Here is a 71,217-nt window from a genome sequence, read left to right as displayed (position 1 = left end):
CCGGGGAGCAGCCGGGGATTGAACTGGTGCTGCAGAGGCTGCGGGCAGCTTCGCAACCCAGCGCTTAACCGCTGCGCCACTGGGAAGGCCCTCTAGGTGATGTTTCTTTAAAGATGTTACTGAGATATATGTCATGTAGTGTTTTCCCTATATTTTCTTCTATATATTTTATGGTTTCAGGTCTTATGACTAATTTTTTTTTATTTTTAAATAAAATTTATTCTTAAAGCAGTTTTAGTTTCACAGAAAAATTGAATAGAAAATATAGAAAGTTTCATATATCCTACCCCTACCCCCAAACATGCACATCCTCCCCAACTATAACTGAGAAATCCATATCAACACATTGATCTCTCCCAAAGTCCATGGCTTACATTATGATTCCCTCTTGGTGCTATACATTCAAATGGTACATTTTGAAAACCTGCAGAGGAGAGAGCTTGGACATTTCCCCACGAATAGTCACAATAGCTCTATCTGAAAGATATGTCTAATTTTTTAATTATTATTTAAAGTTTATTTTTATATTCCCCTTACAATTACAACCCCCTTATTTTGATCCCAAGCCCTCCTTTCCCTGCCCCCCACCCCCACAGAGTGTCTCTGGTTCATAGTTTTTGTTGATTTTTATATTTTCTTTCTTATAGTTATTCTTTTTCCTGGTCTCTTATTTAAGTTTTCTAGATTCCTGCTATGAGTGAGACCATCCGGTATTTTTCTTTTTCTTTCTGGCTTATTTTGCTGAGCATGATCCCTTCCAGCTCCATCCATGTTGCTGCAAATTGCATGTGTTTATCTTTTTTGAAGGCTGAGTAATATTCCATGGTGTATATGTACCACATCTTCTTGATCCAGTCATCTATTTTGGGGCATTTCAGTTGTTTCCAAAGCTTAGCTATTGTAAATAGTGCTGCTATAAACATAGGGGTGCGGGTGTTCTTTGGAATTGATGTTTGTGTCCTTTGGGTAAATACCTAGGAGTGGAATTGCTGGATCATATGGAAGCTCTATGTTTAGTAGGTCCAGAAATCTCCACACAGCTCTCCATAGTGATTGGACCAGTTTGCACTCCCACCAACAGTGCAGAAGAGTTCCTTTTTCTCCACACCCTCGCCAACATTTGTTGTTGCTAGTTTTTTTTTAATATGTGCCATTCTCACTGGTGTAAGATGGTATCTCATTGTAGTTTTGATTTGCATTTCCCTGATGACAAGTGATGTTGAACATTTTTTCATATGCCTGTTGGCCATTTGCAATTCCTCTTCAGAGAAGTTTTTTTTTTAGTTCTTCTGCCCATTTTTTGCCTGGATTACTTTCTTTGTTTTTGTTGAGTCTCATCAGCTCTTTGTAGATTTTTGTGATCAGTCCTTTATCATTGCCGTTGTGTACAAAAATTTTCTCCCAGTCGGTGGGGTATCTCTTTGTTTTGGTTATTGTCTTTTTTTCTGTGCAGAAGCTCTTTAATTTGATGTAGTCCCAGCTGTTGATCTTTGCCTTCACTATCACTGCTTTGGGTGATGTGTCTGTAAAGATGTCTTTGATGTGCATATCATGGAGTGTTTCACCTATATTTCCTGATATGTATTTTATGGTTTCAGGTCTTATGTCTAGTTCTTCAATTTACTTTGAGTTGGTTTTTGTGCATGGTGTTAGGTAGTAGTCAAGCTTCATTCTTTTGCATGTAGTGACCCAGTTTTCCCAGCACCATTTAGAGAACAAACTTTCTTTGCTCCAATGCATAGTCTTTGCTCCTTTGTCAAAGATTAGTTGACCATAAATCTGTGGGTTTATTCCGGATTTTCTTTTCGATTCCATTGATCCGTGTGTCTGTTCTTGTTCCAATACCATGCAGTTTTGGTGATTATGGCTTTGTAGTAGAGTTTGAAGTCTGGGAGTGTTATGCCTCCATTCCCTTCTTTTTTTTTCAGAAGAGCTTTGGCTATTCGGGGTTTTAGGTGATTCCATATAAATTTCATCAATAATTGTTCTATTTCTTTGAAGAATGACATTGAAATTTTTATTGGAATAGCATTGAATCTGTAGATTGCTTTTGGGAGGATGGCCATTTTAATAATGTTTATTCTTCCAATCCATGAGCAGGGGATGTCTTTCCATTTCTTTGTGTCTTCTTCTATTTCTTTTAACAGTGTTTTATAGTTTTCTTTATATAGGTCCTTTACCTCTTTTGTTAGATTTATTCCCAAGTATTTGATTTATTTGGTTTCGATAATAAAAGGGATGGTTTTTTTTTATTTCTTCTTCTTCAGATTTATTGTTTGTGTATAGGAAGGCTACTGATTTTTGCATGTTGATTCTGTATCCTGCTACTTTACTGAACTGATTGATGAGTTGAATTAGTTTTTCTGTGGAGTTTTTGGGGTTCTCTATGTATATTATCATATCATCTGCAAATAGTGATAGTTTGACTTCTTCTTTTCCTATTTGGATTCCTTGTATGTCCTTCTCTTGTCTTATTGCTCTGGCTAGGACTTCCAGTATTATATTGAAAAGCAGTGGTGAGAGTGGACATCTTTGTCTTGTTCCAGATCTTAATGGGAATGCTTTCAGCTTTTCGCCATTGAGAATGATACTGGCTGTTGGCTTGTCATATATGGCCTTTATGATGTTGAGGTATGTTCCTTGTATCCCAAGAATGTCAAGGGCTTTTATCATGAGTGGGTGTTGCACGTTGTAGAAAGCTTTTTCGGCATCTATTATTATTATCACATGGTTTTTACATTTCTTTTTGTTAATGTGTTCGATAACATTGATTGATTTTTGGATGCTGAACCATCCTTGTGTTCCTGGAATGAATCCTACTTGGTCGTGGTGAATTATCTTATGGATACATTGTTGGATTCTGATAGCTAAAATTTTATTGAGGATTTTTGCATCAGTGTTCATTAGGGAGATTGGCCTGTAGTTTTCTTTTTTGTGTGTTGTCCTTGTTTGGTTTTGGTATTAGTGTAATGTTGGCTTCATAGAACGTGTTTGGTATTATCCCTTCCTTCTCAATTTTTTGGAAGAATTTATGAAGGATAGGCACTAATTTGTTTCTGAACGTTTGGTAGAATTCATTTGTAAATCCATCAGAGGTCCTGGGCTTTTGTTTTTGGGGAAGTTTTTGATTACCATATTGCTGCTTGTAATTGGTCTGTTTAGGTGTTCTATTTCTTCTTTATCTAGCTTTGGGTAATTGTAGAGTTGTAGGAATTTGTCCATCTCCTTTAGATTGTTGAACTTGTTTCCATATAACTGTTCACAGTAGTTTCTGATTATTCTTTTGATTTCTGCTGTGTCCGTTGTAATTTCTCCTCTTTCATTTATGATCCAGTTTATTTGTGCTTTCTCCCTTTTTTCCTTTGTAAGCCTGGCTAGGGGTTTGTCTATTTTATTTATTTTTTCAAAGAACCAGCTCTTGGTTTCATTGATCTTTTGGATTGTCTTTTTAGTTCAATTTCATTTACTTCTGCTTTGGTTTTTATTTCTTTTCTTCTACTGTTTTTGGGGTTTTTTGTTGTTCTTTTTCTAGAACTTTGAGCTTCGAGATTAGGTTGTTTCTTTGAGTTCTTTCTTGTTTCTTGATGTGAGCATCTATTGCAATATATTTTCCTCTTATTACTGATTTTGCTGCATCCCATACATTTAGGAAATTGGTATCCTCCTTGTCATTCAAATCAAATAATTTTTTAATTTCTTCTTTGATCTCCTCATTAGTCCAGTGGTCTTCCAGTTGTGTGTGTTTCAATCTCCATGAGGTAGGAGAGTTCCTTGCCTTCTTTTTATGGTTTATTTCTAGTTTGATGCCTTCATGGTCAGAAATGATGCTTGGTATGATTTCAATCTTGGTGTATCTGTTGATATTTGTCTTGGGTCCCAGTATGTGATCAATCCTGGAGAATGATCTGTGTGCGCTTGAGAAAAATGTGTACTCAGATTTTTTTGGGTTTAGTGTTCTATAGATGTCTGTTAAGCCCATGAGCTCTAGATCCTTATTTAGAGCTTTGGTGTCTTTACTTATTTTTTGTCTCGTGATCTATCCATTGTTGATAGTGGTGTGTTGAAGTCTCCCACTACGCATGTGTTTTCTCTGATGTCTGTTTTCAAAGATGGTAATAGTTGTCTGGTATATTTTGATGCTCCTTCGTTTGGTGAATATATGTTAATGAGTGTTATTTCTTCTTGATGTATTGTCCCCTTGATCATGATGTAGTAACCGTTGGGGTCTCTTTTTATCTTTTTGAGTTTGAAATCTGTTTTAGCTGATATAAGTATAGCTGTTCCTGCTTTCTTTTTTGGTCCATTTGCTTGTAGGATTGTTTTCCATCCTTTAACTTTGAGTCTGTTTTTATCTTTTGTAGCTAAATGTGTTTCCTGGAGACAGCAAAAGGTTGGGTTTTGTTTCTTAATCCAGGCTGCAAATCTGTGTCTTTTTATTAAAGAGTTTAGTCCATTTACATTTAGAGTTAATATTGATATATTAACATCTGTATTTGCCATTGTGTTTGTCTTTCCTCTGGTTTTATTTATTTATTCTTTTAATAACTTTTGTTTTTGGCCTTCTTTCATTGCTATTCATCCCTCTGAGGTTCTGGCTTTAGGACTCCTTATAGTATTTTTTGGAGTGGGGGTTTAGTCGTAATGAAATTCCAGAGTTTCTGTTTGTCTGGGAAGGTCCTTATTCTTTCTTCATAGAAGAAGGAGAGTTTTGTGGGATAGAGTATTCTTGGTTGGCATCTGTTCTCTTGGAGTCTGTTGACTATGTCCTGCCACTCTCTCCTTGCCCGTAGTGTTTCTTCAGAGAAGTCTGATGTCAGTCTGATTGGTTTTCCTTTGAATGTTATCTGTTTCTTCCCTCTTGTCAGTTTCATTATTTTTTCTTTGTCTTGGATTCTTGGGAGCTTTACTTTTATGTGTCTTGCTATATTTTTCCTTTCGTCATGGAAGTTTGGTGCTCTTCTTGCTTCTTGTATATCAATTTTCAGCTCCTTCTTCACGTTTAGGAAGTTCTCTTCAATTATTTCCTTGAATATTTTCTCTGTTCCTACATCTGTCTCCTCTACTTCTGGATTGCACTCTGGGTTCCAAATCTCTGAATCCTCCTCTGGGCTCCGAGTTCCTGCCAGGTGGGACTGGGCTTGTGGGGGCCTTCAGCTCACCTCTGACTGTGCAGGGAACCTTCTCACTCTGGCTCCATGGGGAGCCTTCTGCCAGATTCAAACAGTCTTTGTTGATGAGAGGTCCCTGTTCTAAAATGGTGTTTTGGAGACAGGCACACTTTTCCGCACACCCGGTCTGCCCCGGCTGTGGGTGCCCGCTCCTCCTCTGGGCTCGGACTGCTGGTCAGAAGGGGCCTGGCCTGGGCAAACTTCCCAGCTCACCTCTGACTCCTCTGGGAGCCTTGTGCCAGTTTCAAGCAGTCTTTATTGAAGAAAGGTCCCTATTCTAAAATGGCAATTTGGAGACAGACACACTCTCCCGTGTGTCCGGTCGGCCCTGGCCATGGGTGCCCGCTCCCTCTCTGGTCTCAGACTGCTGGCAAGAAGGGGTCTGGTATGGGCAAACTTCCCAGTTGTCCTCTGGCTCCTCCGGGAGCCTTCTGCCAGTTTCAAGCAGTCTTTATTGAAGAAAGGATCCCTGTTCTAAAAAGGCAACGCAGGTACGCACTACCCTGCACCCCCGGTCTGCCCCAGCCTTGGGTGCCTGCTCCCCCTCTGGGTTCGGACTGCTGGGCAGAAGGGGCCCGGCCTGGGTGAACTTCCCAGCTCATCTCTGCCTCCTCCGGGAGCCTTCTGCCATTTTAAGCAGTCTTTACTGAAGAAAGTTCCCTATTCTATGGGGTGTTGGTGATTTTTTTTCTGGTCACTAGGTGGCGCCAGATCTCTCCTAGTGTCCTTTGGGTAGCTGTTTTTTTTTACCTGGTGGGACAGGGGAACAGACTGGGAGTGGTGGGGAAAGCCTCAACGGCTTTGGGGTGCTGTGTCTGCCTTGTGCCCCACCATCGTGGGGATCCCACGTCCCGAATTTCGTGCCCCGGGTCTCAGTTCCAAAGACCTCAGGTCCAGGACGCCAGCTGTAACCCAGTTCAGTGTTCACAGAAATGGCACCTTTTGCACCCTGCTCCCGTGTCCAGGTGCCTGGTTTCTGATTACTCAGTGAGGGACATTCACCTCACTGAGGGCCCCCATGCATCTTCCCGCAAGCCTAGGTCGCAGGGACCTGGGCAGCCACGATCTGCGTATCCTTTTCAAGCTCGCTGCTTTTCCGCACAAGCTTACCGGCTGGCCTGGGGCTGTTTGTAGGTCTCCGGGAGTCTTTGTTTTTCTCTAATGGCACCTAGAGCCATTCACTCTCCTCCTCAGGGAATCCTGCAGGGTTCACCACAGCTCCAGTTCACGGGGTGTGGTGGCTGAAATAGTTCCTTTCCACTCACAGTCCCACTTGATGCATCGTTTGTTCTTGTTGATTGTTTTAGTTTTTTGTTTGTTTGTTTTTTCCTCCTTTCTGTTGGTCGGAGAGTGCCAATTTTGTGGGTGGGGGAGGGTAGCAGGGTTCTGAGCTTTCTTCCCTTCTAGTCCACCTTTATGGCAACTTTCTTCTTCGGGGTAGTTTGCTGGAGTCACCCGTTTATCTTCCATGTCCCAGTTCTCACTGGGACCGCTGCTTTTCCTCCCTATTAACTTTTTTTTTTAATGGGAGCTCTTACTCGCAGTGTTTCCTCGCCAACATGTTGATCCACCCCCAATATGTCTAATTTTTTGATCCATTTTGAGTTGGTCTTTGTGCAAGGTATGAGGTAGTAGTCTAGCTTCATTCTTTTGCATGTAGCAATCCAGTATTCCCAACACCATTTATTGAATAAACTGTCTTTGTTCCATTGCATATTATTTGCTCCTGTGTCAAAGATTAGTTGTCCATAAATCTGTAGGTTTATTTCTGGGTTTTCTATTCAATTTCATTGGCCTGTGTGTCTGTTTTTCATCCAGTAACATGCAGCTTTAATTATTATGGCTTTGTAGTATAGTTTGAAGTCTGGGATTGTGATACCTCCATTCCCCTTTTTTTGGTCAGGAGAGTTTTGGCTATTCAAGGTTTTTTGTGTCTCCATATGAATTTCATCAATATTAGTTCTATTTCTTTGAAAAATGTCACTGAAATTTTTATCAGAATAGCATTGAATCTATAAATTGTTTTTGGTAGGATGGCCATTTTGATAATGTTAATTCTTCCAATCCATGAGCAGGGGATTTCTTTCCATTTCTTTGTGTCTTTTTTTTTCTTTTAACAATGTCTTATAGTTTACTTTGTATAGGTGAACTCTTTAGTTAGGTTTATTCCCAAGTATTTTATTTTCTTTTGTTTCAATTATAAAAGGGATGGCTACTAACTTTTGAGTGTTGATTTTGTATCCTGCTACTTTACTAAACTGGTTGATTGCTTTGATTAGTTTTTCTGTGGCATTTTTGGGGTTCTCTATGTATGTTATCATATTGTCTGCAAATACTGATAGTTTTACTTCTTCTTTCCCTATTTGGATTCCTTGTATGTCCTTCTCTTGTCTTATTGCTCTAGCTAGGACTTCCAGTATTATATTGAAAAGCAGTGGTGATGGAGACATATACTTACCAGTAGCTAATCTATGATAATGTACCTATGACCATAAACTAGTGCTGAGAAAATTGGAAAGTCACACATGAAAGAATGAAGTTGGATCACTTGCTAACACTATTAACAAAAATAGTTGCCGATGGACTAGACTTATATATAAGACTTATAACATAAAATATATAGAAGAAAACATTGGTGATACATTCCATGTCATCAACAATAAAGAAGTTTTTGGTGACTTGATCTCTATGGCAAGGGAAATAAAAACAAAAATAAGCAATTGGGATTACCTCAATTTAAAAAGCCATTTTTATGCAGTGAAAAAAAGTACAAAATTAAAGACACTCTGTTGTATGGGAGAAAATAATCATGTATTCTATAATAGTCAAGATATATTTTTAAAAATTCACATAATTCAACAATAAAAAAATTTATAAACAGATAAAAGATATGAACAGACAATTCAACACTGAGAGCATACTGAAGGCCAACAGACTTAGGAAAAGATGTTCACTGTCACTTTCATAAGAGAGATGTAGGATAAAATCATGATGAGATACCATCTCACTCACATAAGAATGGTATATATTAAAAATACCTCCAATAAGTTGCTAGAGAAGATGTGGAGAAGAGGAACTCTATTTCCAAATACATTTTGTGAGGCCCAAATCACTGTGATAACAAAAACAGAAAAGATATCACCAAAAATGAGAGAAAACTACAAACCAAGATGTCTGATGAACACAGGTGCAAATTCTCAACAAAATCTTAGCAAACTAAATCCAACAATACAGTAATGATCATATATTACGATGAAGTGAGACTTATCTAAAAGATGCAAGGATGGTTCAGCATCCACAAATTGATTAATGTAATTCACCACATCAACAATAGGAAAGGAAAAAGTCATTTGATTATATCAATAGATACAGAAAAAGTATTCCACAAGATTCAATATCCAGTCGTGATTTTTTACATCTGAAAAAAAGAAATAAAAAGAGCGTATCTCACCCTATAAAGGCCATATATGAGGAACCCACAGCTAACATCATACTTAATGGTGGAAAACTGAAAGTTTTTCTTTAAGATCAGGTACAAAACAAAGATGTTCACCTTCACCACCACTATTCAACATAGTATTTAAAGTGATAGAGAAATTAGACAAGATAAATATATAAAAAGATTCTAAGCTGGAAAAGAAGTAAAACTATCATTATTTGCAGATGGCCTGATAATATACCTAGAACAACCTAAAGACACCACTAAAAAATTATTAAAAACAAATCAGTACAGCAATGTGGCAGGCTACAAAATCAATATACAATAATATGTTGCATTTCTATATGCAAAAAGAAAACCAGAAGATAAATAAATCAAGAAAAAAAATCCAAGTTACAATCACTTCAAAATGAACTACATCCATAAGATTTAAGGAAGTGAAAGACCTGTGCAATAAATACTATACACCACTATTAAAATAAATAGAAGACACAAGGAAATTGGAAGATAGTCCTTGCTCGTGGATTGGAAGAATTAACATTGCTAAAATGGTATTTTAAAATGGTTATCAAAGTATTATTCATATTCAATGCAATCCTTGTCAAGGACAGTCTTCAAATAAATAGAAGGAAAATTACTCAAATTTATATGGAACCACAAAAGACCCCAAATAGCCAAAGCTTTCCTGACAACAAAAGAAGAAGAAAGGAGATATCATACTCCCAGACTTCAAACTATACAAGAAAAATATACCTAGAACAACAACAAAATTTTAGTAATCTAAACAAAATTGTATGGAATAAAAACAGACAGTGGCTATAGGAATAGAATTAAGAATCAGGAAATAAATTCACATTTACATGGACATTTAATTCATGATAAAAGAGCCAAGGCTATACAATGGACAAAGGAAAGTCTCTTTAGCAAATAATGTTGGAAAAACTGGAAAGTCACATGCAAAAGTGTGAGTTCCTATGAGCTGGCCTTTCATGGATAACTGCGACCTATTTGCCATCTACAAATCACAGCAGAACATTCCTTGACTACCTACGGAGTATAGCCTATATCGCGAGGCGGGCCCAGGGACACCTAGGCCACTGTTGACCTGATTACATGACTATCTCCATGCGGTCTTGGGATTACCCTGCCTGTGATAACATCATACTTGGCTGATGCAAATGTCTCTTGACACATAGTCTCGATGTCCCCTTCCCTGCCCCTTGGAAAACTTTGTCCCCCATTCCTATTCTACCTTCCGGACCCTGTTCCTCATACTGTTGTCACATGAACAGCTTTTACTATCTTGTGTGATTTCAATAGATGGCACAAGAATTTCTGCTCAAGCAGCAGATTCTTGCCTTGCAAATCTGCTCCATGACTGCTGTGTCCTTCAATGTGTTCCCACCCCAAAGCAGCAACAAAGTTCCTGCTGCAACAAAGTGGTGCCCAAACTGACTTGATCAGTGACCAGCTGGCCTGGACTGACGAGGGATGGATTGACCAGGAATGGCAAGCCATTCCTTGACCCAGTGAAGGCATAGAATGTCTGCCTCAGCTGTATCTCAGCCCCACAGACCTTGGAATCTGTGAAGGAAAGGTATGTTGTGACTGTCTTTCTTTCTTTCACACAGCAGTCGTGCTTTCTTCTTATTTCTCAGTCCTTCTTGGTCTTTAGCCGTTTCAAATTAACAAAATAAAATTCATTCCACTTCTCCAAACCCATGGGCTTTTCTTATTCAGGTTTTTTATGTGACCAAAAGGCTCTTTCTCTAACTCTCCCTTCTCACCATGAGAAATGCCCTAACACCTACACAATTACAACATCGAGAACATTTAAAAGCCCTTTTACTGTCTGTGGTCTGTAAAGTATCAGATAAACAATGAACTCAATTTTTAAAGGTAATAAGAGGTCGTTGTCCCTGGGTCCCTGTAGAGGGCTCCTTGGACTAGGAACGTCTCAGCCGATGGCTACGACGAGACTTAGGACAAGTCCAGATTCCACATCTACATACCTGGAATCTTTGCAGATTAGCCATGAGAGCTTTAGAGAAAAAAACCAACTAAACAGTCTTGGGCATGTGATCCAGCCCCACTTCAGAATGCCTCACCTCCTGAATCCAATATTACACCAGGAATTCCACCTAGAGCTCCACCTTTAGAAAAGACATAGATGCCGTTCCTCCCTTACACATTCTATCACCCCCTCAAGATAATATCCCCCAAACTCCAATATCCCCCAATAATATCCTCCAATATCCCCCAAACTCCAACTCTTTCTCTCCACTCTTCTCTCATCCCTACCACCTCCCACACAACCTCCCCCCAAAACCGCTCCTGCTCTCTCTATGGTAGAGGCCATGATTAAGGAAGGAGAAAAAAATAGATGGGTTCATGGCCTTCCTCGTTAAAGGAGAGTGAAACCATAATATTCATGAGCATCTTCCTTATCAGTTATTTAAGGTCCTTAAGTAAACATTAGAGAAAATGGTATTGGGAGCTCATATACAAAGGACATGACCAAGGGCTTTGCAGGAAGTTATGAAATGACCCCATGGGACTGGAGACTATTAATGAAAACAGTCCTCACAGTGCTGCAATATACCCTGTGCCTCCAAGAGTTTAGAGACTGTCTTCACATCCACGCCAGACAAAATACTGCTAAAGATATTCCCATTGACCTAGACATGTTAATGGGTGAAGGTCAATATGTCTCCTTACAGGACCAGGTTAAACTAGATCCTAAGTCTTTATTCAAATATCAGACGCTATAATTAAGGCATGGACTCACATCCTGGACACAACGACCACAGCGGGTTCTTTTATATCTATTCATTTGATGAATAGAGCCACTGAACCTTACCTGTCTTTTGTTGATTGCTTATAAACTGCCATTCACAACAAGTAGACAATAATGGAGCCAAAAATGTTCTACTCTTAATTGGCATGTGAAAATGCCTAGGCCTATAGTGCTGCTGTACATCCAATCACGTCACCGCCAACAAGCCATGCTGATCTACCAGACCACTCTTTACCCTCCCCCTCTCCTCCTTGCCCATAAAACAGAAAGTGGGGACATGTGGGTTCCTATGAGCTGGCCACTCATGGGCAGCTGTGACCTATTTGCCATCAACAAATCACAGCAGAACATTCCTTGGCTACCTACAAGCTATACTCATAGGTTGTATCGCAAGGGAGGCCCAGGGATGCCTAGGCCACTATTGACCTGATTACATAACTGTCTCCATGGCAGTCTTAGGATAACTCTGCCTGTGATAACATCATACTTTGCTAATACAAATATCTCTTGACACATGGTCACGATGTCCCCTTCCATGCCCCTTGGAAAACTTTGTCCCCCATTCCTATCCTTCACTCCAGACCCTATTCCTCATACCATTGTCGCATGATCAGCTTTTACTATCCTGTATGATTTCAATAAATGGCACAAGAACTTCTGCTCAAGTAGTCTTGCCTTGCAAACCTGTTCCATGACTGGTGTGTCCCTCATTGCATTCCCCTGCTGCAACACAAAAGACTGAAAGTAGACCAACATCTCACACCATCAATTGATACAAAAATTAACAAAATGAATTGAAGACTAGGTTGTAAGACCTAAAACCATAAAAGAAAACATAGGTAAAACACTGCAAAACTGGCTTCAGCAGGGTCTTTGTCAACTAAATTCTAACAGCAAGAAAAATAAAAGCAAAAATAAACAAATGTGACTATATTAAACTAAAAAGCTTCTGAACAGTAAAAGGAACTATCATAGAAACAAAAAGATACCCTACTGAGTAGGAGAATATATGTACATTATATATCCAACTAGGTGCTAATATGCAAGATCTACAAAAGACTCATACTACTCAACAACAAGAAAATAACCCAATTGAAAAATTTGCAGAAGAGCTAAATCCACACTTCTACAAAGGAGACATACAGATGACCAGCACGAATATGAAAAAATTGTTCACTGCCATTTATTATCGGGGAAATACAAAACAAAATCACATTGAGATAAAATATCACTCCCATGAGAATGGACCATGTCAAAAAAGACCAGAATGAGTTGGAAAAGGTACAGAGAAAAGAGAACCCTTGTAAGCTGTTGACGGGAATGTAGACTGGTCCAGCCAGTGTGGAAAATAGTATGGAAGTTTCTCAAAATACTAAAAATAGCTCTATCTTATGACCCAGCAATTCCACTCCTAAGTATCTACCCTGAGGATGCAAGAAACATTAATTCAAAGGGATATGTGCACTCCTCTATTCATTGCAGCACTGTTTACAATAGCCAAGTTATGGAAACAACCTAAGTGCCCAATGATAGATGAATGGATTAGAAAAAATGTAGACACATATGATAAATACTATTTGACTCTCAAAGAAAGATGAAATCTTGTCATTTTGACAACATGGATGGATTATGCTAAGCGAATTATGTCAGAAAGAGAGACAAATACCAGTTAACTTCATTCATTGTCAGAAATGTAGAGAAATTAAACAAAGGAAGAAAAAAATCAAAACAAAAACAAACCCTAAATATCTGACTGTGGAATGGTAAGGGACCACAGTTGGGGTGATTTCCTATAGACTACAACATAATATTAGGTGTATTTTGGTGAGGGGTGTGGTAGTGTAATATATACCTAAGAGGCATGTTACTATGCCCTCAATTCTTACACAACGTTATAAGCCATTGTTACCCCGATAAATATTATACAATTAAAATAAACTACTTCTATCACTCTTCTATATCTCATCCCCTCAGGCATAAGTAATCACTAATATACTTTCCTTTACTACATATGTGTGTATTCTAAACATTTCATATAAATGGAGTCACATAATATGTGGCCTGTTGTGACTGACTTCTTTTATTTTATGTAATGTTTCAATGTTCATCCATTTATCATATGTATTAGTACCTAACTCCTTTTTGTAGCAGAATAATACTCTATTGTGTGATATACCACATTTTACTTATCCATTCATCATTTGATAGAAATTTAGATTGTTTTCACTTTTGTATTGTTCTGAATAATCCTGCTATGAATACAGTTTTCTGTACACATTTTGTGTAGACATGGATTATATGGTAACTGTTTAACTTTTTGAGGAACTGTCAGATATTTCTAAAGTGGCTGTACCATTTGATATTCTCACCAGTAGTATATTAGGATTCCAGTTTTTCCACTTCTTCATCAAAACTTGTTGTTTTCCTTGATTGATTATGGCCATCACCCTAGACCTGTAGTGATGTCTCATTGTGATTTTGATTTGTATTGCCTTGGTGATTAACGACATTTGAGCATCTTTGCATATTCTTATTGGCCACTTGCAAGTTCTTTGGTGAAGTGTCTGTTCAGATCTTTTACCCATGTTTAATTGGATTGTCTTTTTATTATTGAATTATAAGATTTCTTTATAGATTCTAGTACCTTCTGTGCATTTTCTTTTCACTCTCTTGACAGTGTCTTTAAATGAACAAGGTTTCTTAAATTTGATGAAGCCCAATGCATCTATGTGTTTCTTCTATTGCTTATGTTTTGGTGTCATACTTAAAAATCCATTGCCAAATCCAAGATCAAATATGTACTCCTATCTTATACTTTATTCTGAGAAAGTTTTATAGATTGGGCTCAAACCTTTAGATCTTGATACATCTTAATTTTTATGTTGCATGTACTACACTCTTTTGCATGTAGTTACCCAGTTATCTGAGCACCATTGTTGAGCTACTGCTATAGGGCCCTTTTTCTGACTGCTCATCTATATTCTTTATAATATTCTTTAACAAACTAATGAACATTAAGTGTTTCCTTGAGTTTTGTGAGGTGTTCTAGCAAATTAGTTGAACCTAGGGAGTGAGGCATGGGAACTTTCAATTTGTAGTCAAATCAGACAGATGATTTTTATAAACTAGGAAACTACTACTTACAAGTGGCATCTGAAATGGGGTGGGAGAAGACTTGTGGGTCTGTCAGATATACCTCTATCAGTAGTGTCATAATTTAGTTAATTATAGGACAACCAGCTGGCATCATGGAGAATGCTTGGTGTGAAGGAGGAGGATGATCCATGTTGTGACCGGAAGTGTAAGATGTGATATGTTTTATGCAAAAGTAAAGGAGAAATGCACCAAAGAGGAAGAACTGGATTTTTCCCTACTCAAGGGGAAAAGATTGTAGATTTTTCCTAATACACTTAATACTATTGTCTCCAACCTCAAAACATGAAATATCTTTCTATTTATATAAGTCTTCTTTAAAGGTAAAGCAATGTCTTGCAGTTTTTTCAGAGCCTATGTTTTTCACTTCTTTTGTTACATATATTCCTGTTTTTTTAGTTTTATACTATTATATGTGTAATCATTTCTAATTCTCATTTCCAGATAACTCATAGTCAGCATATAGAAGTATAGTCAATTTTTGTATATTTATCTTGTACTTTATAACCTTGTTGAACATGTTTATTAGTTCTAATTTTTTTTTCCAGTGGAGTCCTTGGGTTTTTCTGTATATAATACCAAGTCATCTGTGAATAGAGAAATTTTCCATCTGCCTCCCCAATCTGTATATCTTATATTTCATTTTACCTAATTTCCCTGGCTAGAATCTCAGGTACAATGCTACATAAAAGAGTCAAGAGCAGATATCTTTCTCTTGTTCCTAATGTTATGGGTAAATCAACCCATTTTTCACCATTAAAATTGATGTTACTTGTTGAATTTTTAAAATATCCTTTTTCAGTGTGTGAACGTTTTAACCTCTATTCGGAGTTGTTGAGTTGATGGTGATTTTGTTTGTTTGTTTGTTTGTTTGTTTGTTTGTTTGTTTTCATAAAAGGCTGCTAGACTTTGACAAATCTTTTTCTATAACAATTGAAATGGCATTATGGGTTTTGCTTTTTTTTTTAGTTTACTTCATTAATATTCACTAGTATTTTCAGATGTTAAACCAACCTTGCATTGTTAATAGAATGAATCCAATTTGGTCATAGTATATAGTTCTTTTATATGTTGATGGATATAGTATGTTAGTATTTAATTGAAGATTTTTGCATCTATACACATAGAAGATATTGGGGTCTAGTTTTATTTCCTTGTGATAATTTTTTCTGATTTTGGTTTCAAGATAATAATAGCTTCATAGCATGATCTGGGAAGTATGCCTTCCTCTTCTATATTTTAAAAGATTTTTATGAACAATTGGTAAATTCTTTAAACACTTAATTGAATTTAGTAGTAAAGCCATTTGGTCCTGGGCTTTTTCTTTTTGAGTAGATTTTGGATTGCTACTTCAATCTCTATACTTATTATAGGACTATTCAGATTATATATTTCTTCTTGAGTCAGTTTTTGTAGTTTGCCTCTTTCTAGGAATTTGTCCAATTCATCTCAGTTATCTAATTTAATGACCTATAATTGTTAATAAGATTCATAATCCTTTTTTTCTTATAACATCTCATCTTTTATTTCTGATCCTACTAATTTGTATTGCATCTCTTTTTCCCTTGATAATCTAGCTAAAGTTTTGTCAGTACTGGAAATATTTTTAAAAAGTCGATTTTTGTTTTTATTAATTTTCTCTATTGTTTTCCTAGTCTCAATTTCATTAATTTTCACCTGAATCATTATTATTTACTTTCATCTTTTTACTTAAGATGTGCTGTGTTCTTTTTCTAGTACTTAGGATGGAAAGCTAGGTTTTGACAGTATCATCATTCTAAAGCAGGGATTTAAGCTGCAAATTTCCCTCCAAGCATAATCTTAGCTGCATCCCAAGATTAATTTGTTATATCTTCACTTTCATTCATCTCAAAATATTCTCTAATTTTTCCTTGGAACCATTGGGTATTTAAATGTGTTGTTTCATTTCCATATGAAGGTGAGTTCCCCAATTTTCTTTCTGTTATTGATTTTTAATTTCATTCTATTATGGTCAAAAACATAATTTGTATTAATTCAATCCTTTTAAATTTATCAAGTTCTGTTTTATGGCATAGCATATGATCTCACCTGGAGAATCTTTTATCTGTACTTGAGGAGAATGTATGTTTCTACTGTAGTTGGGCGGAATAAATCTGTAGGTCCTATGTCTAGTTGTTTTACACTGTTGTTGAGGTGTTCTGTTTCCTTGTTGATCTTTTATTAGTTGTTCTATCTATTATTGAAAGCAGGGTACCAAAGCCTTCAACTTTGATAATAATCTCTTCCTTAATTTCCATCAGTTTTGCTTCATTTATTTTAATGCTCTGTTGCTAGGTGTATGTAAACATATAACATATAAATGTTGTATTGTCCTAGTTAGGACAAAAAGAATTGATGGCTTTATCACTATAAAATGTCCCTACTTATCTCTAACAATATTATGTATTTTAAAGTCTTTTGTCTGATATTGCCATAAACACTCTAGTTTTCTTATGTTGCTATTTGTGTGATAAATCTTTTATTAACCATTTGTTTTAGTCTACTGTATTTTAATTTAAATTGTGTCCCTCTAAGGCCTCCCTGGTGGTGCAGGCAGTTGAGCGCCACATTGTGAAGCTGTCCACAGCACTCTGCAGTGCGAGTTCTATCCCTGCCAGCCAGGGAGAATCCCACATGGCACAGCAGACCTCTCCTGTCTCACCCGCTGCTCCCCTCAGCAGTGTATTTCATCAGTGTGCCTGTTCTGTTCCCCACTCTGTCTCTGGTGAATCCTCTCACTCTCCCGCACATCTGGCCTGCACCCTGGTTCTTGTATAAATAAATAAATCTTTTAAAAAAATTTTTTTAAATAAAGTGCATCCCTATAGATAGCATATATTTCGATCTTGTTTTTATATGACCTGACAATATCTGCCTTTTAATTGGATTTTTTAATCCATTCATATTTAATATTATATTCACATTGTTGGATTATGTCACTGTCTTATTTTGTTTGAAATGTGCATACTTTTTGTCATTCTATTGCTCCTCTAATTTCTTTTTCTTTAAGTGAATATTTTCTTATGTGGCATTTTGATTTCTTTGATGATTTTCTGCACAATTTGTGTTAATTTCTCAGTGATTGTTCTTAGACTTACATATTCATCTTAATCAAAATCTATTCAGATATAACTTAATTCTAATAACAATGTAAAAATGTTTCAATTGTTATCATTATTACTTAATAAAATTTTATCTCTTTTTTAAGAAGCTGAGGAAAAAATCCACTATATAATTACAATTTCTGTCATATTAGCCTAGTTAGTTGCCATTTCCAGTTCTCTTCATTTCCTCCTGAGGTTTCAAGTTAGCATCTGGAAACATTTTCTTAGCTTAATACATGTTTGCTCCCATACTTCTCCTTTGTGCAATTTTTGCAAATATTTTACATTTCTATATGTTGCAGAAACAACACAATTATATACATATTATTTTATGCAAATAATTCTCAGATCTGTTAGCAGTAGAAAGGAAAATAAAGTGCATTTATATTGTCATTTATAATTACTTTTACCGGTGTCCTTTGTTTCTTTTTTTTTTTTTTTTTTAATAGAGGCATGTTTTATTTATTTATTTATGTGTTTGTTTTTTTGTTTATACAAGCACTGGGTACAGTCAGAAGTGCGGGAGGGTGAGCGAATTCACCAGAGCCAGAGCAGGGAGCAGAACAAGCAGAAGGACCGAAGTACACTGCTGAGGGGAGCAGCGGGCGGCAGGAGAGGTCTGCGCGCCATGCGGGACCCTCCTCCGGTGGCCGGGGAGCAGCCGGGGATCGAACCGGCGCCGCAGAGGCCGCGGGCAGCTTCGCAACCCAGCGCTCAACCGCTGCGCCACCGGGGAGGCCCGGTGTCCTTTGTTTCTTCATGTGGAATTGAATTATTATCTAGGATCATTCACCCCCAGCTTAAGGAACTACCTTCAGTATTTTGTGAAAGGCTGATTTTCTTGTAACAAGTTTCTCTGAGTTTTTATTTATCTGGATATGTTTTCATTATGTCTTCATTTTTAAAGGTAGCTTTGTTCTATGTAAGATTCTTGGTTGACAATTTTTTTTCTTTCAGCTCTTTGAATATGTAATCCAAATGCTTTCTGGCATCCACTGTTTCTGCTGAGAAATAATCTGTCAATCTTACTGGTGTTATCTTGTAAGTGTTTATCTCTTTTTCACTTGCTGCTACCTAAAGTAGCAGCTTTGGCTTTCAGCAATTTTGCTTTATGTCTGTTTATGGATCTTCTTGTGTTCATCCTACTTGAAGCTCATTAATCTTCTCAAATGTGTAAGCTATAGTTTTTCTTCAAATTTGGGAAATTTTCAGCTATTGTTTCTTCAAACATTTTTTTCTGTTTTCACCATCTCCTGTTCTTTTTGGCACTTTTACCTAATCATGTCCCACATTTCTATGAGACTGTGTTCATATATTTTTATTCTTTTTTCTCTTTGTTCGTCAATTATATAATCTCTGTAGATCACCAAATCCAATAATTATTTATTCTGCTAGTTCAGATCTACTGTTTTGCCTACTGTAGTGAATTTTTCATTTCAGTTATTATACTTCTCAGAATTTCCATTTGATTTGGTTTAATTGTTTTCCCCCTAACATAATCATTTCTACTTCTTACTGATATTCTCTATTTGATGATATATTGTCTTCAGACCTTCTTTACTTTAAGCATGGTTTCATTTAGTTCTTTGAGGATATTTATAGTAACTGTTTTGAAGTCTTTGTTAAATCAGACAACTGAACTTTCTCACAGGAAATTTCTGTTGCCTTTTTTTTCCCCTCCATGTATGTATCAGACTTTCCTGGGGTTTTTTCCATGTCTTACATTTTTGGGGGGAAAGTAGACATTTTAGGTGATATGTTGTAACAACATTGGGTACTTATCTCTACCCTCTCCCTCCCCAGAATTTGTTATTTGTTTAATGATTCGTTTGTTGTTGTTTTTTTAGTGATATAAATTTTTCCCCTGCAGTATAAAACCACCGCTATTTCTCCTTTGAGAGTGCGGCCTTGAGCATGCACACAGTTACTCTGAGAAGATGTGGTTTGGGTCTCTTTTACTGTATCTCTCCTTGCCCACATCCAGATGTGAAGCTTGACTAATTGCTAATTAATTACTCTATTTCTTTTAACAATGACCTGGAATACAAACTGCTACACAGACTGATGAGTTTAAATGTGGGTTCTTTTACAGGAATATATTTTGAAATCAAGGTTGAGATTTGTTCTGATCTCAATAGAGCTCATCTTCATTGTCTGTTTCCTGATTTTATCTGCTGAACTCTACACCTCATTATTTAACTTTTATCTCTAACAAATCTACCCATGTCCCCTTTTATTATTTTTAATCACAACCTCCACTGTTTTCGAGCATACCCTTAGGCTTGAGCATTCTTCTTTTCTATTGCAAATTAACTCAGTTTCTTTTGGAAGAGCTTCAAAGTACTCTGTTTTTTGTCTGTCTCCCTGTGGGCAAAATCTCCCCACCTTGGCTCAAGAGCTGGAATCAGGGATGTTGGCAAGCATCTCTCTGTGAAAAACACCTGTTCAAGGATCTGGACACTCCATAAGAGAGGAGGGAAGCTGCTGTATTTGATCTTCATGGCCTGCCTTTTCTGTCTGCCCTTGCTCCAGCTGGCCAAAAAAGCACGGTCAATCACTGAATTGAGATAACAGCAACTTAGGAAGCCAAAGCCACTGGAATTTGTGATGAAGGTTATAGGACAAGATTGAGTATATGCAGAAAAAAACACTCCAGATATCTGCAAGCGGGTCACCTAAAGTTTTTTGCTGAAAAATAAACTGCATTTACCTTTGTACAAGACAAAAGTCCAAGGGGTTAGGGAGACAGTTATAGGCTAAGGAATTCCCAGAACACACAGAAGCGTAGAAAGAACAATCCCAAATCAAAAAATAATTAATTTTCTTACTTATTGGACAACTGAAGTAAAAGAATAAAGCCTTATAGCCGGCTGCCATATCTCCACAAGAATGTCAGAAAGAAACAAGCTTGCTTATGAGAAATTTGCCTGCCAGAACAAAATTAGTTGTCTCTGAAGGAACATAACAAACCCGGACACATCTTTAAAAGATAAATGTCTGCTTAGACAAAAGTAATAACAATGTATTGTGGGGTTGTCATGTGTACAGGTAAAATGAATGACAAAAATACCATTAAAAACAGACTGGGAAGTGGAGATAAACTATTTTAAGTTAAATTTTTATTACACATAAAGTAGTATATTCTCATTTGAAGGTACAGTTTCATGAGTTAAAGATGTATAGCATATATCCTAAAGTCAGAAATCAAAGAGATATAGTTAATCAGCCAACAAAGGAGATAAAATGAAGCCACTTTTTAAATTAAAAAAAATAATAACAGAAAAAGAGGGAGAAGGAAATAAAGAACAGATAAACGGAATGAATAGGAAAAATTAGCAAGATGACAATTTTTTTTTTAAAGACTTATTTATTTATTTATACAAGCACTAGGTACAGGCAGAAGGATCAAAGTACACTGCTGAGGGGAGCAGCGGGCGGCAGGAGAGGTCTGCGCGCCATGTGGGACCCTCCCCGGTTGTGGGGGATCAAACCGGCGCTGCAGAGGCTGCCGGCAGCTTCGCAACCCAGCGCTCAACCGCTGCACCACCGGGGAGGCCCAAGATGACAAATTTAAATCTAACCATTTTGAATGTCAAAAGGCAGAAAATCATAGGTAAAAATTGCCTTTAAGCAACCTATAAAAAATACACTGAAGTATAAAAATAAAAGTTAAAAGTAAAAGGTTGTAAAAAAAAAAAGATAAACATCTTAATACTAAACAAAAGTTGAAATAGCAATATTAATATCAAAGTACATTCTGTAACACAAATTTCATAAATTGTTTTTCATCATAACTTAAACTTGCTGTTCAAATACCTTAAGAGAACAAAAACAACATTCACAGCCTGGAAGAAAATAATTACAAATCGTATTTCTCTTTTTTTTTCTTTATTGAAATAATATTGTTTTACAACACTGTATATGATTTAGGGGAATAAGTTCACACCTCCTCAAATGTATGTTACCATAAAAATCATATTTCTGATCATAAAGGACTTGCTTCTAGAATATATAAGTAATTCTAAAAACTCAATAATAAGGAAACAAAATGCCTTATTTTATAATCAATTGCATTTTATACAAAAAAGAAATTAGAAGAAAATGAAGTATCAACATATCATCTTTACAAGAGCATAAGAATACTAAATATCAATAATAGATCTAACAAGAAATGTTCAAGAACTCTACACAGAAAACAATAAAACATTATAGATAGAAATTAAAGAATACCCAAAAATGGAGGGACATAACATATTTATGAATTGAAAGGTCAGTTTTCCTCAAATGGTTATATATTGAATGTAACCCCAATTAAAAGCTTACCATATCACATGTGTGTAGAAACTCACATGTCTAAAAAACTAAAGGAAATGGAAATTATGAAGAATTGCAAAGCCATTTTTGAAGAATAAATTAGAAGGACTTATATTTTCATATATGAAAATTTTTATAATGCTAGGGCAAGTAAGACATGATGATAATAGTACAAAAATAGACAAGTAGACCCATGGACAACTGGACAAAGACCAGAAAATAACCCATGCGATGTCAGTTTATTACTGTAACTTATCACCCAGATGGAATTAGAGAATAAATTAGAAAGAATGTTTTATCATAAAGTTACAGGACAATCAGATGACCTTAAAGGGGAAAAGAAGAAACCTGACTCCACACTACGCAGAAAGCAATTACAGGTGCCTGAGAACTAGATGTGAAAAACAAAACAATAAAATTTGTATATGATAAAGATTAGTAATTATTTTCATGTCGTAAAGATACAGGAAAATTTTTTTTTTAAACTAGTCCCAAGACTAGTTTATTTATTTATTTATTTATTTATTTATTTTTATACAAGCACTGGGTACAGTCAGAAGCGCAGGAGGGTGAGAGAATTCACCAGAGCCAGTGCGGGGAACAGAACAGCAGACTGATGATATACTGCTGAGGGGAGCAGCGGGTGAGACAGGAGAGGTCTGCGCGCCATGTGGGACCCTCACCTGTGGCTGGGGATCAAACCAGCGCTGCAGAGGCTGCAGGCAGCTTCCGCAACCCAGCGCTCAACCCCTGCGCCACCGGTGAGGCCCCCAGAAAGATTTCTTTTAAAAAAGGCAAAGATAAACAGCTGGGACTACATCAAATTAAAGAGCTTCTGCACAGCAAAAGAGACAATAACAAAAACAAAGAGAAACCCCACCAACTGGGAGAACATTTTTGCACACAACACTAATGATAAAGGACTGATCACAAAAATCTGCAAAGAGCTGATGAGACTCAACAACAACAAAGAAAATAATCCAGTCAAAAAATGGGCAGAAGAACTAAAAAGAAACTTCTCTGAAGAAGAAATGCAAATGGCCAACAGGCATATGAAAAAATGTTCAACATCACTTGTCATCAGGGAAATGCAAATCAAAACTACCATGAGATACCATCTTATACCAGTGAGAATGGCACATATTAAAAAAACTAGCAACAACAAATGTTGGCGAGGGTGTGGAGAAAAAGGAACTCTTCTGCACTGTTGGTGGGAGTGCAAACTGGTCCAACCACTATGGAGAACTGTGTGGAGATTTCTGGACCTACTAAACATAGAGCTTCCATATGATCCAGCAATTCCACTCCTAGGTATTTACCCAAAGGACACAGAAACATCAATTCCAAAGAACACCTGCACCCCTATGTTTATAGCAGCACTATTTACAATAGCTAAGCTTTGGAATCAACCCAAATGCCCAAAAATAGATGACTGGATCAAGAAGATGTGGTACATATATACCATGGAATATTACTCAGCATTCAAAAAAGATAAACACATGCAATTTGCAGCAACATGGATGGCGCTGGAAGGGATCATGCTCAGCAAAATAAGCCAGAAAGAAAAAGAAAAATACCGGATGGTCTCACTCATAGCAGGAATCTAGAAAACTTAAATAAGGGACCAGGAAAATGAATAACTATAAGAAAGTGAAAATCAAAATCAACAAAAAACTATGAACCAGAGACACTTTTTGGGGTGTGGGGGGCGGGAGGGAAGGGATTGGGGTCAGAATGGGAGGGTTGCAATTGTATGGAGAATATAAAAATAAAATTTATTATAAAATAAATAAATAAATAAATAAATAAATTAGCAGTATCAAAAAAAAAATAAATAAAGGATACAAATAACACCAACCTTAAAGAAAACAATTCCTAAGGGTTCTGCATTAAAATTAAGATAGTCTGACCCCATCAAGAAAAAAATGTCATTAAGAGAGTGAAAAGTGAGATACTAAATGGAAAGGATGATTGTAGCATGTTATGACCAAATGTATTTTCCAAGCATGGTCTCAACAATATCTCCCATCACAATACTCTTCCGCACTGTGACTTTACCTCCTCTATACAAAAGCTGGTGAGCGCGACCCCTGGGCAGGTTGATTCTTTGAGACCATACATACAGCTTCCATCTGGTTCTCTTGGGTTGCTTGTTCTGGGAAAGCCAGCTGCTGTACGAGGATTTCAACTACCCTGAGATTGCCATCCTGGAAAGACCATGACTGGGTACGATGGCTAATAGTTGACAACTCAACACCATCCACCCAACCCAGTCAAGCCTTCAGATAGCCAGCAGCATCTAAGTGAGAGATCCCAAGCAAGAACTACCCAGCTAAGACCTTCTCAAATTCCTGTCTTGCAAAAGCATAAGCAAAATAAAATGTTGGTTGTCTTACAGCACTATGTTTTGGAGTATTTGTTACACACAGAAATAATAAGCCAGAACCAGCAAAGGACTGATATCCAGAATACATAAAGAATTTGTACAAATCAGACAGACAATGGGTGGTAAATTCAAAAAGATTTTAATTCTAAATCATCGAATATAAAAATATGCTCAACCTCAATAGCAATTAGGGAGATTTTAATGAAAATCATATAAGATACCACCACAGACTAACAAGAATAGCTAAATGTAAAAAGTCAAAACTGACAGCACTTTGACAGTGTAGATGTGGAGCGCCAGGAACTAGTTATATGAAATGCAGAACTCTTCAGTAATGAGAAAACAATTGGCACTGTCTACCAAAATTGAAGATACACTTACTATGACTTAGCAATGTCACTCTTAGACACATATCCTAAAGAAAAGAGCCCATATACACCAAGAAACAAAGCAAAAGAGTTCATAGCAGCAAGTGTTGGAAAGTGGTAGCAACTCAAACCTCCATCAACAGTAGATGGACAAAAAAAATGTGGTGTATCACACAGTGGGAGACTATGCAGTAATGAAGAGCAAAGCACAGGTTATCATTATGGTGGCAGTACAGAGAATCTCACAAAAGATGCTTAAATATATATTTTATGAATTCATTGAAATAGGTCTTTAAAAATAAGCAACCCAGGGCCTCCCTGGTGACGCAAAGGTTGAGCGCTGGGTTGCGAAACTGCCCGCAGCCTCTGCAGCGCTGGTTTGATCCCCGGCTGCTCCCCGCTCTGGCTCTGGTGAATTCTCTCACCCTCCCACACTTCTGACTGCACCCAGTGCTTGTATAAATATATAAAAATAAATCTTAAAAAAAATTAAATATATAATAAAAATAAAATAAAAATAAGCAAAACATATGAGGTATATTAGTGACATTCGGTACCCCTTGATTTTGGGGTGGAAACATAGGTTTAAAATTTGCATTTAGCAAATGGCCAACAGGCATATGAAAAAATGTTCAACATCACTTGTCATCAGGGAAATGCAAATCAAAACTACCATGAGATACCATCTTACACCAGTGAGAATGGCACATATTAAAAAAACTAGCAACAACAAATGTTGGCGAGGGTGTGGAGAAAAAGGAACTCTCCTGCACTGTTGGTGGGAATGCAAACTGGTCCAACCACTATGGAGAGCTGTGTGGAGATTTCTGGACCTACTAATCATAGAGCTTCCATATGATCCAGCAATTCCACTCCTAGGTATTTACCCAAAGGACACAGAAACATCAATTCCAAAGAACACCTGCACCCCTATGTTTATAGCAGCACTATTTACAATAGCTAAGCTTTGGAATCAACCCAAATGCCAAAAAATAGATGACTGGATCAAGAAGATGTGGTACATATATACCATGGAATATTACTCAGCATTCAAAAAAGATAAACACATGCAATTTGCAGCAACATGGATGGTGCTGGAAGGGATCATGCTCAGCGAAATAAGCCAAAAAGAAAAAGAAAAATACCGGATGGTCTCACTCATAGCAGGAATCTAGAAAACTTAAATAAGGGATCAGGAAAAAGAATAACTATAAGAAAGTGAAAATCAAAATCAACAAAAAACTATGAACCAGAGACACTTTTTGGGGGGTGGGGGCCGGGAGGGGAGGGATTGGGGTCAGAATGGGGCATGTGCAGTTGTATGGGGGAATATAAAAATAAAATTTATTATTTAATAAAAAAAAGAAGTACGGAGGAACTTGCTCACAATTTGTATTAAAATAAGCAGAAATGTAGATCAAGAAGAAGTAAAAACGTATGAAACTTAAAAAAAATAAAATTTGCATTTATAATATGTTGGTATATAATTTCCATGTGTGTGTTACTAATAACAAAAAAGTTAATTTTTAAAAGTAAAATTATATTGGAAGAAAATATTTAGTTGAGAAAAAAAATCTGGCTTCATTTATTTGGTTACCTACTTCCCCAATATTGCTCATTAAATCATCTAGACTATTCCCACTGATTTGTGAATCCACCTTAACAATGTATTCAGTTCGCATTGCACTTGAGTTGGTAACGGTTGTATCAACAGTGGCTTTGGCAGCGTGAACAGAACGTGGAAGGGCAGGATGGGGGGAGTGCGCCTGCAGAGGAGGGTGGCTGCGATAGTCATCCATGGGATTTATTTTTAAATAGGAAAATTCTAGAGACAGAACTGAAAAGAGAGAGGAAGTCTGTGGAAGGGTTGCCAAGTCAGCGAGTAAAGTGTCACCTGATAAAAGGACTTATAAATGAGCTCAGAGCAAAAATATTTGGGGGAGATCTAAGGAGGAGGTCGTGCCTGATGGGTGGAGGCTGGTTTTACTGGGTGCCTGGCCCAAGGGTACAGCCTCCATGAGCACCACGTAAGTGGTAAGATAAAGTTTGCTGGGTGTTTTCAAAGACTGAACACACTGCTTGATTGTATTTGCTTTTTTTTTTTTTAAGTTTAAACATAACATTCATTGTTTGAAGGAAATGACAGAAAAACGCTCACTGCCACATTTTGCCCAGCCCTGACTGCTGGACGCCGGTCCCGCTTGAGTTCACAACGAAGGACGCCGGCGCTACGCCCTTCTGCGCGCCCGGGCAGCCCGGGGCGCTTCGCTCGCCAGGACCCGCACTCGCGGCCGCGGGGCTGCGCGTCCCCCGCACCCTCTTCCCCGGACTGGCTGCTCCCGGCTGGGGGAGGGGCCGAGCGGTGGGGGGCGGTCCGAAGAGCCTCGCCCCGCCCCGGGAGCCCCGACCCCGGCCCCGCCTGAGCCCGCGCCGCGCGCCCACATTCCGAGCGGGGAGCCGCGGCGCGTGGGTCTGCCCCGCGCGCTGGCCGGAGATGCAGCCGGGCGCCGCGCCCTGCCTGCGCCTGTGGCTCTGCCTCGGACTCCTGCACGGTGAGCGTGTGAGCCCCGGGCCGGCGGCGAGGGGACGCGCGCTCGGGGCGAGGGGTGGGAGCGCACCTGGGCGAACGGGCAGGGAACTTGGCCGCCGAGTCTGGGGTACCAGGGCAGTCGGGGCCGGGGCCGGAGGGCACGGGCTCCGCCGGGAGCGCCGGGCGTCGGGCTCGCCCCCGCCGGGGGAGGACGGAGCGGGCGGGGATGCGGCCGGGTCAGGGACTCGGCGCCGGGGCTGCGCCGGAGCTCCGGGATCACGCTCTGGGCTCCCGACCTTGCTTGCCCGTCTGCGGCTCGGCGCCGAAGGAGCTGTATCCTCAGCCTGGACCCCTCGTCCGTTCCCCGCTTCCCGGCGGAGTCCTGGAGCCTCAGTGCCGGCCCTTTGGACCCGCGCCGGGGGTCGTGCCCCGCGTGCAGGCGGCCGTCCCGACGCCACCCAGCGCCCTCCAGGCCGGCCCCAGAGGGCGCTCCCGGCGGGCGTCCGCCTTCCGCGGGCCGGGTCTGCACGGGCAGGGCCCGACCCTCGGAGCCTGGCGCCCTGGGCGGCTTGGGCGCAGGTGCGTGATGGAATTTGAGGCGAAAGAATCTGAAGTGGGCAACTCGTGAATGAGCGGGGCGAAGGGGCAGAAGGCCGGGCTGCCAGCGTTTGAAGGGCGGGAGCCCCGAGGACAGATGTAAGGAGCCCGATCATAAGGCTGACTCTGCCCGTCGTGCCGGGAACATGAAGGCCTCCCTGCAGGTCCGCGATGGGACTAGGGGGGCAGATAGAGTGTGGGATGAAAGAGGAGTCATGGAAGACTGTTTGCATGGAGATGGCAGGGATAAGCATCAGAGGTGGAGGAGAGAGGAGCTGGGGGTTCATACAAGATCTGGCCACCCTGAATCAGAGGGTGGAGGGAGACTCGTGGGCGCCCTGTAGCTGGGGAAGGAGAGCTGGGAGATGTGAAAGGAGAGAGGGAGACCTCTCTGTTCTTGTCACACTGCGGGCGTTGGATACTGACTTCACATGTTTCATCTTTTAATTCCCACCAGAGACCCATTTTACAGATCAGGACGTTTACGTCAAGGACACATAAAACTTCCCCCAGAGACTCCAGGAGGCCAGTAGTAAGGGAAACAGTCAATCCAGGTCTTTGGGATAATAGAGCCCTGTTCTCTGTGCCTTTTGGGCTGAGGGACTGGCACAGGGGAGGTGTGGGTGAGAGGAGAGGCAGGAGGAGAGAGGAGAGCATCTTCTGTCTGGGCCTCCAAGTTGGGGCAGGTCTGGGCAGGGGGCTTCGACTAGGCCATTTCTCCTTCCCCTTCACCCAGGCCAGAGTCAGGCTCTCACAGGAGCTCAGTGTGTGTTTGTTGAGTGACTGAATGAATGGAGGAGAAGTGAATGGGTCCAGGTTGAACTGCAAGGCTGATAGACTTGCCTGCCTTGAGGAGATATCTGGTAGGCAGCTGGGTGTCGTTTCTGAGGCTCAGGAGAGAGGTGGACTGGGGAGCTGGACAGGGAGCAAACCAAACAAGCCAGTAAGGGATCCCCATGTGCACACTGGGAGGAAGCCAGAGAGGGAGAGGCTTCTAGGGAGACAGAGAACATTCCTCAGGGTTAAGGAAACCAGGAAAGGCTGTTATCCTGGTGCTTCCTGGAGCCAAGTGGGAGATAGAGGTGGGAGGAGTGTGAGTGCAGGTGATTCTTACAACGTCTGGTTGCAGAGAAAGGAAGCACGATGTCAACCGCAGGGGCCCTTGGAGAAGGGTGACCCAGGCAGGATCAGGGGATGACTGGTCGGGAGAAGCCAGTGGGGTGAAAACCATCACTACCCTCCCTGAGCCCTACATTTCCCTCCTCCCCACTGCTGGGTGGAGGAGGACCCAGGAGCTCATGGCCTGAAGGGGGGTACTGGAAACGAAGCATAAACACTTCCATGCAGAGTATGAGGCCAGGTGCTGGCAGGTGAGAAGCCTGGGGACCTGAAGTTGAGTGCTCAAAGGTGTGCTGTTGTTCCTATTGATAGAATCAGACTCTTGCCCAACCTCTGCCCCTAAATTCCTGCCTGAACCCCTTTATTCCTCTCCCACACCTGTTTCCCCATGTGTAGCAGTGCAGCAGGGTGGTGAGCACAGAGAGACAGTGCTTGGACTCGATTTCATGACACGATGTCCTGGTCTAGTTCCAAAAAGGCTTGCCCTGGAAGTGTCCTTACAGAGAGGTCAGTGGCAGAGGTCAGCCTCAAGAGGTTGGTCTAGAGGGGAGAGGCTGTGCCTCTGGACAGTGGGTAGTCAGCTCAGGATCACGCAGGGGAAGCAGGTGACTGCAGGCAGCTGGGCTGGCCTGGCTTGAGGATGATGGCTCCTTCTGTGCACTGGCTCACTTACGGCCGTCCAGCTTTCCACCGTCCCTTCTCCTCAGCCCTGAGTCAAACCCAAGTGTAGACAGAGACCTGGGATGGGGGTGGGGAGATGCTGTAAGTCAGTGCAAGCAGCATATGGGAGCAGGAGCCAGACCCATCTGATTTGGCCCCCAGCTCAGCACTCTGAGGTCTCAGGTGCAGATGAGGCTCATGTGCCCACCGTGCTGGAGGCAGGGGGTCAGCACTGCTGCAGAACTCTGCTGCCTGCTCTGAGCAGTGCCTACAGGGCTAGGTGGGAGCAGGTGTGGCAGTCTGTCAAACTCCTCAGTCTGCCATCCTCACCCTGCCCCCAGGAAGTGACACCCTGACCCAGGAAAGGGAACTGTGGTTCTGTGCAAGTCCAAAGTGTGCTGCTCCCAGAGGCTGGGAGGATTTGGACCCAGTCTGCCCGCAGGGGTCTCCTGAGTGCTCCCCGGGCAGGGACACTGACGTGCCATAAGACATCTGTAGCCCAGGGACGGATGTGCTCAGTGACTCTGTGACTGCGGTGTTTTCCTCCCCATGGCAGATTTTTCTCCACCAGGGCCTGGCCTGTGCCTCCCAGTCCTCTGAGATGCCCCAAGGAAAGAGGAGGGAGTTGGTCAGCAGAGGGGTCAAGAGAGCCTCTCACACTCCCTGCATCAACCTCTGAGTGAGACGCAGCTGACATGGCCAGCTGGAGCCAGGGATTCCTGAGTTTCAATCCTTTTCAGACACTGGCTTCCTCTGGGATCTTGGTTTTCCGGAGAAGTCTGGGAGGAGGAAGGTGCGGGCATTCATTGCTGGCAGAGGCTGAGGCTGGGTGGGGCGGACATCAGGCACGCCTCAGCCTGGCTCCCGCGCCCCGGGCCACCCCCACCCCTGAGACCAAACCAGGGTGTGGGTGGCCTGTGAGCAGGGCCAGGTCAGGGTGACGAGTGGGGGAGCCCCGCCACGTGGCCAGCGAGGTCAGCAGGGGTTCATGGGAAAGGACTTGTCGGCCACAGGAGAGGACATCCTGCCTGCATTTCCCTCTTCCTGCAGCAGGAGCCCATGGCCCCGATTTAGCAGCTCTGGGGGGCCACCTCTGAGCCAGCTGGACTGTCTGATAACACCACCCGTCCTGCCACTACAGAGCAGTGATGACCCCAGGCGGGCCAGGACGACCCCCTGGCACAGCTGGCTGTGGCATAGCTGCACCGTGAGCTCAGCATCTGCCAGGGTGCCCCTCTTCCCCATCTCACCTCTAGAGGGTGCTCGGGCAGCCCATGCTCCCACACTCCCTCTCAGCCTCACCATCGCTCCCTGCTTCCCCAAATTTGCCTCAACTCCCCACAGGGACTTCAAAACACTTATCCGAGCCCTCAGTGCTCCCTCAATAACCAATATCTGCTTCCTGGGCATAGGGCAGGAACCCTTCCTGCTGAGGCCAAAGGCATATCTAACTGTATGTCCACCCAGCCCCAGTGCGGGCCCTTCCTCCTGCTCCAGCTAAAGCACTGCCCATCTCCCTGCAGAGGATGGTGCTGTCCAAATAGGCAGGGTCTACTAGGGCTGGAGGAGCCGAGCACCATGGGAGCTGGGCTTTCAGGTGAGCTCAGGGGAAGCTTTTTTCCTCACCCAACCTAGAGCACCATCCTCAAAGTTACCTTGATTCTAACAAATGGCATTTATACTGAGCAGCAGGCATGCACACACACACCCACAGGCACACTTGGTGTGTCGGAGGGAGCCTCACCTTGGTCCAAAATGGTCAGTCAAATTGCTTCACACTCAGGTGTATGGAATACAAGCCTTTTTGGTGCACAGCAGTGCACCGGTCCCAGATGGCATGGATGCCACGAGGGGAGGAAGGGCATGTGGCTGTCCACATTCTCCAGGAAAAGCTCTGCAGAAGTGGATATGTGGCTCCTAGATGTATGGCCATTTTTATCTGTTGCCCCAGAGCCTTTAAAAGCAGGATGCCCCACAGAAAACCCCCTTCCCCGAGTCTACCTCTGCCAGGCTTGGTGCAGGACTCCTCTCTCTCTCACTTCCACACCTGCCCACATGCTGTGCGCCGTCCCTTTGCTCTCTGCATCCTTACAGCCAGTCAAGGGCAGTCAGGAGCCAAGCCCCATGCTGGTGAAGCGCCATGGAAAAACGAGTGCCAGCCCTCATCCTTGCATTAAGGATGCACAAAAATGCACAGAGGGACACTGGAAAGGGGAACTGAAGCCAGTATAGACAGGTGGCAAGGATCTCAGATTCCACCCCCAAGCAGCAGAGAGGCAGGGAGTGGTTTTAGGCAAAGGAGAAACTTGTGTCCTGGAAAGCTCACGTGGCCACTGAGTAAGAGCTAGGCCAGTGAGAGACACCGGGGGACAAGGAGAGGGATATTGTGGCAGAGAGACGGGAGAGGGACATCCCCGAGATGTGGGTGGGTGGTTGTCTGGCTAGAAGGCATCACTGCCAGGCGTCTGTACACCGTGAGTGGCAGGCACTCTGCTGGGGTAGCAGGGAGAGGAAGGCCGCTCCCCATCGGTGCTGGCTCTGAGAATAAATGCAGCTTTGATGACCAGTTGGCTGTGGGCAGTGTGTGGCGTCAGGAATGGCTGGCAGGTGAGTGCCACTGAGAGGGCAGCTCTATCTATCAGAAGAGAGCAGTGTTTCCAGGACTGATGGGAAAAGTGTGATCCCATCAGCTGAAGGCCTTTACATTCCGTATACTGAGACACGCACATAATTCTGGCCCTACTGAAATAGCATTATCTATAATCCTGTCCCCCAAAGACAACCTCTGACGAGCAGGCTAGCCTCTATGAGCCTTAGAATTCTCATCTGCAAATTGCAGAATATATTGCCTTGGGGGCACTGGCAGAGTGTGAGATGCGCAGGCGAAGCTGTGTGGGCACACAGAAGGTGCTAAATACACGTTCACTGTTATAGCAACGGGCTGTATCGGGCAAAGTCAGAATATATGAGCTTTCATTTGTCACTCTCTTGCTTTTGCCCACATCTTTGCTAACATTGGGAATTCTCCATCTTTTCCAGCTTGCACATCTAGGGGATGAATGATTGTGTGTCCATGATTTAAGATCTCCTCAGGGGTGGGCAAGGTCTGGGTCAAGGGGGTAGGACACCCACAGGAGACATCTGAGAAACAGAGCATGGCAGGGCACTGCAGGGCTGGACTCAGAAAAGCTGTCAGGGATGGTAGGAAAGTCCAGAGTGGACTTAAGTCCCAGGGGGCCCCACCCCCAAGAAAATAGAGTGCGCTGGTGAGCAGGACAGACCCTGCCACACTAGGCCAGGAGCCTGAGGCTGGCTCTGTGACCCAGGGCCCTTTTCTGTGGCCTCCCCATACCACCTACCTGACAACCCAAGGTCTTTCATACCTGACTTTGCACACGTGTCTCTGCCCTGTGTGCCCTCTGCCACCTGCCTGGGGCCAGCAAGCTCCTATTCAGTCTGCATACCTATTTCAGTTAATATGGATACCCCTCCTGCCAGCCAGGCTTTCTCTGAACCCCTGTACCTCCATAGACACAGGCCACAGTGAAATGCAGCCAGCATGACACACAGAGCACCCTGCAGCAGGTGACAACCAGGGCCCAGCATGCAGGAGCCTGTGACGGTCCATTCTTACAGTAATTCTCAGTGTGGCATTACTAGTTGTGCTCTGTGGTGCCCTGTCATCCTGGGGAGCATTCTCATCTCACAAGTGGAAAAACTGAGGCTTGGAGGGAAGAAGGTCAAGGAGCTTAGAGTGGCCTTGTGGGGTGTGTGGCTGGTCTCAGGGGACCCAAGCACACTCAACGTAGCCTCTTCTACCCCAGGCACTTCAGTCCTGCACATTGGGGACTAAGGGTACTGATGGCCTCTTGACTCTCACCTTCACCTTTGGAGGCTCAGAGGCTGCCAGTAAGGTATTAGGGACTCCTGGAAACAGCCCCCCGTGCCTCCTCTCAAAGTCCATACTCAGGCTTGGCCCAAAGAGTGGAGGGAGAGCCCTGGAGCCTCCCCTCTGTCTGACCCTGGCACCAATGCACAGAGGAGCAAGTCCAGGTTCACCTGCCCAGCTATCTCGCACACTTCCCCTTCGGCCTGTCTCCAGTCTGCAGCCTCTGTCCTCCTGGGCACACTGCCAAGGAGAGTGAGGATGAGACTGGAGGGACTATTACACAGCCTCCATCATGCCCAGGGGCAGTAAGGAATGGTCCATCGTAATAGCCTCCGCCGCTCCACTCTGCCAGCTGGTGGAGGGGCTTGCAGACCATCCTAATGTCATCCCCGGGTCAGCTGTGCTGGACCTGGATTCAGAGCTGTGGACCCATGAGATCCTAGCCCTAGGAGCTGCCTGATGACGCAGACCCTGCCCTTGTGGGGGGCCATGGATGGGGAGAACCATGCTGTCAGCCGCAGGTCCTAGGCAGGCTGCATGGGCCTTGGAGCAGGGAAGGACAGAGGACACAACCTGAGTCTGGACTGTGAGGTGGGCAAGGGCCTGGTGTGCTCAGCAGGGGCACTGTGACTCTGAAGGTGGCAGGAGATGAAGCCAGCAAGGCCCACAGACACAGGCATCATTCTGGAGGCCAGGCCAAGGGTGTGCACAGCTCCAGAGGACCATGAGGACCTACTGAAGGTATCCTTAAGCCACATCACCTCTCTGGGCTGAAGAACATATCAGAAGCTGGGAAGGAGGCTGCTGGGGAGCAGGAAGGCATGGAGACCCCATGCCTCAAGGCGGTGGTGGGAGAGAAGGGAACAGGTGGGGATGGACCTGGACTCCATGGGCCTAGGCTACTGCACAGCGGCCGAGCCAGCACTGCGAAGGAGCCTGAGCCTCAGTTTCCTCATTTTTTGACTGGATTCGCAACCCCTCCTTTCTTCCCTCCCAGTCTGTTGTGAGGGTTTTGGGCAGTGGCCGCCAGGCGTGGTCAGTGCCTAACCCACCGGACTTCCTGCCATCTTACCGCCCCTCACCCAGGATCCCCATGTGCTGCTCCCACAGTCAGCTGCCTGCGGCTGACGCCAGGATCCCTGCTGCCCAAGGCTGCTGACAACACAGAGAAGAGGAGGTGTGCACCCTGGCCTCCCTGACCTCGGCCCGGCGCCTGCCCTGCCTGCTTAGCCACAGGCTGGGGGGCCAGGGCCACTGGCCAGGGGAAGGAAGAAGCCAGTTCCTGGGCCAGGAACAGGAAGGCAGGGGGAGTGCAGCAGAGGCCAGGATGACAGTGCTTCCTGCTGCGGGAAGGGAAGGACAGCAGGGACAGACAACAGCCGGGCAGGAAGGATGCACCCTCTTCGGGGCCGCAGGTGGGGGCTGGGCAGCATGGACTCTCTGGGCATGGCTGCCCCGGGCCCGAATCTGCCCCAGCATCTGAGTAGCTTGGGGCACATGTGGCCATCAGGACTATCCTTTAAAAACTTATTTTCCAAAGTAAGACCCCAATTTTGTCTAGCCAGCTGCTCAGCCACCTGCCCACCCTGCCTTCCACCCATCCATCTACCCGTCCACCCGCTTTGCCTGCCTGCCTGCCTGCTTCCTTCCGCCCATCCATCCTTCCATCTATCCACGCATCCTCTGTCCATCTATCTTACGATCCTTCCTTCCATCTTTCCATTCACCCATCTTGTCTGTCCCTTGCCCACCCTCCATCTACCAAGCCACATATCTACACACACACACACACACACACACACGCACGCACACACGCACGAGCGCGTGCATGCGCCTGTGTCTTTGTGTCATCTGTCCGTGTTTCTACTACCTATCCTTCTGTCCCTCTTTGCTTCCATCCATCTATCCTTCTATCCATTTGTCCTACTTTCATCTAGCCACCCATCTATCCGTCCATCCATTTACTCATTCAACAAGTAGTTACTGAACCTTGAGACTGTTGGGTGCTGGACTAGGCATGGGGTGGTGAAGAAAAAAAGACTTGGCTTGGTCCTTACCCCCATTAAAACTTGATGCCTAGTGGGGAAAATGGAAAGGAAATTACAAATTATGACAAGGATAAAGCAAACAACTAGGAAGCTAGGCTGGAACTTCAGGGGTGATTTAGGTTCTAGGGGAGTGAGGAGGTCATGTCTAAGCTGAGAAGCAACTGACTGCAGGACATGTGAGGAGATGAATCAGGAAAAGAGAGCATGCAAAGGCCCCAGGGTAGGAATGCACACACATGGACGGGCGGCCCGGAGGCCACGGGGGCTGAAAGACCATCATGAACAGGAACATGAAGCAGAAGTGAGAGAGACCAGGAGTTTGGAATTTCCTGAAAAGTACCGAGTGAAGTCCTGACGAGATTCAAGCAGGAGCAGGTTAAAGTGTCACTAGCAGCTGTGTGCGACTGCAGAGCAAGAGCAGAGCAGAAGCAGCGGACAAGCAACTAGTACAGTTGGGCCGGTCCCAGCCCCAGTTGGAGAGTAGAGACTGGCACTTAGGTGCTTCCGTGGTGACTGAAAGGGCTACTGTGGGAGAAGTGGGTGAGCACAGCCACCCACCTCAGGAATATGGGAGCTACCCAGGAGGAGCCCTTGGCAGGGATGGAGACTGTGAGTCCGGAGTTTAGCAGTGGAAATGTGGGACCTCGCGTGTCTGTGGGGAGCCAAGTGCGGTGGCAGCTGGAGTTGAGAGAAGGATCTGGTAGAGAGAGAAGAGAGTTTGGAGGCATCTGCAACTTAGGTGAGAGAACGATGGAGAGAAGAGAAATAGCATTGGTGCTGGGCAGGAGGAAACGAGGAGAGTGTAAGCTCATAGAAGGTGTCAGAGGAGGAGAGGTGAGCTCTGCTCCCCACCCTGAGTGCCCACGGGTCCTGCAGCATGGTGGATGCCCCGACCTATGGCTCCATGAAGCAGAGGGGAGGCTGCACCCCCGGGGGAGAATGAGGGGAACAGTAGGCAGAGCTTTAGCTGTGAAGAGAATCACAAGGAATTGGGGGGAGGGAGCTTGTTTATAAAATGGGACATTATTCCACAGAGATGACTAGGGGTCGGGAGGAAAAAGGAATAGACCCGCGAAGGTCAGGTCCAGGGGCTCCTGGCAGGATGAAGGCTCTGACCTGGGGAGTGGCAGCGTCAGAGGGCTTCCAGGGTCCAGGTCAAGGACAGGGCTTGGGATGTAGGAAAACGAGACGTCAGTCCATCATCACTTCATTCATGCCAAGGGGAAGGGAGAAGGGGATGCCCTGAGCTGCGGCCGAGGGCCCTTTTAGGGTCATGCCAACAAGATAGGGGATGCGGCAGTGTGGGGCTTCGGCTTTGCCCCTGAGACATGTGCTGCTGTTGCTGCAAGGCTGGGCGGCAAGGGAGTAATCTGAATAATGGGTCCTGGGCACTGGGGTGAGGCCAGGAGCAGGTGCAGAAGAGGAGGGGCCCCTGGCCTCAGAGTTTTGGTGAAGAATCCAGCAGTGCCAGGACAGGGCATCTACAGGAGGCAGGGAGAAGCGCGGGAAGACGGGCATGAGGTAACGCCGCGTTTCTGCTAAGGACCCGGTCCAGGGGGTGCCCAGGAAGTGAGGTGCTGAGGACAGAGGAGGGAGGACAGTGAGGAGGGCTGTAAAGGCTAGGGTACCAGTGAGTCACCCACATGGGTGTTGAAGTCATGGAGAGTGGCATGACTTGGGTCGGAGGAGCCTGGAAAGCCGGGAGCAGAGAACGAGGGGAGTGACAGCCAGCCACTGGCGACAGCTTTCCTGGTGAGGAGGTGCTGCTGCAGGGAGGGCAGATGCCATAGGAGCCCTCTGCTGCCAAGCACGTGGTGAGGGCAGCACTACCCAGGGGCAGAGGTGCCCTCAAAAAGCCATGTTTAAGTAAAGACAGGAAGGATGAAGGAGAACAGTGAGGACTCCACTGAATGCTGATCACACAGGACCAGTGTGAGTGAAGACAGAGGGGCACTGGGCCAGCCAGGGTGTGTGACGACAAAGGAGAGGCTCACACAGTAGGTGACAGGGTTGGTGAGTATGACGGATGGTCCCGATTAGTAGTTATGCAGGCGCCTCCTCTTGGGAGGATGTTCCTGCAGGCTCTGTTGCCCCATTCACCTACCCACCCACCCACTCATCCACTATCAACCCACCATCCATCCACCCAAGTATCCGTCTATCCAACCACCCAGCCCCCCACCCAGTCTCCATCCACATGTCCACCCCCATCCACCCCTCACCTACCTACCCCTCCACCCACCCATCCCACCCATCTATTCACCCACTCCCCTGTCATTGCCCCCATCAATCCACCCACCCACTGCCCACCTATCCACTATCCATCTTGAACTATCCATCCATCTACCACCCACCTCCCAATAGCCACCCACATCCATTATGTCTTCATCTGATCGTCATCTGCCCTACTATTCCAAATCCATCCCCCAATCTTTGGTGTTATCGCCTCTGTACTGGGCTTAGACGGATGAATAAAATACAGCCTCTGTTCAGATGGGACAAGAAAATGGGTGCTTGAGCAACAGGAGCCCCAGGAGGCCCTGCTGCCTGAGTGAGGGTGACTGTGCCCCAGGGAGTGGGCACGAGAACTAGATGCTAGAAAGGAGCGCCTCGGGAGGACAGCGTACAATGTTCCTGGCAAAAAGATAAGCAAAAGCAAAGACTTCAACACATGAAAAACCTACTTTGGGACAATATCTTGGAGATGCATCAGGAGGTAAAGCTGGACATAAGGAAAATGGACAGAGTGAGAAGCCTAGAGTATCCTGTTTTCTCTTAGAAGCAAAGGGGCCTCCCCCGGGAGCAGCACAGGCCTCACTGTGGAGCGTGCATGCGCTCCGCGTAGGTGGATGCCACACCTCTCCTCCAGTACCCACACTGCAGCCTCAGCCCCTGAAGGGCCTATTGGAAGGACCAGTTCTTCCACTCCCTGCAAACCCAAGCCCGTTATCTGCCTCCTTCTGTGGCTCAGAAGCCAGCTGTATGCCTGACATGGCCTTATTCATCTTCCACTGCCTGGAACTTCCTACTCCTTCAAGACCCAGCTCAGATTCCTTCCCAGCCGCTCACCACCTCCTCCCCACTGCGGGGCTCACCTCCCCAGCAGCCCTGGGATCTGTAGTGGGGGACCTGCATGCATAGAGGGCCAACACCCACCTAGGAAGGACCTGCAAACAGAGTCCATATGGAGCAGATTCTAGACCACCTTCCTGCCTTCAGGTCCCAACACAGTGCCAAGAGCGGTTACACTGGGTTGAGGCTCAGGAAGGACTCTGCAGTGGTCACAGCAGCCAGGCAAGAAGCTATTTTCTGAGGGTAATGGTTCAGTCTGGGTGGGGGTCCTCAGTTTCCCTGTCTGTACAGAGGGACTAGATGCTTGGTGTGGGCCTTCCAGCTCTGCCCCACAGTGTTCTAGTGCCTAAATGGAGAGGCAGGGGCCCTGGCTGGAGGTCTTGGGTATGTGGAGCATGCCACCCTGGTGTTGCATCCTAGAGCAGCTTGGAGTCAGGAGGCACCCCCAAGCTCTGCCCCTTACCCTTAGCTGCCAGGGAAAGACCCCAGACCTCAGAAAGCTGGGCTGGGGAGGGCAGAGTTTGACCTATGGGATTCAAAGGGACTGGGGGCCAGGGCAGGATAGTGGACTGTGTCCCCCAGGAGGACAGGGACATGGGGGAGGGAAAGGACGCAGCCCTGGACCCCTGGCCACACAGTCCTCTCTTCCTGTTGTCTCAGCATGATCCTGGCAGGATGCATCTGCCAGGGCTCAGGTCCACGCCTCCTTCATGACCTGCTCTGCCCCACCAGGTTCCCCCCACACCCACATCCATATGTGTGCACATGCTGACACGTCAAACACACACAGGCAAGAGCACACAAAGCTACACATGCCAATTACAGACCCACCGCGCAAATACACAGACTCCCGTCCACAGGTACAGACACACACACAGGGTTCCCCGGTGAGGTGCGCACTCCAGCTCCATCCCCTGGGAGGAGGGTGGTGGGTGAGGCAGCAGGCTGGGGTCCTGCAAGCCATAAGAGAAAAGTTTTTCAACCAGGTGAGGCAGAATTGTGTGTTTGGGGAAGAGCCCTGTAGAAAGAATGGGGGTCTGAGACAGGGAGACAAGGAGGAACTGGGCACCAGAGGGAACGTGAATGTGGGCAAAATCTTATGGAGCCAAGGACACATGAGGTGGACTCCATGGGACCTGAGAGAGGGCATGGTCAAGGACAGAATTTCAGGGGGGCTCTGAGGCCCTTGGCTGTGGGTATATTTGGGGAGGGTGTGCACTCTGCAGGAACTCCTCAAGTATGGTTGTGGGTCTGTAATTTAGGAGGAAGAGGCCTTTGGGCAGACAGGCAGAGTTCCCAGTGCCAAGGTGACGTGCTTCAGGCCTCCCCCAGTATAGGATGAGGCCAGGGGTCTCCCCTCCCAGTTTCATGCCAGCAGCTCTACTCATGTGGCGCCAGAGGTCAGAGTTCAGCTCAGGTGTCGGTCAGTACTCACTGGGTCTGGTCAGTGAGCAGAAGGCAACCAGTGGTGGAGGTTACTGGTTGTCTTGGGCCTTGTAGGTGCTGCTCAGGGCCAAAAGCTGGGGTACCCCCTGCCCTGGAGAAGGATCTATGTCATCCTGTGAACTCATGACCCAGGGCCACCCTAACCCTGTCTTCCACCCCAGGCCTGGCCAGTGGTTACTCCATGACCCCCCCAACTCTGAACATCACGGAAGAGACACACATCATCAATTCCAGTGACAGCCTGTCCATCTCCTGCAGGTACTCAGCCCCTGGCCAGGCGAGCAGTGGCCTGGGTCTCTCCTCCCAAGCAGTCTAACGAGACTGGAGAAGGCCTAGGGAGGAGGTGATGGCAGGAACCCAGAAGGCAGCCTCTCCCCAAGGCCTCAAGGCTTCAAGGTTTAGTGGAGTTCCCAGGGAGCTGGGATGTAGGTGCCTAAGGCACAGACCAATCCCTAGTCTGCAGACACAGGCACCCACCCCACCCCACCCATAGTCAGTCCTCATCATTTCACATGGGCCACAGATCAGCCACCTCGTAACCACCCTTATTCTCTCCACACTGACCTCAGGCCTCCCCGGTTCACCCGCATAGATCCCAGGTCTCCTCACTTACCTCCAGCCACCCACACAGCCCCCAGCCCTGTTACCCTCCCTGCCCCACCAACTATGGTCTGAGGCCCAGGCATCTCTGCAAGCTGCCACACGCAGGCATAGGAGCCAAGCAGAGGTCCCAGGGTGCTCAGACAGTATTCTGCCCTGGCGTGGGTCCATGCGTGAGCCTGAGTGTTAAGCTGTCCTGGCCTCTAAGTGAAATGTTATGGGCAGGGCCAGGGCCCCAAGGAGGTGCCACAAGGACTGTCCTCAGCGACTGCAACCAGGATCCCTCTTGATCTCCAGGGGTCAGCACCCACTTGAGTGGGCCTGGCCAGGGGCTCAGGAGGTGCCAGCCACTGGAGAAAAGGACCACGAGGATACCGGGGTTGTACAGGACTGTGAAGGCACGGACGCCAGGCCCTACTGCAAGGTGCTGCTGCTCCGTGAGGCCCACGCCAATAACACAGGCAGCTACCTCTGTTACTATAAGTACATCAAGGCCCGCATCGAAGGCACCACAGCTGCCAGCACTTACGTGTTTGTGAGAGGTGAGAAGGTTCACCCACCTGCTCCCACAGCCAGTCCAGTGTCATAGCCAGGAGCCAGGGGCCTGGAGGGGAGGCTGGAACCTGCACCCCTGTAGACCCCATGGGGTTGCCCCAAAATTGGGCAGAGAACCCCTTAGCCCCACTTCCCCTCCCACTCCTTACCCCTTCTCCTCAGACTTGGAGCAGCCATTCATCAACAAGCCGGGCACACTGCTGGTCAACAGGAAGGACTCTATGTGGGTGCCCTGCCGGGTGTCCATCCCGGGACTCAACGTCACCCTGCGCTCGGTAAAACCCCACCTGCCCCCTACCCTGGGCTTCAGCCCTTCCGTCCCCACCCTGGGAAAGGTGGCTGCTGGCCTGGCCAGGAGGAACGGGCAGCCAGGCACTGATAGACACCATGTCCCTGCAGCAAAGCTCAGCACTGCAGCCTGATGGGCAGGAGGTGGTGTGGGATGACCGCCGGGGCATGCGCGTGCCCACGCCACTGCTGCGTGACGCCCTGTACCTGCAGTGCGAGACCACCTGGGGCGACCAGACTTTCCTATCCAACCCCTTCCTTGTTCACATCACAGGTAGGGACCACCCAGGGCAGGAGTTTCCCCGCCCAGGGACCACACCCCAGTCCTGGGAGGAGGACTGCGGGGAGGATGGAACCCACCAGCGGCCAGCACTGGGGCTCTAGATGCCACAGCTGGTTCTCGGGCACCTGTACCCTGCACTCTGTGTGCATTGTACTGTGAGGGGCATGGGGATCATTGTGTGTGTGTCACCAGGCAATGAGCTCTATGACATCCAGCTGTTCCCCAAGAAGTCACTGGAGCTACTGGTTGGGGAGAAGCTGGTCCTGAACTGCACGGTGTGGGCTGAGTTCAACTCGGGCGTCACCTTCGACTGGGACTATCCAGGGAAGCAGGTGAGGTCAGCAGCCCAGCCAGGAGTCTTGCCTGCGCCTTCCCCTGGAGCCCCTGCCACTACCCGCACCATCCTGCGGAGTCCCCATCACTGTCCCCCACCCTCGCCCAGTGTGCTCCATCCTCTAGAGGTGCTGTAGTTCCAGTCCTGTCCCAAGAGTCTAGGTCTGATGGGGAAGTTTTCCTACCCCAAGGACACTCTGGACCTGCGTCCAGGGCTTTGGGAATCTCTGCAGGCTGGGCTGGGGTGTGTGCCTTGGTGGCCAGTTCTGCCAGAGCCTGCATGCTCTGACCCTGGGCTTCCCCTGGGCACGGGCAGGCAGAGCGGGGTAAGTGGGTGCCGGAGCGGCGCTCCCAGCAGACTCACACAGAGCTCTCCAGCATCCTGACCATCTACAACGTCAGCCAGCACGACCTGGGCCCCTATATGTGTGAGGCCAACAACGGCATCCAGCGGTTTCGAGAGAGCACTGAGGTCATTGTACATGGTATGTCCAGGGGAAGGGTCATTGTGATCAATATGGCCTGGGCTGGGTCATTTCCACTCCAAGCCTGGGCAGTGGCCGGGGGAGGTGTCCTGGGGTCAGAGGTCATGGTACACCCCAACAGTATACACTGCTCTTCTGGGAGTCTAGCCAGAGTGGGCAGTCCCCCAGTTCCCACAGTTTGCAAGCATCTGAACCCTGGGGGTGTAGAGGTCATGGCTGGGAATTACTGGGCAGTGGTGAGTCGGTGACACCAGGTCCCACTTTAAGCTGATTTCTTTCCATCTGGCAGAAAAGCCCTTCATCAGCGTTGAGTGGCTCAAGGGTCCCGTCCTGGAGGCCACAGCTGGAGATGAGCTGGTGAAGCTGCCTGTGAAGCTGGCAGCATACCCACCACCGGAGTTCCAATGGTACCAGCCCTCACTCCCCACCCAGCAGGCCCAGCATGAGAACAGACCACGGGGCAGGAAGGGCAGTGTCCCTCCCCATCAGGGTCTGTACCCTGCAATCTGGATGAGACCCATCCTTCCCCAGCGGGTACTATGCCCTGAGCCCCCAGTGAGGCTGCTGCTGAAGACACTCTAAGGAAGGTGCACAGAATGGAACATTTTAGCCAGAGAGGTTGGCCTGGGTTGGTGCTAAACTGTGAACACTTGTAAACACTGGCTCCTATTATGTATGGGTGTGGTAGGCATAGTGCTGGCCTTTATCTCTTTCCTGCCCCTGCCCAGTATCTCAGGGCCCTGCAAGCTAGAGGGCATCTCAGAGGTCTGGTCCATGCCCCAGCAACAGTTCCAGGCTTCCCAAGCTTCCCTCCCAACAGGTTGCATCCCAAGACCCTCCTATCTAAAAAACTGGAGATGTCAAGGAGTTGCAGAGACTGTCTCAGAGCCAGGCCTGGGCTGTGCCTGAGCTGTGTGGCAAAGGAAGCGCTCCCAAGGCCCCACAGTCTTTTCTGTGACCTGAGAGTGAGGCCTCCCCTGCATGGCATGCCAGGGTTCAGTGTGGGGTCCCTCAGTGTGGCTCCATCCTTGCTGGGTGCTCCCAGAGCTGGGAAAGTCACAGCACCTGCATATACACACCCTCAGGCCACCTGAACAGTCCATTTGACCCAACCATGGGAGGAAGGGAGATCACAGCTCTGACCCCCACTGTACAACAAGGACACAGAAACCTAGAAAGGAAAGGGCATTCCTACCTGAGCTCCCAGCATCCTGGAACTCTCTGCTCTTTCCCAGTTGGCCAGACCAACTGGGGCACCTCCCTCCAGACAGTACAACCTTCCCTAAAAGCCAGAGCTGGGCATGCAGCAGCCTCAGACATTCTCAGCTGGGCTCATACCACACTGACTGGAGCCTGGAGTAGGCATCTCTTCTCATACAGTCCTGGCCTGTGCGACCCTCCCTCTGAGGCCATGGGCTTTGGGGCCCGTCGGGGGCACCTGCTGCAGGGCCTGTGGGGCAGTCCTGCAGAGCACTGAGGCAGCCTGCAGCCTCCACCCACCCAAGGCTCTGCCCCTGCCCTTGAGGCCAGCAGGACAGGCCCTGCTCTGAACAGGGGGCTCTGCCGATCCAACATCTGGTCCAGGCTGCCTCTCACCGTCCCACCCCATCAGGCCTTTCTCCCCTCACTTGGCCAATACCTGCCTCCAAGAAATGCTCAGCAGGGTCCACTGTCCGAGTCACCTGCCCCAGGAGCCAGTAGTCGCCAAGCTCCCCAGGTGCACTCTTCTGGGTCATCACTGATGACATACGAGGAGTGAGGGAGCAGATGGAGGGCGAGTGCTGACAGGCTGTGTGCCCAGCATGTTGCCAGTGCTAAACGCCAGCTCTCAGCCCGCACACCTCTGCAGAAGATGCACCTCACTGCCCCAGTTCTCAGAGCGGGATTCTGGGCTCCAGGCAGTGAAGGGTGTTGCCTAGAATCAAGAGATGGCAGGCAGCAGATCCAGATCCTGTGGCAGGGCCTCTGGGACTTGGTCCTGCCCTGTCGTTCTGTATGGCCTAGGGGGGTCGGTCCTTCATTCCAGGCCTGAGCTGTGGCATCTCAGCTAAGAACACCCGCCTCACTGCTGGCCGCTGCCTTCCGCCACAAGGCTGGGCCTCTCCCAGCACCTCTCTGGGTGGCACCTGCCTGAAGGAGGGTTTCCAGGTAGAATCCATGACCCCCAGCTCAGGACTGTACAGGACCTGCCTTTCAGGGTGTGGAGCATCCCTTCTTTCACACATCAGCAAACTTGTGTTGAGCCCCGACATGTGCCAGGTGCTGCCCAACATCTGGGAGTGTGGCAGTAGGGGACGACCCGCACAGGTCTGTGGGGAAGGCAGACAGTCAACAGACACATGTGTGAGAGCCAGTGTGCCGATGAGCAGTTGGGCAGACAGGCCAGAGGGCAGGCGCACAGAATGGTGGAGACTTCTCTGCCTGAGGAGGGGATATTTGAGTGAATGTAAAAGGAAAGGAGACAGGCAAGTGTCTAGAGCCCTGAGCATCCAAGTCAGGGGACACAGTAAGGAGGCCCCACATCCAGGAAGGGCAGTTAAGGGCAGTTAAGGGCAGTCAGGACCCCAAATTGTTAAATATGGACTGTGCTCTTTGGGATCTACATCATGGCACACACCACGAAAGCCTTTGACAAGGAGACAGGGCCCACTGGGCACTGCAGTTGGTCCTGGAAGCTGAAGCTCAGCTGGGCTAGAGGAGGCAGAGATCCAGAAACCAGGAGGTGGGCAGGATCCCCCTAAGCTGGGCCTCAAACCTGCTGGTCTGGCCATAAGCAGGCCAGAGAGAAGGGGCCTCATGGAATAATAACTCCCTGCTTTGGGGGAAGGCACATGTGCTGCTGCAGCCTCGAGCTGTGCCAGGGCCTGCAGATGTGAGACATGGCAGATGGAGGCTGAAGACCACCCCCATAGTCTTTAGGCGATGTGTTCTCCAGACCAGAGTGAGCCACTCTGCACCCCAGAACCCTCCCCAGTAGCCTTCCGACCTGGTCCAGGAGAGGCTGCTGCTCTGGCCATCAGAACTGGGCACTTGGCTTCCTTCTGCCCCCTGCCACTATATTCTGGTTGTAGAGATTGGGGTGGGGCAGGAAAGGATTGCTGGGGCAGGGTCCACACAGCCCCCTGAAACCCCCTCCTGGACCAGGTACAAAGACAGGAAGGCAGTATCTGGGCGCCACAGTCCACATGCCCTGGTGCTCAAGGAGGTAACGGAGGCCAATGCAGGCATCTACACCCTCGCCCTGTGGAACTCTGCAGCTGGCCTGAGGTGCAACATCAGCCTGGAGCTGGTGGTCAACGGTAAGGCTGAGCCACCTGGGAGAGGGGACAGCACATGGCAGCAGGTGTGGTACCAGGGGCCTGCTGACCTACTCTCTGCCTGTGTCCCAGTACCCCCCCACATCCATGAGAAGGAGGCCTCCTCTCCCAGCATCTACTCCCGCCACAGTCGCCAGGCCCTCACCTGCACTGCCTATGGGGTGCCCCCTCCTCTCAACGTCCAGTGGCATTGGAGGCCATGGACACCCTGCAAGACCTTCACCCAACGCAGCCTGTAAGTATGGCTCCAGCCTGCCCTCTCCTACTTCCCAACCCTGTCCCCAACCTCGGCCATGACCCCCAAGAGTCTTATGTTCCTCCCGCGACCCTGGCTCTCAACTCCACCCAACCACAATTCGACCGTAGCCAATCCCTGACCTCACCACTCTGAGCAAAGCTCACACTCCCCCCTTGTATCAGTCAGGTGAGCTAGACATTTCCCTCAAGGGCAACGCCCTGACTTTGACATGATTGTGTCATCCGGAGAGGACCTAGGGACATGACTCTGGGTACCAAGGACTCCCACCAAGCAGCCAAACCTGGGCTAGTTTCACAGGACTCCCCACAGCATCCAGCCAGCAGGCCCAATGCATGTTAGCTCATCTGTGTGGCACTTATAATGACCCTTTATAGAGGAGGAAAGTCAAGGTCAGAAAAGACATGAGACTTTCCCAAGGTCAGAGCTGTAAGTGGCAGAGCCTGTCCAGCAGCACGCCCCTCCCCTGAGCCAGCCAGGGAGGAGGCTCAGAGCAGCGCCATCTTGCGCAAGCAGGGCCAGGGGAGAAGGGCACATGATGGTCAGCCTTCAGGAAGGCTGGGGAGTCAGTGAAATGCACTAAGCGGGAGAGTGGCGGGTCACGTTTGCCATTTAGCAACAGGTCCTGGTGGCAGGGTGGGGAATCACAGGCTTGAAACTGAAGGAGACAGGGCAGCCGCACTACAGAGAGGCTGTGGCCCCTGTGTGATCAGTGGGAGAGGCTCAGAGGGGGCTGTGGGGCTGACCCTGCCCACAACACCCAAGTTTCCTAAGAGATTCTTATAGACCATGAGGCATCTCCAAATTTGCTTCCCTCTGATGCTCTACCATTATGCTGGGCACCAACTGACATGTCCTAGGGGCCACTCTGCTCCCCCCAGGGTCACCCATATCCTGGTGGGAGAACAAAGGTATCTGGCCAGGGAGGGGCTTCAGTTCTGGAAGGGGGCAGGGAGGGAAGGAGGATTCCTGGAGCAGGAGTGTTGACTTGGCCACCCTTGGGCCACCTGGATGGACTCTGCATGAAGGGGCACGTGCTAGTGGGGGGCGGACACAGCAGCCACCAGTGTTCTGTGGGCAGCAGACCTCGTTTACACCAGGGAAGGCTGTGTCTGCCTCACAGGACTGCTTGCAGCCCTGAGCACAAAGAGTGGGGGACATCGTCGCAAAGCCTCTACCCCCCCTTACTCTCTCCCTCCCTTACCCCCCAGCATCTGAGATGATGACCCTTCGTAGTGGGCTGGGTCCATGACAAACTGGACCCTCCCGCCCGTATCCCTGACCTGCACTTGTCCTCCTTGTCCCAGCAGCCGGAGGCAGCAGCGAGACCGAATGCCACAGTGCCGGGACTGGAGGGAGGTGACGGTGCATGACGCTGTGAATCCCATCGAGAGCTTGGACACCTGGACTGAGTTCGTGGAGGGAAAAAATAAGGTACAGTTCAGCCAAGCTGCTGAGGCCAGAGGAGAAGGGAGCAGGCTTGTCTGGGTTTCCACCAGGCCCACAGTGCTCTAGAGGTAGCTGCTGAGAGTTGGTGGCCTTTCCAGCATGTCTCTGGGCCTCAGCAATCCTGCCTGCAGGGAAGGGGGCCAGATTCCCCTGCTTCCCAGTCAGGGAAGCTGAGGTTCAAGGCCACCTGACCAAGCCATGAACCCCAGCTTCCCATAGGCCCTAGGGCTGGAGGGGATAGGGGGTTGGGGCCAGTCAGATACCCTGGAAAGGCTGCGGAGCTGCTGGCCCTGCCTGGGGGCAATGCCTAGAAGAGACCAGGAGGGGGAGGGGGACGAAACAAAGGCACCCACTTCCTACAGTCACTTCCTGTTTTCTTACACACCTCCAGAGCCTCTTCCTGTTCCAGGCCTGGCCAGGAAGTGCCCAGCTTGGGGTGGGGGGTGGGTCTTTGGATGGTAGGCAGGGCCTATAGCCCTCCCTCCTCCTCTGCTTCCCAGTTTCCTACTCCCCCAGGTCAGAGTCCTTATGGAAGCCAGGGACCCAGCCCCCACCTCACCCCCACCCAGGGCACTGGGAAAGGTGTTATGGGCAGCCCTGGGGCAAATGTGGGCACATCACAAGGATCTATATAGTGATTGGATACTGGCCTCAGGCCACACCTGACCCACGATATGACCATGACTTGAACCCTAACCCTGGCTTGGACTGACCCAGAGCCACCAGGTCCCTGTCCCCTCCTTAATATGGCCACAGCCTGAGCCCACCCACAGCCAGAGGTCTGTCTGATCCTGCCTCATGTTGCCCTCTGACTTCAGCCACAACCAAGACCAGCTGTTCATAGTGCTGTCCCTTGACTTTTCGGGGAGCCACCTCACTTGGCTGCCCAAGAGCCTTGCCTTCTCCTCCCTGCCTCACCATTCCTGCTCCTGTCTCTCAGCTTTGGTCATCTCTAGGCAGGGCCTCAGCTCCCCATCACTCTGGTGGGCACAAAGACTTCCTTGCAGAAAGGGTCAAGGAATGGAGCCTCATGCCTGTGTCCTGTCTAGACCGTGAGCAAGCTGGTGATCCAGGATGCCAATGTGTCCGCCATGTACAAGTGTGTGGTCTTCAACAAAGTGGGCCAGGATGAGCGACTCATCTACTTCTACGTGACCAGTGAGTGGCTTGGGCAGGCCTGGGTGGAGGTGAGGAACAGGAGGGCACAGGAGGTAAGCATCCCTGAGGAGGAGGAGGAGTTTCTGGTCACCATGGGGCAGAGATGGATCTAGGCAGGAGGAACAGATCTGGGTGTCACTGGCACATGGACAGGGGTGCTGGCCCATACACTGGTATGGCATCCTCTGCCCCCAGCCCTGGGGGCACCAAGCCCAGGGGTGCCCTCTTCCTCCCCACAGCCCCACCTAGCTTTATCTCCCACTCCTTCCCCAAGCCCTGGATCCTGTGAGGTGGTTCACTCACATGTGTGCTCTGCCCTGGGGAGAGGATCCGTGGTATCCTCCAATTTTCAAATGTGTTACTTACCCTAAGAGAACTAAGCAGGTCACAAAAGGATAGGTCTGGATTCAGGGGTGCAGACAACAGCACCTGGAAAAAAGATGGAGCCAGCGAGAATACCATGGAGGGTTAGGGAGAAAAGAGGTCACAAAAACCTGATAAGTAGTAGCCAGAGGGACAAAAAGGAAATTTGGAGCCAGGCATTACTGAAGCTAATGAAACAGTAAGACTGCATAAAGGAGAGGAAATGGTGGGTTGTGGTCAGCAGCCAGGGAGGATGGCAACTCAGGCCCCGGAAAAGTCAGTGATCTAGACTCCTGGTAAAGACAGGGGTAGTAGCCTAATTGGGGCTTGAGCAAGACAGGAGGAGACCCCCCTCCCTCCTCACCCCACACCCCACTTCAGTGAGCTGGTCTAGAGATATTGTCCCTGGCCCAGATTCACAGGCTGCACACCCTCGGTTGAGAGCTGGATGAGTCCTAAGGCTGTTGGGGGAGGGAGAGAGTACCTGGGCATTCAGGTAAATAACCAACCCCTGGCACAGCGTTCCTTCTGCTTCTCCAGCCATCCCTGATGGCTTCAGCATTGAATCGGAGCCTTCGGAGGAGCCCCTGGAGGGCCAGACTGTGCGCTTGAGTTGCCTGGCGGACAACTACACTTATGAACACCTGCGTTGGTACCGCCTCAACTTGTCCACCTTGCACGATGCTCATGGGAATCCACTGCTGCTCGACTGCAAGAATGTGCATCTGTTTGCCACGCCACTGGCAGGCAGCCTGGAGAAAGCAGCGCCCGGGGTGCGCCACGCCACACTCAGCCTGACCATCCCCCACGTGGCACCTGAGCACGAAGGTGACTACGTGTGTGAGGTGCAGGACCGGCGCAGCCAAGACAAGCATTGCCACAAGAAGTACCTGTCAGTGCAGGGTGAGGCAGGCAGGGCCAGCGGGAGGGTGGGCAGCATTACCCAAGGAACCGTGGCTAGCCCAGGCTAGCATGCTCCGGCCATTCGTGAGCCTGACCCTACAGGATCATCCCCTCACCACAACCAGCCCACCCCCCAGGCCGAGGTGTGCAGCCCTTCTCATAGGAAGCAGCACGTGGCAGTGGCCAAAAAACCTGATCCTTTCTTTAGCTTCCTATGATAGGTTCCCGCCCTCCCCAGGGTACCCTTCTGCTTTCTGCACCACCACTCAGCGCTCCCGCTCTCCCTCTCTCCCAGCCCTGGAAGCCCCACGGCTCACACAGAACTTAAGCGACCTCCTCGTGAACGTGAGTGACTCCCTGGAGATGCGGTGCCCGGTAGCAGGCGCACACATGCCAAGCATTGTGTGGTACAAAGACGAGCAGCTGCTGGAGGAAGAGTCCGGTAGGGGGTGGCCCTGGGAGAAGGGCGGGACCTAGGCTTGCGAGGCCAGAGTCTGCAGACCCACCTGAACTCAAACATCCGCCCCACTCTGCAGGAATTGACCTGGCAGACTCGAATCAGAAGCTGAGCATCCAGCGCGTGCGCGAGGAAGACGCTGGCCGCTATCTGTGCAGCGTGTGCAACGCCAAGGGCTGCGTCAACTCCTCCGCCAGCGTGGCAGTGGAAGGTCTGCCACCCGTGGCACCCACCACCCAACTCCTGCCCACATTCAGCACCTTCTAGTGGCCACCGTTCGCAAGCCGTGACCCCACACACACACTAACCCCTTTCTGTCCACTCAGGCTCGGAGGATAAAGGCAGCATGGAGATCGTGATCCTTGTCGGGACCGGGGTCATCGCCATCTTCTTCTGGGTCCTCCTCCTCCTCATTTTCTGTAACATGAGGAGGGTGAGCGCTCTTCCCTCGACAAAGCCTTCCTCCAGCTCCTCAGTGGGGTGTCACTCCAGCCCTGGCTAGCCCCCCCTGAGATAGGAATAAGGTTCCAACCCAGGCTATCTAGATGTCTTATCTCCCAGGAAACCTCCCTAGCCCTCCATGCTGGGCTCTTCCTCAACCAGAGGTTGTCTGTGTCTCCTACCCTCTCCTGGAGAGTCCCAAAGGAGAGCCCATCTGTCCCAGGCAAAGCTTTACCCAGGCCAGGTGGTATGACTCAACAGTGAACTGTCCCCCCACCCCAGCCAGCCCACGCGGACATCAAGACGGGCTACCTATCCATCATCATGGACCCCGGGGCGGTGCCTCTGGAGGAGCAGTGCGAATACCTGTCCTATGATGCCAGCCAGTGGGAGTTCCCCAGGGAGCGGCTGCACCTCGGTGAGGCTAGCCCCCAGCCTGCCCCACCCGCCCAGGCGTGTCTGGCAGAGGTGCTTAACGTCCTTCCCTTCTCAGAACTCTTGCCAGAAAGTCCCGCCTGGCCCCCACCTAACCTGACCTGTCCATCTGGGCATGGATCCCTAGAACAGGACCAGGGCTCCCAGTTCCCAGGCCCTGGAGGTCATTTCCTGCTACTTTGAACAGGGCGGGCCCATCACACCTGCTGGGAGAGGATGCTTGCTTTCCTGTCTGCCTCTCCACTCCCTCTCTTCCCGCTCCCCACGCTCTTCCTGTTTGGCAGAGGGGCTCCCGACTTTCCACATCCCCCCCCCAGGTTTTCCTTCCTGGCCCTCCACAGAGGTTGCCCCTGCCACCTACCCCCGCCACCCTCACCCCCATATAGCTCACCTGGAACTGGCTCCTTGCCCCCACAGGGAGGGTCCTTGGCCATGGGGCCTTCGGGAAAGTGGTGGAAGCCTCGGCTTTTGGCATCAACAAGGGTAGCAGCTGTGATACTGTGGCCGTGAAAATGCTGAAAGGTGCGGGGTAAGGGGGTGGACAGGGTGGGGGCCTAGTGAGAGCAGCTCTGGGTGGGCTGGCGGTGTAGGCTGGGAAATGAGGTTTAGAACCTGGTCTCACCCAAGGCTCTACCCTGGAGTCCACGCAGGGCCTGGATCAGTAACAACAATCGCACCTGAACCCCAAGCCCCAGAGGGGCTGGAAGGACGTGTTAGGGACCCCGCCCCCTCACTGACAGTGCCTTAACTCAGCCAGTGACCCGGCTGCACAGGGAGTGCGGCTGAGGCAGGGGGTGCGGCACGGTCCGAAGCCCTTGTGTCCCCTCCAGAGGGCGCCACGGCCAGCGAGCACCGTGCCCTGATGTCGGAGCTCAAGATCCTAATCCACATCGGAAACCACCTCAACGTGGTCAACCTTCTGGGGGCGTGCACCAAGCCGAATGGTAGAGTTCTGGCGCCCTGGCTAAGAACCGGACCCTTGGGCGTCTTGGTTCCCCGCATGGGAGGGGCCTCCTCGACTTGGACCGGTCGGGGCGGGGACGGGGGGAGGAGAAGACGGGGCGCGGGGCGAGGAGCGTCAGCGGGAGGGCATGGAGCGCGGGTGTAGCCGCAAAGCTTGCCCCCAGCGGTGGGATCACCTGGCACCTGGCTCCTGCTCTGCCCTGCCCTGTCTCAGGCCCCCTCATGGTGATCGTGGAGTTCTGCAAGTACGGCAACCTCTCCAACTTCTTGCGCGCCAAGCGAGAGACCTTCAACCCCTACGCGGTAGGTGGGCACCCCCAAGGGACCCGAGTTCTGTGGGAGAGGTGGTGGGTCAACAAGGTGGCCTGGGGGGTGTCTATGTGGGTGGCGGCCTCCTTTTGAACCCACCGTGTGCATCCACAGGAGAAGTCCCCGGAGCAGCGAAGGCGCTTCCGTGCCATGGTGGAGAGCGCCAAGGCTGACTGGAGGAGGCCTGGAAGCAGTGACAGGGCTCTCCTTGTGCGGCTCCTGATGGGCAAGGGTGGGACAGGGAGGACTCCTCCAGTCCAAGAAGGTAAGAGCCTGATTTCTCCTTGCCCAAGAAGCCTAGCAGACAAGATGATGCCTCGGGATGCAGGGACCCTGGGATAAACAGGTCCAGGCCCTGTGGAGAGGCGTGCCTGTAAGAGGGCTTAATGCACTGTATCTCAGGATGTGAGGACTTTTGATATCAGGGACTTTTGATATTTGCTTTTAGTATCACTGACTCAGTAAGAGTTTGCCTTACAGATGGGGGAGTAGTAGCAGGTGGAGGCCACCCAGCAGAGATGGAGCTCATACAGTTCTTAATGTATGCCTGAGGGGCCCAGCCAAGAGTGATAGAGCCAGTATAAGGATTGTGGGAGTTGGGCTGAGGGTGATGGGGCCACAGAGGCATTCTCTTCCTGAGCTCATCTTGTCCTTTGTGCAGCCGAGGACCTGTGGCTGAGCCCACTGACCATGGAAGATCTTGTCTGCTATAGCTTCCAGGTGGCCCGAGGGATGGAGTTCCTGGCCTCCCGAAAGGTGAGCTTCCCGGCAGGCCCTTCAGATGGGAGAAGGACACAAACCCACCTACATGCCAAGATGTGCAGTCCTAAATCACTTCATAGTGACCCTGCAGTCAAGACATGTGCTCCCATTTAGACAAAGAAACTGAGCCCAAAGACAGAAGTGACCTCCCAAGGCCTCTGGCTAGTCAGTGGAGCGGGGAGAGGTGTCTGTCCCACTCTGAAGCTGCTGTCCCAACTCCACGTGCCCTCTCCAAGGCAAATCCTAGGGGTACACAGAAATCTGTCCCTGAAAGAGCAGAGCTCTCTGGTGGGGCAATCGGAGTTCCAGATGTGGGTGTGGCCCAGGGGCCTTCACTGACCGCCCCCTCAAACCTCCTTGTCCCCTAGTGCATCCACAGAGACCTGGCTGCTCGGAACATCTTGTTGTCTGAAAGTGACATAGTAAAGATCTGTGACTTCGGCCTGGCCCGGGACATCTACAAAGACCCTGACTATGTTCGAAAGGGCAGCGTGAGTACAGGCTGTGGAGGGAGGGCCAAGGCAGGGCCCTCCTGTCAAGGAGCAGGATGGAGGACTCAAGGAAGGCGGAGGGCTTGAATCAACATGGACCTTGATGGCCTCCTGAGGCATTGAGCCAGAGGAAGGCTTGTGTCCTTTATCCTGACTCACAGGCGTATGGGGGACATGTGAAGATGAGGTCAGGTGTACATTCCAAAAGCCCCCCTGCAGACCGTGAAGAGTGGGACAGGTGTGCTGGGGTGCTGGCAGAGCCCAGTCAGGAAGGGTCACAGTCCCCAGGGCCCCCAGGTAGAGGCCACTGGAGGGAGTGAGACAGAATGCAGGAGGCAGCGGGAGCCAGGGGAGGATCAAGAGTGGCAGCAAGCTTCCAGGGTGGGGCCCACTTGGTGGGCTGCTTTGGGGCTGGTGAGGTATGCAGGGACCTGGTTCCTGGGGAGCTGGACCAGCTGAGGGTCTGGAGCTGTAGGAGGGGAATGAGTGCTCCACGGGAGAGCACAGAGAAGAGGAGGAACCTGAGAATAGCCGAGGGCGAGGGGAAAGGGGAATAGCAGAAAACCGTAAGAACCATCTGAACATGGGGGTGAGTGTGGCCCAGAAACCTTTCTTGGGGTATGGCTCCAGAGTCCTCGCAAGACTGGGAATGGAGGGCAGAGCCCAAGGGTTTGGCCTGGTCCGTCTCTCCCCCAGTGGCAGCACACTTCCCTCTGCCTCGCAGGCCCGGCTGCCGCTGAAGTGGATGGCACCCGAGAGCATCTTCGACAAGGTGTACACTACACAGAGTGACGTGTGGTCCTTCGGGGTGCTTCTCTGGGAGATCTTCTCCCTGGGTGAGTGTAAGACAGGGTCAGGGGGGACCAGAACACTGTTCCAGGTCACCCCATCAGCCCCTGTGGTGCAGGGGAGCTGTCGTGGCTGCCCAAGCCATCCTGAAGCAGGTAGTTTGAGAGCCCCCTCCTCTGCCCTACGCCTCCAGCGTGAGCCGCCCTGACACCACCTCTGGAGGGCAGCAAGTGCCCGCCTGTGCTGGGGCAGAGCCCTGTGCTTACTGGGGATCCCCACCAGGCCTCCCTTTCCCTGGCTGAGCCCCTTCTCCACCTGCTGTGGGGATGCTGCTCCTGCCTTCACCGTGCAGGGGAGAAGCCGGGGGCTCGCTCAGCCACTGCACCTCCTTATGTGCATCCCATGTGGAAACCTGGGCCCACTGGAACGGAGATGAAGTCCCCACACTAGGGTGGGCTGAGGCTACAGACAAGAGAAGTGAAGGCATCTGATGACAGCACTGATAATACTAAGAATAAAGGAGCTTGTAGAGCACCTTTGGGAGGGGGTGGGCTGTGTGTGAGCTGAGGCCTGAAGGGCCCTGGCTGATGAAGGAGGTGGGTCTGTGGGCCCAGGAAGACAATGGTCCAGGGCCAGGGGCAACCAGGTCCCTGGTCCCAGGCAGCGCAGTGTCAAGAGATGCCACCAGAGGCAGGAGAGGTGGTCCCCGCAGCCCCTGTGGACCTGGGGTGTGAGGACCTGGAATTTAAGTGTGATGGGAGCCGAGCGGGACTCTGAGTGGGGAGAGCATTCTGACACTTGTCTTCAAAGGGTTTCTCTGTCCCCTGCTGCTCTGTGACTAGCCCACAGGAACAGAGGGAGATGAGAGGCCCGTAGGAGCTGTGTGAGGAGCAGCAGCTGGCCTATGAGCTCCCCCAATCCTGCTCCTCTGTCTTCCATGTTAACAAATTGATGAGTGCTGGGGGAGGAGAGTGACTTACCCAGGCATCCCCAGAGGAGCAGCTGGACAAAGTGTCCTGCTGTGGGGGGACCCAGAGCAAGGGTGATTCAGGAGCCTGGGCTGAGCATCACCCCCAACCCACCCCATCCTGTTCCTGCCTTCAGGTGCCTCCCCATACCCAGGAGTACAGATCAATGAGGAGTTCTGCCAGCGGCTGAAAGAGGGTACCCGGATGAGGGCCCCAGAGCTGGCCTCTCCTGCCATGTAAGTCTCCCGGCCAGCTGACCATGCAGGTGTTGGTTGGGGGGCTGTAGATTTGGGTGGGCATGGAAGGGGTATTGTGTGCAGGCATGGGAAGTGAGGGGGAAGCAAGAGTCAGAGGGGCAGGAGGGTTTTCTCCGGTCTCCTCCACTGACCCAGCTGCTCATCCACCCCCTCCATCTCCTCCAGGCAGGAGATACTTGAGCCCTGGGAGCCACGGGGCACAGAGTGCATGAGAGACCAAAGTTAGACAGGGGTGCTGGGGTCTGCTGGTACAGGGTGGCGGCAGGCTCAGGCCACAGACCAGCTGCCACTTTACCTGCAGACGCCGTGTCATGCTGAGCTGCTGGTCCGGAGACCCTAAAGAGAGGCCTTCGTTCTCTGAGCTGGTGGAGATCCTGGGGGACCTGCTCCAGGGTGGGGGCTGGCAGGTGAGCCCCATTGCACCCTGCCCTGTTGCATGCAACCTCTGCCCGGTCTGGGGCCTTTGTGCCCATGGTCAGAGCCCGTCTTTGCCTACAACGAGCCCAGCTGGCCCTCAAAGGTCCCACAAGGCAGCTCCTGTCTCCCATAGAAAATGATACCACCCTTCACCTCCCTCTTCCTCTCTGTGCCTCTGCCCTCCACCGCCTGTCCCCACCATTGACTTGGGTCTCCCTCCCCACTCTGTGCTCCCCATGGTGGCTTACCCCTCTAAGCCAGCCCAGGGCCATGCCGGAACTCTGGAGTCCAGAGTAGGAAGCTGGGAGCAGCTGCTGCCTGGGCCTCAGGAGCTGGGGATGGGCTCTTTGGGGCCAGTTCTGCCCCAGGAAGAGAGTGAAAGGTGCTGGTGTTGATTGCTGAGGCTGAGAGAACTGCCATGGCTGCCACCTCCACACACCTGGCCTCTGGGAGGGCAGTGGGGAGAATTAGCCAGGCAGGCTCAATTGCTCCTCGGCAAGCTCACAGAACAGCACTTCAAGGGGCAGGACACCTGCAGTCATGCGTGCCAGGTGGGGGCTGACGGGGCCTCTATGGCCTCTGACCCCGGCTACCTCTCCACTCCTCCCAGGAGGACGACAACTGCATGGCCCCCTGTGGCTCTCAGAGCTTGGAGGAGGGCAGCTTCTTGCAGGCATCCACCACTGCCCTGCATGTCGCCGAGGCCGATGCTGATGCTGACGACAGCCCGCCCAGCCTGCACCGGCACAGCCTGGCTGCCAGGTCAGTCACCTTCCCAGGCCCAGGGCTCCCCCAGCCCTCGGGAAGGAAGAAGTTTGGATGTTGTATGTTTTATCCTCATCACTCATCCGGAAAATCAAATTAGCAAGACTTGAGACCAACTATACACCTGCTCAGAGTGACGTGATTGTAAATTGCAGTGCTGGTGTAGGGGGTGCCCTGGGGGCCTCTTGGGGTCCTCCAAGGTCACATGGTCCTTTGACCTTGCTTTTCTTCTCTGCACCTCTTCTGTCCTCCTCTCTGCCCTCTGACCTCTGTTTGCCTGTACTCCTAGCCCCTGAAATCCTCTCCCCCCAGTTTTAAGGGAGTGCCCATGCTGGGCACTGTGCCCTAGCCAGCTCCACATCGCAGGGAGAGAAAGGAGAGTGCAGCAGGGCGAGGTGCTGAGTCCCAAGAGCCACCAGCAGGGACCCTGGGAGCAGAACAGGCCACCCCCTTAATTTGCATTCAGGACTTAGAGCAGTCTAGGCAATCTATTTTGGGTCTTGCTCATGGTTGTTCACTGTCCTGGAAGGCTGTGCTGTCCACATTCCCACTGGAGAGACCCTGCCACATCCACCTCAGGGTAGACCAGGCTTCTTCCACTGACCCCCCAACACACATATACACTCATGGGTGTGTGAGTGCATACACAAATACACATGTGTATGAACACGTGTGTACATTCACACACACACACACACACACACACACACAGGCCAGGCAGTGGCTTGTGGCACCAGGACTTCCTGTCTTGCTCGGGTACCCCCTCTTAGGGTAAAGGCTGGTGAGAGACAGGTCACCCCAGACTGAGAATTCTCCACTCAAACCTTCACACCCTCCCAGCTGTGGCCTCGGGAGTTTCAGTCCTCGCACTGGAGAGGAGACACAGCTCATGGCAGCAGACACGGCGGAGCCTAGACCCTCACTCAGACCCATACTCACATGCCAGGCCTGGGGCTTCCCCTGGGAGAGAAGGGGCAGCAGGAGAGGTGGACAGCACTTTCAGAAGGGTGCTGTGGTACATGCTTTTCTTCAACACTTTCCTTTTTCTCCCCAGATATTATAACTGTGTGTCCTTTCCGGGGTGCCTGGCCAGAGGGACTCAGACACCGGGTGCCTCCAGGATGAAAACGTTTGAAGAATTTCCCATGACCCCGACAACCTACAAGACCTCGGTGGTAAGTGAGGGGGTGCTGTCTGGGCTCTGGGGCTAGGAAGACATCAAGAACTCCTGAAACAAGCAACAGAAACCAGCTCAGACCAGCTACAACAGGAAGGGCACCCACTATTCCCTGAGATATGAAGTCTTGGGCTGACTGGGGCCTGAGAGCTGGCATGATGCCCTAACTCGCTACTACTTTTTCTGGCGTCTTTGTCACTCACACAGGGCTTCCCTTCCTGCAGCCCCTCTCTCGGCAGCATAGAAACCCCAGTGGACACATCTCCTCCTCCCAGTGGGCCTCAGATCAGAGTCAGGGCTCAGCCATGTGGCCCGAGTGGAGCCTGTGTCACTGGAGGAGGAGGAGGGGGCACAGGTACAGCCTTCATCCTCGAGCAGAATGCAACAGAACGTGTCTACTTGGTAGAAGCACAGACTGAGCCTCCCCACAAATTCAGTGGCACACAATTTAGAGCCTTCAGGTCCATCCAGATAGAGCCGGCCCACGAGGCAGGGCAATGGGAGCCCTGGGCCAGAGCCACACAGACCAGGGCTGTGTCCCCAGGCCAGAGGCCCCAAGCCCACAGAGTGCACTTGCCCACCAAGGAATTCCAGGTGTCTACCTCACTGAGTCACACATAACCACCTGTGGACAAAGCCACGTGAAACCTGGATGTATCAGGCTAAGCTCTGAGTACCCAGATTCTTTTGATAGCTTCTTGCTTTCCCCAGTGATAGTGCTGGGCCCTGGGTCACCTTGCAGGTCCCCCAGTTTTGCCCCTTCTTGAGTGTAGACCAGGCGTAGTGGCCCTGCCATCCACTAACCTCAGTTACCCCCTCCATGTACTCTGGTGGCAGAGCAGACCCATTTCAGACTTGGTTCACAGGACAGGTGTTAGGTCACAGGTCACGTATGACAGCCTCTGAGATAGGCTTCAGGACAGCCGCTCCAAGGCAGGCCTGAGGAGGCCCGCGTCCTTGACTTGTTCTCCCCACACAGGACAACCAGACAGACAGTGGGATGGTGCTGGCCTCAGAGGAGTTTGAGCGGCTGGAGAGCAGGCACAGACAAGAAGGAGGGCTCAGGTAGGACCCCTCCAGCCTGGCCCCTGCGAGGGGCCACAGAGGGTAGCTGGGACTTGGTGTGCCTGTCACTCTCCTACCTGAAACTTTTCATGGCTCCCTCTTGTCTTTATGTGTGTTCAGGGCAAGCCTCTCTAGGCCTCAAGGCTTCCCAAAGGAACCCCTCCTCTAATCACGGTCCTGCCCCAGCAGCACCTTGTTCTGGACCCCACACCTCCCTCCCCAGTGACAGATATTCAGATTCCACCTCTTTGTGAAGCTGTGTGCACCTGCCCACACGTGCACACACATCTCCCCAGCACAGGGAGGCCACCACCGCCCCTCGGCCCCGCGGCTAAGGAATCACACAGACCACATGACCCAGAGCAGGCCGGTGTCCTATTTTAATAAACAGGTGGTTAAAGGGAAATAGTTCGTGTGCCCATACAAAAGGTGACCTGGGTGACAGATGCCCTCCATTTGCCCAAGTAGATGGCCCACCCAAAAACCTATATATTTAAATTTTTAAGGGCATAGGTAAAATAGTTAAATGTCTGCTTGCTCATTTCACTAGTTGACTTACACCTGTTAGGCTGGCCAGGCCCACAGTGTCATATGACATCCTATAACAATCTCACGCACCCAGGACAGCCTCATCTCAGTTGGCCCCGTTGGGGCTGACCAGCTGACGCAGTTTCCCAGAGCAGATGTTGACTTCTGCCTGTGCCGATTTTGAGTCACTATTGGATATTGTGACTGAATAATTTACTCTAAGCCTCAAGTATTTATTTGCATCACATCTGGACAGTTGAGGCTGTTTTCAGCTTTCTTGTGGGTGTAGCTGTGGCCTCTACCACTCAGCAGCTGGGTGTCTCCCAGCGACGCAGGCAGTGTGTCTGGCTTTCCCACTCCCTCTGTTTTTATTGATTGTGTCAGGGGACCTCTGTTGGTAGCCCAGTTTTGGAAAACGAGTGCTGTTTCCATTGACAGAGCAGTTTCTGGCTGTTTCCTTGCCAAAGAGTGTTTTATTTCTTTAAAAAATCAGCAAAAGCGTGAGCCAGAGCATGCTAGCTACATAAATCCAAATATCCACACACCTTTCTGAAGCAACACAGAGCCTCAAGGAAATGGACGAAGGTGCACAGAGCCCAGCCTGTGACAGGAGAGAGAGGCCCCGGCGCAGGTGTGAGCTAGGACTCAGCCCCAGTGGGCAGGGCTGGGTCTTATTGGGCAGCAGGAGAGCCAGCCTGCCCTGTGAGTCAGGAGCAGTGGCCACATAAGCTGGGGGCTGTGAGAAGGAAGCTGAGACCTGGCGGGAAGAGCAAGACTCCAGGGTGAGTCTGAGGCCCTGGGCCACCATCTTGGAAAGGCACCGCCTCTAAAAGGTGGTGAGCAGAAAGACTGAGTGCACCTTAGATGCTTGGTGGTGAAGGAAGAAAATCGCAGATCAGAGTCCTACAGAAGCAAAACGGCATCAAGATTCCAGAAGACAGACACCCCCAAGGACTGGTTTCATTACAGAAGCTGCAGCTCACGACAGCCGTGACAGGGAGCCCGTGCCACTGTTCTTGACACAGGCATGAGCAGGTCTGCAGCTCACCGGGCAGGTGCATTCAGGGCATATGAGTCATTCCCCAGGCAGGTGCAAGGACAGAGTGTGCCCACAGAGTCTGTGGGGAGAGGGGGCCGGAGGAGGGGAGAATGGAAGGAGGTGCTTATCATGCCAGACCTGTCCTGTGTTCTGTTTGCCACTGGGGGGGCGCGCATCCATGGGGGTGCTTGTGGTCAGGTGCTGCAGGGTGGTAGCACCAGAGGCCAGTGCACTCCCAGCTGACTGGGGGTCCCTGGTCTCGATGCAACACAGGGCATGAAGACAGCCTTTGGGATGTCGCTGAAGGAATTCGGTGACACCAAAGACATGGATGCGATGCAGCACTGTTGCAGGAAGGCACCCAGGGAGCCACCCTCCCCCCTCGCCCTTCGGTGGGGTGGTCTGCTCTTTCTGGCCTAGGAAATCCCAGCATGAATGATCCTGAACAGAAAAAGATGAGCACTATCCACACAAAGCTATTGTAGAAATGGAAACAAAATTAGAATGCCACCCGCTGCTCCCCTCAGCAGTGTACTTCGGTCCTTCTGCCTGCTCTGCTCCCCGCTCTGGCTCTGGTGAATTCTCTCACCCTCCCGCGCTTCTGACTGTACCCAGTGCTTGTATAAATGAATAAATAAATCTTAAAAAAAAAAACACCTTTTAGTAGGTGTAAACAAAAGAAGAGTAAAGTTGTGATAAACTCCACCAAGAATTAAACATATAATCCAATAAGCAGCAGCACCATGAATCAGAAATTTAAAAATCCAGCATAGAAATGAACAGCAAGAAAATAAAAATGGAAGCTAACTAAATTCAGGAAATGAACTGAAACAGACAACAGATTCTCCCAAAGGAGGACCAGTTGCAGAGGCTGGGAGGACCTGCAGTGCAGGGCCAGAGGCTGGTGTGGAGCGCCAGTCAAACCAAACAAACCAAGGGGAAGGGGAGAGCAGGAAGAAAAGGGCAGAGCTGAGTGGAAAAGATGCAATCCACATGTGACTGGAACCTCTGAGGAAGAAAATGCCAACAATGGACTCAAATTAATATTTTAAACGTCAAGGTAATCCTGTTCAATGAAAGAAAACCTGGGCGGACACAAAGGAAGAATGCCTGGGAGACCAGCCCAGAAGAGTGAGCTCTGAGCCTGTCGGGTCCAACTGTCAGGCTGTCAAGATAAACGTTCTGGGAATTTAGGCCGAAAAGACCAAGTCACTTAAGAAAAAGAGAGTCAAGTGGGCATCAGGCTTTTCAGCAACACCTTGCAAAGCAAAATGACAGAAAGAGCAGTGCATCCTGGGGCTGGGAGAGGCAGGGGCTGGAGCCGGCAGGGCCACACAGGCCAGAGGGGATGCCGAGAGGTCGTGGAGAATGATAGGGAGTCCTTGTGGGCGACCTGGCGTTTGGGCCTGCTGCACCCAGGGTGATGGCTGGAGGATAAAATGTACCTTGGAGATGTTGATAGGAGAGAAGAAGGGTGATTATCTGCCCAGGCCTTCCCTGTCTCCTGTTAACCACTGGTCACCCCTGGGGAATAAACTCACCCCCTCTTCCAGAGGCTCATCCCACCTCCAGTGGCCCCTCAGGATGCAGACCCCATGCCTCGTGGGGTGGCATTTCCTCTGTGGAGGCCTTTGAAGGGTCTGTCAGAGGGAGAGGGACATGGTGCACCTGGAGGGTGGCCTGCGAGCAGGAGAGTGCAGTCTGCGTGATGGTGGCTCTCACACAGGGCTGGGAGACGAAGGCCAGGAATGTGTTTTGCAGGTAGGAGAGGCAGGCCGGCTGGGTGAATTGAACGTGAGGGGAAGGGAAGGGCGGACGCAAGGACACTGCCTGAGTGCTTGGGCCATGAAATAAATCAGTGCCGGCGCCATTTACTGAGATGGGCAAGACTAGGAGAGAGAGTCTTGGGGGCATGAAGGGGATGCCTCCCAGTGGCCCCCTGCCCAGGCTTGGGTTGGTGCGCGCTCCAGGGAGTGTTTGCCAACAGTCCTGTCAGTCTGGTTTGCTGCTGAAGTCGAATCTGTGCCTCCCGTTGTCCCTGAGCTCACAGAACACATGCATGTGTTCACAGAACACATGCAGTCGCACCCAGACCCCTGCCCATCCCGTTCCTCATTCTCTTCGTACTGACCCCACCATCCCTGTCTTGGCAGCTGTAAAGGACCCAGCCAGAAGGTGGAAGAGACCAGGGCACACCCTGACTCCCAAGGGAGGCGGCGGCTGGACCGGGAATCAAAAGGGGGACAGGTGTTCTACAACAGCGAGTATGGGGAGCTGTCGGGGCCCCGCGAGCAGGGCGACCTCAGCCTGGCCACCCACACATCCTTCTTCCCAGACAGCAGCTACTGAGGCTGCTCTGGAGAGGCCCCCGACCCTGGGCTCAGGTGGCAGGTGGGGGCAGCGCCTGGTGGGAGCAGCAGCAGGAGGCCAGGCTGGGACCTCATCTCTTTTAGCTGGGGTGAGCGGTGTTTTCTCCTCTCTCTCTCCTTCCTGGCTGGGAAGAGAAACCCAGTCTCCAGTGCTCCCCTGAAATCCATCACACACCTGCCTAGGGCCCCATGCCAACCCTTGGGGCCCTTCTCCCTTCAAATTCAGATTCCAGAGAAGTCAGCCCAGTATAGGGCACTCCCACCGGGTCTGCCTTTTTGTTTACCTCCTCCCATCACGTTGGGTGGTGATGTGATCCCCTTTTTCTGATGAGGATTATGAGATCTGAGAGTCACCCAATGATGGAGGTGGTCTCTCAGCCCTTGCCCCACATCCTGTTCCCCAATACACCGTCTCCTCCCCAAGGGGCATGGCTTTCTTCAGCTGCTTCTCGATGACTGAAGAGAGGGTGCCCATATTTCTGTCTCAGAGTTGCAGGGGCAGGGGGCCTCTCTTAAACGTGTCCAAACAGGTGATATCTTGGGGCAGCCATCTCTACAGTGCCTGCCAGACACAGAGCCTTCTCTCGGGCATTGAGAGAACTATTCAACAAATACTTTTCACTAGAACTTCAGAGACCATTTGAGCCACTGTGAAGAATTTACTTTTCAGTCTGAAAGGAGTTCAGAAGATCTTTCTGAATCTAGGTCTTTCTTGCTCTGACCCCCAACTTGGATACAGACTCTGCTGTTGCCACCTCTCTCTCAAGAAGGCCCCCCGCCTTCCATCTTCCAGAATGGAAAGAACCAGCTTGTGGTCTCCAGCTGTTCTGTTTGAGAAGCACCTGGTTCTTTCCTCCAGGACCTGGCTCTGCCATTCCAGGATCCTCCCAAGCATTAACGTTCTTATGAGAGGTGAACTGTAGAGTCCACTGAGGATGGCTTTGGGGCCAAAGGACCCACCCAGTGTTGCTGTGTGCCACAAGGCAGTCAGTGGACATTCTTGTGGTATCCTGACTTCTGCCCCTTCGTCTATGCATGTCTGGCCCCAGAAGGTCAAGCCTCTGTCCTCACAGGGGACCAGCTAAACACCCACTGGAGGCCAGAGCCATTCTGCCCAGCCCACTCCTCCCAGCCAGCTCACAATGCCCAGCCACCCCTAATATGAGTAGGAGAAAGACCCTCACCTCACTTCAGAGACTGACACCCATCCCAACCCACGAGGCGCTTGCAGGACAGGCAGCCGAGCAGCGAGCAGGGGCTTGCCCCCCCACCCCGCCCCGTGTATCATTCCTTTAGGATACGTCAGATTCACGTGTGACTGTGACTCTCGTGTCCAGTGGACTCCTCTGATGCCCCCGGCTGTGAGCCACGGGTCCCAGGTCTACTAGTGGCTATCCAGAAGCTGTTCTCAGCCGAGAAACCCAGCGAGGATACAACAGCCCAGTGCCCAGACTCCTCCCCTCGTGTGTTCCACCCACTCGTGTCACCTCTGCTCCTGTCCCATAACTGCACACATAAAAATGTACTGGAAAGAAAACCTGCCACCCCTTGTAGATGAAGTGCTCCCAAAATATCTGAAATATTTAACAAAAGATAATAATAAATTTGATGCCAGTCTTTGAGCTAAAGTGTCTGTGAAGATTTGTTTTACCGTTTCTCCTCCCCGATTATCAGCTCCAAGAAGTCACTGGCCAGGCCACACAAAGAAAAAGGTGGCAAAGAGCAGCTGGGCCTGGCCCCATGTATCGCCGAAGCATCTGTGCAATTCACCAAAACCGTCAGCAGAGGGCACCAGGATGCTGAGCGCCTTCTTCCGCTTCTGCCACTGGGTGGCACCCTGCCCAACTCCCGAGCCGAGCCTGCTACTAACGTGTTGGTCTAAAGTGACTGGGCACTTTGCCCTCTTCTACCAAAGGCACATGCTGACCCAGGCCTGAGCACCGGTGACCCAGAGGTCAGGAAGCACAGTTCAGGCTGGGTCCCTCCACCCAGCTGATCATCCCCACCACGGAAGTGGGACAGGACCAGAAGGGTGCAGGGCGCACCCACCCAGGGTCATCTCAGTTGAGTGTGCACCTGGACTCTGAGATCAGGGATAGCTGAGCTGGGGCCCCACCCTAACCCCTGCCCATGATGATGCGCTCCAGCCCAAGAGTACAGGCCTGCCATCCACAGTCCTGCCCATTCTTGTAACTTCCCTTCTCAAGTGAGCACATGGGGCTACAAGGTAGGGTGTCACACTGTCTGGATGCTGCCTCAGTAGGCTTCCTGGGGGTTGGGGGGACACAGCTGTAGTGACCCCTGCACCCAGCGTGGGGCTGGACCCAGGCCCGGACAGGGCTGTCAGCATGACCACACAGGCACCTCATGGGGGGAGAAGGAGCCCAGCAACAGGCCCTGTGTCTCCTGTCCAGGCCTCCCACTCTTCTGAGTCCTGCACACCCTCCTGTAGCCCCTGCTATGACCCTTTCTGTCCTCAGCCTCATTTTTCAACTCCCCACAAAGGCAGCTAGCGAGGGTGGGTTTGCTGTTGTTGTTGCTTTTGCTTCTGTAACAAATCTGCATGTGAATATAGAAAAGCCCTTCACCTCCTACATTGGGTTTGGACATTTTCACTTTACAACATCATTGGTTGAATTTAGCCCCTGACCCTAAATGAAGGCCTCTGTTCTGGTGTCAGCCATCAGGACATTGGTCTGGTCACCCAGCCCAAAGCATGCCCAAGTGTGGTGGGTACCAGCACCCCTCGGTGCCATGCTCCCTCGGTACCATGCTCTCCCACTTCTGGCTGCCAGGACTATCGTTCTGGTCCTGGCTGGGGTCTCATGGCTGCACGCTGTCCCCAGGTCCCAGCCCCATCACTTCCCTGCGGCCTGGGGACTCCAGCTGTGAATGGAAACTGCCACTGAGGACATCTGTGGCAAGCATCCGCCAGGCAACCACACACACCACCGGGGGGTCCCTCAGCCCATCCAGCCCCCTAACAACCTTCTCCTCCTCTCCTTTTCTCTTGCCCCAGCCCTTCACAGGGTGCCCACCCAACTGCTATCCCTCCTGCCCAGTCCCACACCCCAACTTATTTCTGGCAGGAGGGCGCCATGCCAACGGCATGCTCGGGTGCCCCTCCATGCCGTTGTTCTGTCCTGATGTCACCACTGCCCCTCAGCCTTGAGCCCTGTCAGGAGGCAGAACTCCTGGGCTCTGCTCAGAGGCACACACGGTCCTCGACCCTGAGACAGGGTAGGAGAGACATAGGGTCAGAGCTCAGTGCAAGAGGAAACTGGGCTAAGCTAAGGGCCTGGTCAGGAGGAGGGAGGGCCCCGGTGCAGTAGGAGGTGAGAAGGAAAGGCAGCAGGGTCCGTCCTATGGGGCCTAGGAGTACCCAATTAGGAGTTTGTTTCTTGTTTTCAGGGCATGAGGAAGTTTTGAGAAGGGTGAAGTGTTGGACTGACATTTAAGCGCTGAGAAGCACACCTTTGAGAGAGGCAGTGCAGGGCCTCCCAGGGCTTGGGCAAGGACTGGGTGGGGAGAGGCTGGCTGCCCTCGGGTAGGCTCCGGGGGCGGGAGAGGAAAGCTGTAGAAGACACGGGAGAGGAGGAAGAGGTCTGCTGTGAGCCCGGTCCTTATCCAGATTGGCTCTGTGGAAACAACACTTTTCTTAAATGCCTTCCCCAAAAACCAGTCCTGAGACCTGTGCCACCCGCATCACCTGAAGCCCAGGCCTTCCTTCTCATTCAGGAACCAAACTTCCAGGGCAAGACCCCAAGGCCTGAGCAGGACAGGGACATAGGGGGAGACCCGGGGTCTTCATGGCTTCCTAAGACCTGGGAAGGTGCTGAGTCCCAGATGTGAGAAGAAAGAGTTCGAGTGAGGGGAGAGCCAGCATTAGAAGCACCTGAGGCCTGCTGGGTGGATTGGGAATGCTGGTGTCCTAAGGAAGCCAGAGGGACCCCAAATGAGGAAGCAGACTCCTGGCTCTGTCAGCACCCTCAGACCCACAGGGCGCCACTCTTGAGGTTCTTCATCCTTGTGTGTGTGTCAGGAAAGTGGGGGTTGGGGATTGGGAGCTGGGCAACAGGGTGCAGCACAAACACTGGGCCATCCCTCCCCAACCATGGGCCACCTCCCACCTTACTATTCCTCCCCCAGAAGGCCCAGGCCAACTCCTGAGTGCACCCGGGTAGTCGGTCACAGAGAGCACCGTGGCACAGAGCCTGCCTACATGGCCAGATAGCCACATGTAGGCTCCGGGAGGGGGCCAAAGGTCACCAAGGGGGAGGCCTGCCTCGGGACCACCAAACAAGGCCCACGTCCATCAGGCAGACGGCCTGGGTCAGGCTAGGGTCCGGGGGGCAGGCCAGGGTTTAGGGTGAAGGATGTGGCATTCTGAGTCTCAATGATCCTGGACAAGGCACACCCCTTTGGGGCCCCAGTTTCTTATTCATAACTTACCACCTTGCAGAGCTTTAGTAATAAGATGCCTCCCAGGAGGGACCACAGCAAGTGACCACAGCAAAAGCAACATTAGAAGCACTGTCTGTGCAGCACCTGACGCCCCCACTCCCCTCTGTTGACTCATTCACCCACCCCTCCATCAGACACCCAAGGCCCACCCACCCCTCTATCCTTCCATTTCCGCATCCATCCAATCACCCATCCATCCCTACGCCCATTCATTTCCCCATCCATCCATCTGTGGTGTAACAAACGAGCACACACTTGCCCCCGCCAATGCCCCCCAAGGATCACAGAGAGACCTTTTGAGGCCGCAGTCACTGCACATGGAGACAGGCATTCTCTGCCACTGAGAACAGGCAGGGCAGGCAGGGAAACCTGCCTGAAGAATCACTTGGGTCAAAGTGATGTCAGTAAGGGAAAATGCATGCCTCCTATGAGACCATACTGGGGGTTCTGGGTCATCCTCTGTGGATCTGCTCTTCAATACCTTAGGAGCAACTGGCTGCCACCACCATGGCAGGACATCCTTGAAGGTCCTGGGTCCTCCCCATGGGACAAGGGGTCAGTTATCCAGGTGGGTAAGGCTCCAGGGTGCCATCTCTGGGTTGCTCTGTGGTGTGGCCAGAAGTCCATCAGAGTTGGTTTGCAGGCAACTGGGTATGGCCCACCTGGAAAGAGGAATGCCTACCCCCCAAGAAAGGGGGGCCTGGTCCCCGTGGGACAGGGGAAGCAAAAGGGATTCCTATTAAACCCTGTTGAGTCAGCTTCACCGGGCCACACCTGGGATGCTGCAAGTACCTCTCTGATGTGGTGGGCCTGGGTCTGCAGTCTAGGCTGGGGTGCCCCAGGGTCTGACCCACCGACTCCCACCCTCAACTGGCAGGGGCTGCTCCCAACCTGGTGCATGGAGGCAGCACAGTGTGCTCATAAGGGGGAAACTTCCACTCCTGAGGGGCTCCAGGCATGGGAGGGATTGGGGGGAAGAATGTGCAGACCCACCTAGAACTGCCAGGTCACCTCAGGCAGGTCTTCTGGCTGGGGAGAGTGACACTGTCCACACAGCCCCAAACCATTCCATTCAGGGAAACACTGCCAGCTGTACCTTCTGTTCAAGGGGCCATAGGCCCCTCCCAAGGCCAGCTGACACAGGTAGCTGGAATTGACTGCTTGTGATGTTTCCACAGCTGCTGTCAGTTTCCACAGCCACTTGGAGCAGTGGGTCCCGGTGAGACCCCACGGGAGAGTCCAAGCGACAGAAGATTGTGCCCGAGATGGAGTCAGCGTCTGAGATGTGGCACTGCCGACTGCCAGCTTGTTGCCAGAAGGGGATACGGCTCTGAAAAACCAAAATCTCAGTCTTTGCTGAAGCCACGAGGGTCAGCTCCTCCGTCTCTGTCACTCTGAGCCCACACAACAAAACCTGCGTAGGCAGCAGCGAGCCTCCCTGCCAGGGCAGAAGGAAGTGCATCGGGAGTCAGGTCAATATTGACCCAAGAGAAGGCCCTCACGCAGGAGGAACAGGGTATACTGGCGACCCTGCCCAAGGCCCGCAACTATGAGGAAGAGGAAGGAGGCAGAAGTGGGGTGTTGGCAGGGATCCAGTTGTGACCCCTGGGCAGGACACTGCTGCTCTGTGACTGGGGGTGAACCCCGTGAGCTCACTGAGTGTGGCCCCACTGGGATGGCCGCATCTCTGCCCCTTCAGGTCCTGGACATGCCCATTTGTCTTCTTGGGGAGGACTCGGGCTGGAGGTCTGGGCCCAAGAGGACGCCCTGGGTGGAGACAGGGTGGCCAGGGGATCTCTGAGAGCAGGCAATGATGCAGGACCCCCAGGATCCTGGGATGGGCAGGGTGCTGGCCAAGCCCCCCCACGCACACCCACATCTGTGGGAGAGGCGCTCAGGAGGAATGTGAAGGGCACTGAGGGGCTGCTTTCAGTCTTGTGTGCTGGCTTCAGAGCTAGACTCAGGAGCAGTTTACCATGAGCGACATCACAGACACAGCCTCAAGCAGAAGAACCTCAGCTGTCAGGCTGATCTAAGGAGACTTCAAACTGCAAAGGCCTCCAGGAGGATACAGGAAAGCTGCCTTGGCCCCAGGGGGTCGTGCAGCTCCCACACCCCCCTCCAGTGTGCTATTCCTGGTCCTGCCACTGCTTCCCCCACCTCAGGATGGCCCATAACACAGCTGCTATGCCTCGAGTGCTTGGCCAGCGCTACAGTTGCAGCATGTCATGTTCCCAGAGAATTCCCAAACAAGTACCCAGTGACCCCTGAAGTCTGAAGAGGAGTGGGGGCCGCTGGGGCTCCAGGCCCAGCTAGTCCATGACATGGCCTGAGACCAGAGCGGCCTGCGCTTCTCTTCAGATGACCTCCTCCCAAAGATCAGCAAAGATGAAGTCTACCTGAGATCGTCAATTAAACATTTTTCAAGTTTAATGTCTATGTGTCTATAAGGGAGTGTTCAGTGAGTACTCGAAAAATGTACCAATTGTCCATCCACACCTGGGCATGAGCTGCATTCTCCACAGCAACAGAGCTCAGGGTGCTGCAAGACACTTAAGACGAAATCTCTTACAGTCAGTTATTCTCTTAATACAAGTTCCTGTTACCTGCTACTTTCGATAAATAAAGTGTATATGTGCGCTCATAAGAGGAAGAGGGAAGGAAAGGATGAGAGGGAGGGAGGGAGGGAGGGAGGGGGAGTGAAGGGGGAGAGGAGGGGAGGAGAGGGGAGGAGGAGGGAGGAAGGAACTGTGGGCCTTGAGCACCCCGGGCACAACTCCAGGATGGTCTGTAATCAAGACGCAGTGTGAAGAGCCCCGGCTGGCAGCCCGTGTTCACCAAGGGGAGGTTGCTGTCTGGTCTGTTCCAGTTTGCTTAATGACTTACTTAGGACGGTCACCAGACAGGACTCAGAACAGAGATGCTGGCCTGACAAAAGGGGATGAGAAGAGAAGGAGCAGCTCCTGGGGCCCCAGGGAGGATTGCCGTGTGTGGTGACCTCGGTCAGCTGGAAAAGTGATGGGCTCGCTGCCTTTGTCACGGCACAGACGCCACTGGCACCTTCTGCAGGTGTTTGCTGAGGCGAGGGCCACCAGGGAGGCCTAGGCTGAGGGGCTGGCACAGTCTCCTTGGTAACCAACCAGAGCACCCCCACCTAATGCCTGGCTCCTGGGACTAGCAGCCCCATGGTCCTTTCATTACCCCAAATGCAGGATTTGACCCAGGCCCTGGGGTGCCAAAGTTCTTTTCTGCCTCCAGCACCTCTTCCTGGAGGAGCAGTTCAGGTGTCATGTTTGTTTTGGCCCAAAGGATGTCCTGCAAACATTGCCCAGGACAGCTGACCATATCATCTCAGGTCGGGGTTGGGGGTGGGCACTTCAGTGTCACCCCAGCCCTCTGCTGGCAGAAGGCTGGCACTGC

The 71,217-nt window shown here is 50.0% G+C and overlaps 1 protein-coding gene across 1 annotated transcript; it reads left to right on the top strand.

The window, feature by feature from the left end:
- Window positions 1–27,244: 27,244 nt before the first annotated feature.
- FLT4 (fms related receptor tyrosine kinase 4) lies at window positions 27,245–59,481 on the top strand (the record flags this gene model as incomplete). Its single annotated transcript, XM_084242804.1, has 29 exons — window positions 27,245–27,302; window positions 40,273–40,369; window positions 41,009–41,253; window positions 41,429–41,541; window positions 41,666–41,828; window positions 42,030–42,169; window positions 42,487–42,655; window positions 42,945–43,062; window positions 45,800–45,954; window positions 46,045–46,207; window positions 47,536–47,662; window positions 48,727–48,835; window positions 49,739–50,101; window positions 50,397–50,543; window positions 50,638–50,769; window positions 50,885–50,991; window positions 51,282–51,417; window positions 51,852–51,956; window positions 52,265–52,378; window positions 52,612–52,700; window positions 52,821–52,971; window positions 53,368–53,462; window positions 53,837–53,959; window positions 54,684–54,795; window positions 55,853–55,952; window positions 56,275–56,380; window positions 57,001–57,152; window positions 58,210–58,330; window positions 59,312–59,481. The coding sequence occupies 29 exons, from the start codon at window positions 27,245–27,247 to the stop codon at window positions 59,399–59,401; spliced, it is 3,900 nt and encodes a 1,299-aa protein (XP_084098930.1). The 3' UTR covers window positions 59,402–59,481.
- Window positions 59,482–71,217: the final 11,736 nt, after the last annotated feature.

The sequence above is a fragment of the Talpa europaea genome (genome assembly GCF_964194135.1).
Source record: "Talpa europaea genome assembly, chromosome: 9".
Classification (NCBI taxonomy): domain Eukaryota; kingdom Metazoa; phylum Chordata; class Mammalia; order Eulipotyphla; family Talpidae; genus Talpa; species Talpa europaea.
The sequence above is the reverse complement of the archived record's forward strand: the minus strand, read 5'-3'. Positions and strand labels throughout refer to the sequence as shown.